General features: G+C 44.7%; 2 protein-coding genes across 2 annotated transcripts; both read left to right on the top strand.

Annotated features, from left to right (window-relative positions):
- Positions 1-26,820: 26,820 nt before the first annotated feature.
- prpf6 (PRP6 pre-mRNA processing factor 6 homolog (S. cerevisiae)) lies at positions 26,821-58,784 on the top strand. The gene is made up of 21 exons (XM_014134697.3): positions 26,821-27,196; positions 27,947-28,109; positions 28,207-28,325; positions 28,457-28,535; positions 28,726-28,902; positions 37,996-38,133; positions 41,210-41,304; positions 41,402-41,558; positions 41,952-42,114; positions 46,822-46,940; positions 47,092-47,310; positions 48,335-48,457; positions 48,670-48,791; positions 49,431-49,569; positions 49,716-49,835; positions 52,709-52,885; positions 53,169-53,302; positions 53,407-53,498; positions 54,593-54,707; positions 57,854-57,980; positions 58,073-58,784. Exons 1-21 carry the CDS (start codon positions 26,907-26,909, stop codon positions 58,223-58,225), a joined length of 3,021 nt encoding a protein of 1,006 aa, XP_013990172.1. The 5' UTR covers positions 26,821-26,906; the 3' UTR covers positions 58,226-58,784.
- A 7,676-nt stretch (positions 58,785-66,460) lies between these two features.
- On the top strand, positions 66,461-69,165 carry LOC106566581 (uncharacterized). The gene is made up of 5 exons (XM_014134714.3): positions 66,461-66,646; positions 66,984-67,118; positions 67,456-67,512; positions 68,089-68,250; positions 68,427-69,165. The coding sequence occupies exons 1-5, from the start codon at positions 66,644-66,646 to the stop codon at positions 68,562-68,564; spliced, it is 495 nt and encodes a 164-aa protein (XP_013990189.1). The 5' UTR covers positions 66,461-66,643; the 3' UTR covers positions 68,565-69,165.
- Positions 69,166-72,089: the final 2,924 nt, after the last annotated feature.

Here is a 72,089-nt window from a genome sequence, read left to right as displayed (position 1 = left end):
GGACACACCCAAGCCCAGGTGTGTCCCTTTTGGCTGACAACCCTCTCGGCTCCAGCGACATCCTATTAAGAAAAACAAGAGCAAAGAGAAAGAATTTGGCAGACAGAGTGGGAGGGTCGTTTTTGCCACCACTCATGCACTGGACTCGTGTGAACAAGAACACACATGAACGAACATGCATTACTGTAACGTGCACACACACACACACACACACACACACACACACACACACACACACACACACACACACACACACACACACACACACACACCACACTCACACTCACACACACACTCACACTCACACTCACACACACACACACACACACACACACACACACACACACACACACACACACTCACACTCACACTGGACCTGTTTCAAGAGGTGACAGCTAGTTTGGACATCCTGTCCTGTAAAGAGTTCAACCAATCTATCTTTAACGGTCCAGTAAATAATGAATCAGATGGAACATCATGTGCTGAGATCATCAGTGTCTGGTCCAAACTGTTATCCCAGTGTGTCTCTCCACAAGATGGTGAACTGCATACTGTAACTAGTAGCTTGTGAGCTAACTAACAGACGCCAGATTAAACTTTCATCATGTCATGTTCTATCATATGGCCGGCCATCGTCATGCCAACACATCTCTGCTCCGTTACCCTGACAATGTCAAACCCTACCAAGGGAGAGAGGGGGCTCACCCGCGGCGAGGACAGGCATAGTGAGGTTATTGATAAGACAGTTGTGTCTCTCTGCCAACGATGGTGGCAAGTAGCCTGGTCCCAGTTCTTTTTGTGCTTTAGCCAATTCCTCTGTTGTGCTTTTTTTCATACATATCTGGCGACCAGGCTAAGTGGAACGGTGAATTAGAGGAGAGGAGAGGAGAGGGGAGGAGGGTTGAGAAGAAGAGAGAGGAGAGAGAGGAGATACTTGTCTTGCCTGATCTCAGATTCAGGAAAGACTGTGTTTTCCTTAATTCCACACACAGAGCCCAAACCCTCTCCTTAAAGAGTTGTGTTCTCAGTCTCTATGTATTCAGGGAGTGCAGCGGAAGATGACAGAACACATTTGAGAAATATATTCCTATTCCCCACACTCTCCTACTGTGTGTGTGTGTGTGTGTGTGTGTGTGTGTGTGTGTGTGTGTGTGTGTGTGTGTGTGTGTGTGTGTGTGTGTGTGTGTGTGTGTGTGTGTGTGTGTGTGCGTGTACGTGCGTGTGTGTGTCATTCACATTCCACTCACACCCCGGTCCCAAGCCTTACTCTTATGCAAATTCTTAGGCTTAACAGGCGGCGAATTCGCTCTTTGCTCCACACACGCACGCACGCACACATGCACGCACACACACACCTACACACACCTACACACACACACACACACACACACACACACACACACACACACACACACACACACACACACACACACACACACACACACACACACACACACACACACACACACACACACACACACACACACAATCTCTCTGTATCTGTCATGATTCATTTCAGTGGACAAAGCCGAGGCCTTTGTGCTCCCCCTACAGCGAAAGCTCTTCTCCTGCACGGTAAAGGCCTGTCTAGCCATGGAGAGAGAAGCCAAGGCATTCTGACAACACTACCTCTGATTCCTCTGATAACATGAAGAGTGACGCAATATTTCAGAGATAGTGTAGCAGGAATACCACATATCTCTCTCTGTAAGGTCGCAGTGATAATAAACAGTAACCCGTGCAGCAGAACAGAACAGTTCAAACACTAGATAAAGACTACAATAGATACGCACATATAGTGCAATCGCAAAGTATTCAAACCCCTTGACTTTTTCCACAATTTGTTACATTACAACCTTATTCTAAAATTTATTAAATCGTTTTTTCCCTCATCAATCTACGCACAATACCCCATGTTGACAAAGGAAACACCGGATTTTAGAAATGTTTGCCCCAAAATAAAAAATAAAAAATGAAATATCACATTTACATAAGTATTCTGACCCTTTACTCAGTACTTTGATAAAGCACCTTTGGCAGAGATTACAGTATTCTTGGATGGGGAGTGTTGCTGCACAGCTATTTTCTGGTCTTCCAGAGATGTTTGATTGGGTTCAAGTCCGGGCTCTGGCTGGACTCTGGCAGGACATTCAGAGACTTGTCCCGAGGCCACTCCTGCGTTGTCTTGGCTGTGTGCTTAGGGTTGCTGTCCTGTTGGAAGGTAAACCTTAGCCCCAGTCTGAGGTCCTGAGCACTCTAGAGCAGGTTTTCATCAAGGACGTCTCTGTACTTTGCTCTGTTCATCTTTCCCTTGATCCTGACTAGTCTCCCAGTCCCTGCAGCTGAAAAACATCTCCACAGCATGATACTGCCACCACCATGCTTCACCGTAAGGATGATGCCAGATTTCCTCCAGCTGTGACGCTTGGCATTCAGGCCAGAGAGTTCAATCTTGGTTTCATCAGACCAGAGAATCTTGTTTCTCATGGTATGAGAGTCTTTAGGTGTCTTTTGGCAAACTCCAAGTGGGCTGCCATGTGCCTTTTACTGAGGAGTGGCTTCCATCTGGCCCCTCTACCATAAAGTCCTGATTGGTGGAGTGCTGCAGAGATGGTTGTCCTTCTGGAAGGTTCTCCCATCTCCACAGAGGAACTCTGGAGCTCTGTCAGAGTGACCATCGGGTTATTGGTCCCCTGCCTGACCAAGGCCCATCTCCCCCGATTTCTCAGTTTGGCTCGGGCGGCCAGCACAAGGAAGAGTCTTGGTGGTTCCAAACTGCTTAGATTTAAGAATGATGAAGGCCACTGTGTTCTTGGGGACCTTCAATGCTGCAGACATTTTTTGGTACCCTTCCCAAGATCTGTGTCTCGACACAATCCTGTCTCGCTGTCACGACTTCCGCCGAAGTCGGTCCCTCTCCTGGTTCGGGCGGCGTTCGGCGGTCGACATCACCGGCCTTCTAGCCATCGCCGATCCACCTTTCATTTTCCATTGGTTTTGTCTTGTCTTCCCTCACACCTGGTTTCAATTCCATCAATTACATGTTGTGTATTTAACCCTCTGTTTCCCCCATGTCCTTGTCTGGAATTGTTTCTTGTAGTGATTGTGTACGTTATGCTGGTGGATACCGGGTTTTGTTTGACCCATTCATTGATTGTTCAGTTTACGGTGGTTTTAATGTTTATTAAACAACACCGTTGTAAATCAGTTTTCGCTCTCCTGCGCCCGACTTCTCTGCCACCAGTACGCACCCCGCTACACTCACAGCTCTACAGACAATTCCTTTGACCTTACGGCTTGGATGTTGCTCTGACATGCACTGTCAACTGTGTGCCTTTGCTAATCATGTCCAATCAATTGAATTTACCACAGGTGGACTTCAATCAAGTTGTAGAAACATCTCAAGGATGATCAATGGAAACAGGATGCACCTGAACTCAATTTCGAGTCTCATAGCAAACGGTCTCAATGCTTATGTAAATAAAATCTTTTCTGTTTCTTATTTTAAATATATGTGCAAAAATGTAGAAAAATCTGTTTTCGCTTTGTTGTTATGGGGTATTGTGTGTAGATTGATGAATATTTATTTTTATTCAATCAATTTATGGAATAAGGCTGTAACATAACAAAACATGGAAAAGGTCCATGGGCTTTAATACTTCCGAATGCACTGTATACTCTAAATACAATTTCATTGGATAATGCTGTTTCGTTGTTTTCGTCTGTTTTCTGTCTGTTTTCATGTTAATCTTATGGACACCAGAGCTAGCCATCCCATTCTGACATTCTGGTCTCTGTGATTCATTTCTGTTAAGTCCTCCAAGTCTCAATTCTCCCCATGACATCCAACAAAGATACGGCTGTAGATCAAATTCAAATCAAATTTATTTATATAGCCCTTCTTACATCAGCTGATATCTCAAAGTGCTGTACAGAAACCCAGCCTAAAACCCCAAACAGCAAGCAATGCAGGTGTAGAAGCACGGTGGCTAGGAAAAACTCCCTAGAAAGGCCAAAACCTAGGAAGAAACCTAGAGAGGAACCAGGCTATGAGGGGTGGCCAGTCCTCTTCTGGCTGTGCTGGGTGGAGATTATAACAGAACATGGCCAAGATGTTCAAATGTTCATAGATGACCAGCATGATCAAATAATAGTAATCACAGTGGTTGTCGAGGGTTTAACAGGTCAGCACGGCCAGGTGGACTGGGGACAGCAAGGAGTCATCATGCCAGGTAGTCCTGAGGCATGGTCCTAGGGCTCTGGTCCTCTAAGAGAGAGAAAGAAAGAAAGAAAGAAAGAAAGAAAGAAAGAAAGAAAGAAAGAGAGAAAGAGAGAATTAGAGGGAGCATAATTAAATTCACACAGGACACCGGATAAGACAGGAGAAATACTCCAGATATAACAGACTAACCCTACCCCCCCCCCCCCCCCCCGACACATTAACAACTGCAGCATAAATGCTGGAGGCTGGGACAGGAGGGGTCAGGAGACACTGTGGCCCCATTTGATGATACCCCCAGACAGGGCCAAACAGGCAGGATATAACCCCACCCACATTGCCAAAGCACAGCCCCCACACCACTAGAGGGATATCTTCAACCACCAACTTACCATCCTGAGACAAGGCCGAGTATAGCCCACAAAGATCTCCGCCACGGCACAACCCAAGGGGGGGCGCCAACCCAGACAGGAAGACCACGTCAGTGACTCAACCCACTCAAGTGACGCACCCCTCCTAGGGACGGCATGGAAGAGCACCAATAAGCCAGTGACTCTGCCCCTGTAAAAGGGTTAGAGGCAGAGAATCACAGTGGAGAGAGGGGAACCGGCCAGGCAGAGACAGCAAGGGCGGATCGTTGCTCCAGTGCCTTTCCGTTCACCTTCACACTCCTGGGCCAGACTACACTCAATCATAGGACCTACTGAAGAGATGAGTCTTCAATAAAGACTTAAAGGTTGAGACCGAGTCTGCGTCTCTCACATGGGTAGGCAGACCATTCCATAAAAATGGAGCTCTATAGGAGAAAGCCCTGCCTCCAGCTGTTTGCTTATAAATTCTAGGGACAATTAGGAGGCCTGTGTCTTGTGACCGTAGCGCACGTGTAGGTATGTACGCACGTGTAGCCCATGTAATACTTTGTAGGTTAGCAGTAAAACCTTGAAATCAGCCCTTGCCTTAACAGGAAGCCAGTGTACATTTACATTTAAATTTATGTCATTTAGCAGACACTCTTATCCAGAGCGACTTACAAATTGGTGCATTCACCTTATGATATCCAATGGATCAACCACTTTACAATAGTACATCTATATCTTTTTTGTGGGGGGGGGGGGGGGTTAGAAGGATTACTTTATCCTATCCCAGGTATTCCTTAAAGAGGTGGGGTTTCAGGTGTCTCCGGAAGGTGGTGATTGGCTCCGCTGTCCTGGCGTCGTGAGGGAGCTTGTTCCACCATTGGGGTGCCAGAGCAGCGAACAGTTTTGACTGTGCTGAGTGGGAGCTGTGCTTCCGCAGAGGTAGGGGGGCAGCAGGCCAGAGGTGGATGAACGCAGTGCCCTTGTTTGGGTGTAGGGACTGATCAGAGCCTGAAGGTACGGAGGTGCCGTTCCCCTCACAGCTCCGTAGGCAAGCACCATGGTCTTGTAGCAGATGCGAAATTCAACTGGAAGCCAGTGGAGTGTGCGGAGTGACGTGAGAAAACTTGGGAAGATTGAACACCAGACGGGCTGCGGCGTTCTGGATGAGTTGTAGGGATTTAATGGCACAGCAGGGAGCCCAGCCAACAGCGAGTTGCAGTAATCCAGACAGGAGATGACAAGTGCCTGGATTAGTACCTGCGCCACTTCCTGTGTAAGGCAGGGTCGTACTCTGCGAATGTTGTAGAGCATGAACCTACAGGATCAGGTCACTGCCTTGATGTTAGCGGAGAACGACAGGGTGTTGTCCAGGGTCACACCAAGGCTCTTAGCACTCTGGGAGGAGGACACAATGGAGTTGTCAACCATGATGGTGAGATCATGGAACGGGCAGTCCTTCCCCGGGAAGAAGAGCAGCTCCATCTTGCCGAGGTTCAGCTTGAGGTGGTGATCCGTCATCCACACTGATATGTCTGCCAGACATGCAGTGATGTGATTCGCCACATGGTTATCAGAAGGGGGAAAGGAGAAGATTAATTGTGTGTCGTCTGTGTAGGAATGATAGGAGAGACCATTACATTTTTACATTTTAGTCATTTAGCAGACGCTCTTATCCAGAGTGACTTACAGTAGTGAATGCATACATTTCATTTTTCATTTCATACATGTTTTTTTTTTCGTACTTGCCCCCCCCGTGGGAATCGAACCCACAACCCTGGCGTTGCAAACACCATGCTCTACCAACTGAGCTACAGGGAAGGCTATATGAGGATATGACAGAGCCAAGTGACTTGGTGTATAGCGAGAATAGGAGAGGGCCTAGAACTGAGCCCTGGGGGACACCAGTGGTGAGAGCACGTGGTGCGGAGACGGATTCTCGCCACGCCACCTGGTAGGAGCGACCTGTCAGGTAGGACGCAATCCAAGAGTGAGCCGCGCTGGAGATGCTCAACTCGGAGAGGGTGGAGAGGAGGATCTGATGGTTCACAGTATCAAAGGCAGCAGATAGGTCTAGAAGGATGAGAGCAGAGGAGAGAGAGTTAGCTTTAGCAGTGTGGAGAGCCTCCGTGACACAGAGAAGAGCAGTCTCAGTTGAATGACCAGTCTTGAAACCTGACTGATTTGGATCGAGAAGGTCATTCTGAGAGAGATAGCAAGAGAGCTGGCCAAGGATGGCGCGCTCAAGAGTTTTGGAGAGAAAAGAAAGAAGGGATACTGGTCTGTAGTTGTTGACATCGGAGGGATCGAGTGTAGGTTTTTTGAGAAGGGGTGCAACTCTCGCTCTTTTGAAGACGGAAGGGATGTAGCCAGCGGTCAAGGATGAGTTAATGAGCGAGGTGAGGTAAGGGAGAACGTCTCCGGAGATGGTCTGGAGAAGAGAGGAGGGGATAGGGTCAAGCGGGCAGGTTGTTGGGCGGCCGGCCGTCACAAGTCGCAAGATTTCATCTGGAGAGAGAGGGGAGAAAGAGGTCAAAGCATAGGGTAGGGCAATGTGAGCAGGACCAGCGGTGTCGTTTGACTTAACAAACGAGGATCGGATGTCGTCAACCTTCTTTTCAAAATGATTGACGAAGTCATCTGCAGAGAGGGAGAGGGGGAGGAGGATTCAGGAGGGAGGAGAAGGTGGCAAAGAGCTTCCTAGGGTTAGAGGCAGATGCTTGGAATTTAGAGTGGTAGAAAGTTGCTTTAGCAGCAGATACAGAGGAAGAACATGTAGAGAGGAGGGAGTGAAAAGATGCCAGGTCCGCAGGGAGGCTAGTTTTTCTCCATTTCCGCTCGGCTGCCCAGAGCCCTGTTCTGTGAGATCGCAATGAGTCGTCAAGCCACGGAGCAGGAGGGGAGGACCAAGCCGGCCGGGAGGATAGGGGACATAAAGAGTCAAAGGATGCAGAAAGAGAGGAGAGGAGGGTTGAGGAGGCAGAATAAGGAGATTGGTTGGAGAAGGATTGAGCAGAGGGAAGAGATGATAGGATGGAAGAGGAGAGCATAGCGGGAGAGAGAGAGCGAAGGTTGCGACGGCGCAATACCATCTGAGTAGGGGCAGAGTGAGTAGTGTTGGAGGAGAGCGAGAGGGAAAAGGATACAAGGTAGGGGTCGGAGACTTGGAGGGGAGTTGCAGTGAGATTAGTAGAAGAACAGCAACTAGTAAAGATGAGGTCAAGCGTATTGCCTGCCTTGTGAATAGGGGGGGACGGTGAGAGGGTGAGGTTAAAAGAGGAGAGGAGTAGAAAGAAGGAGGCAGAGAGAAATGAGTCAAAGGTAGACGTAGGGAGGTTAAAGTCACCCAGAACTGTGAGGGGTGAGTCATCCTCAGGAAAGGAGCTTATCAAGGCGTCAAGCTCATTGATGAACTCTCCAAGGGAACCTGGAGGGCGATAAATGATAAGGAAGTTAACCTCCCTGGGCAAGGTGGGATTTAAAAATATTCCATTACCGTACTTCGAATCATGTCAAACGTTGTTTAAGCTTGAATGGGCTAGTGACTGTGACAGCATGGAGTTCAAAGGAGGAGATAGACAGATGGGTCAGGGGAGAAAGAGAGAATGTCCACTTGGGAGAGATGAGGATTCCAGTGCCACCACCCCGCTGACCAGATGCTCTCGGGGTATGCGAGAACACGTGGTCAGACGAGGAGAGAGCAGTATGAGTAGCAGTGTTTTCTGTGGTAATCCATGTTTCCGTCAGCGCCAAGAAGTCGAGGGACTGGAGGGTAGCATAGGCTGAGATGAACTCTGCCTTGTTGGCCGCAGACCGGCAGTTCCAGAAGCTGCCGGAGACCTGGGTCGTGCGCGCTGGGACCACCAGGTTAGAGTGGCAGCAGCCACGCGGTGTGAAGCGTTTGTATGGCCTGTGCAGAGGGGAGAGAACAGGGATAGACAGACACATAGTTGACAGGCTACAGAAGAGGCTACACTAATGCAAAGGAGATTGGAATGAAAATTAACTAAACAACAGGGGAAGCGAGGGAGCAGGGCCTCCCTCACTAACCTTTCACTGAAACACTCAGATCTAACTCTTCCAACTTCCACTTTAGAAATTATAATTGATGTAAACTACAGTGGTTCAATGTTTCAGGAATAGGCTCAAACTTAGTTTATTCAGCTAGATAACTTGGTACAGTATTCTTCTGTGAAACCCACCCAGTGCACCGTATCCTATGACACCGTAGCTAACTAGCATGCTAGCATCCAATAACACACGGTTAGCACCAATACTTGGTTACAACAAACTACCAATGGATCATACGTGTCCGTGTCTAGGTCCTTTCGTAACGCAGAACATTGGCTAGCTAACACAAAGTCAGTCCTGCTAGCTACACAAGTGGACTACACATCTCGAATGTTCAGAAAGTTAAGCTTAAATCTTATTGACTAAAATGATACAGTACTGCTAGCTGGTAACATTGGCCAGCTAGCAGTGGCTGCGTTGTTGACTTTGTTTGAAAATGTAGCTGGCTAGCTAACCTCGATAGTTTCTCTGTACTACACCTCTATCCTTGATACAAAGACAAAGACAACTATGATACAAAGACAACTATGTAGCTAGCTAACATTACACTAATCAAATCGTTCCGTTGTAATGTATTTAGTTAATACAGTACTGCTAGTTGGTAAAGTTGGCTAGCTAGCAGTGGCTGTGGTGTTGACTTTGTTTGGAAAACGGCGTTGCCGCGAATTAATATAGCTGGCTAGCTAACCTTGTTCGTTTCTCTAACTACACCCTTATCTTTGATACAAAGACAGCAAAGACAACTATGTAGCTAGCTAACATTACACTAATCAAATCGTTCCGTTGTGATGTATTAAGTTTCTACAGTACTGCTAGTGTAGGGAGGCTAGCACTATTCTACACATCTACAGTATAATTGAAACTGGGATGGGGAAACTAATCAGAGAGAGAGAGGGAGAGAGAAAATGAGAGAGCGAGAGAGAGAGAGAGAGAGAGAGAGAGAGAGAGAGAGAGAGAGAGAGAGAAAGAGAGGGATGGAGGGAGAGAGTGAGGGAGACAGATGGCAGACAACTGCAGTGTCTTGTTCATCCCTCTTTTAAAGTAGAAAATTATCTATTTCATTGTGTCCCGCTACTCCTCAGGGATGAAGTCTGCTTGCTCAGTACAGAAGGATGACATTTCTATCTTTCTATCTCTTTCACGGTCTCAGAATCTCTCCATCTTGCCAACTCTCACATCCTCAACCTCTCCCTCCCTTCCTCTCATTCTCCCTCCCTCTCATTCTCCCTCCCTGACATTCTCCCTCCCTCTCGCTATTTTTCCTCCTCTCTCCCTTTCGCCGCCTCTCTCTTATGCCCCTCTCTTCCTCCTTCTCTCTCCCGTCTGTCCAGTTAGGGCCAGTGTTGTGCCGTACCTGTCACAATTCATCAAAAGAAGGAAGTATTCTCCTCTTCACTCTCCACTTCTCCCCAGTGAGGAAAATAAGAATACAGACTCCATCTCAGCCAGATCCATCCCGTCAGAATAATTCTGGCCAGCACTGGGCTCCTGCAGACTGCTCAGTACAAGAGAACCACTTCCAGTCAATAAACTCACTTATCTGCTTGGTTGTCTCCCTGAATAAAAAGCAGAGGAGGAAAAATAAACTTAATCTGTGGAAGAAAATTAGCTTTGAAACTTAGAATCCATTATATAACCTTTATATAACCTTATATAAGTGTTACAAAGTCCAATGGTTGAATGTACTGAGGAGAGGCTGTGTAAATTATTACACATCTTACATTCCACCTCAGGTTAACAGTAAAGTATGTACAGTGTCATGATGTAGGAAGGTCATATTTATCCAAACAGTCAAGGTGACCTAGTACCCACAGAGACACAAAGAGAAAAAGAGAGAGAGACGGACAGAGAGAAGGAGAGAGAGACGGACAGAGAGGAGAGAGAGAGAAAGAGACGTGCTTGGAGTAAAGTCCTAGTGTAGGCAGGCACTGCAATTAGCAATATGAATGTTGTTCAATATTGACCCTTTTATATCCCTGTCATGTAAGATAACATATTGGCATTGAAAACAGAAGATCGATTACCCCTTTCTCCTCTGTCGTGTTTCAATGTCAAACAGACAAATTATTAGTGTGTCCTTACTGAAAGCTTTGTTATCTCACCAAGCTCAGTAGATCAATAAAGCTGCATTTCCCTGGCTATTTGTTACCTTAGTAGACTCTCCCTGACTATCCTAATTAGGAAGACGCTAACAGAAGAGAGAAGTGTTATGTCTTCCAAGGACACTGCTCTTTGTTTCAGAATTACACTCGCTAATCATTGCTAAATAAATCATTTATCCTCACAGGACCTCCTTTGTGTGTGTGTTTTCATGTGTGTGTGTGAGAGTGTGTGTGCACGTGTGCACGTGTGCGTGTGAGCGTGCATGTGTGCATGAGTGCGTGTGTTTGTAATCTTTATGGAAAGGCAAGCACAGAGACCACGTTGAACTGAGAGACCATAATTGAGTTTAGCATGTGTGGATAAAATAAAAAAATGATGATGTCCATGGCCTATTTTGAGAGTTTTTCTTTCCTTGCACTGTTACGTCACTAACTTCAATCATTTATTTGTACATGAAATTAAATTGACAAAATGAGTTCACAATAAGGTTCACGCTGAAGCATGAAAACACACATCGAAGAAAGTATTAACTCTGTATATGTCTCTACAGTACATACTGTACCAATATGTTTATACAGTATGTTTGTGAATTCTTGTGTTTGAGTACAGATGTAGGATCTTAATTTGATCACCTTGTTTCAGGAGAACTTTCCCACAATGCAGGACCATTCTTACTTTTAGTGTATTTGAGGTTTAAAAAGGCTTCTGAAGTTTGTAATATCCACTTTGAAATGTCAGACTTGATTTTTCCTGATGAAAAATGTATCAACCCCTACAAAAATGACAATTAATTATACTCCACATTATAATTCATATTTCCTGATGCTGCAGGACTATTAAGACCCTACATCTGTATGTGGGTGTGCATTCATGTATGTACTTGTGAGGGTGCGTGTGTATATGTGTGTGTGCGTGCATGTGTGTGTTTGTGTGAACCATTTGTAATGCGGAACATTGCATTGACCGTTTCTCTCTCTCATGCCCTCTGCTTGTGTATAGACTATAGAGTGTACCGACAGCACTCTCAATCAATAAATCTTAAATTGAATACGTGATTGGTTTGAGACTGTGGCCATCTTTGTCCTTAACCTTCCACAGTGAGTCCCACTCACCACATTCACCCAACAACAGACACAGACTGCATCTCAAATGAAGCGAACCCTATTCCCTATCTAGTCTGACCAGGGCCCTATGTATCTGGAGCCCAAGACAGTCCATACTCCACCCACCTGGTAATAGGTTTTTACATTGTGATCTTCTCTGACCGTATGAAAAAGTTTCTAGTGCGGGTTTGATTGAATTGCACTCCTTAGTCCATTGTGACAGTAGAGAGGTCAGATTGTGTGATGAACCAGAGGACTGTGGGACTTTTCATTCCTGAACATACTGTACGTGTTGCTTGATAAATAGGTCAAAGGCACTCATGCACTGGACTCGTGTGAACAAGAACACACATGAACGAACATGCATTATTGTAACATGCAGACACACACTGTCACGCCCTGGCCATAGAGAGGGTTTTGTTCTCTATTTTGGTTAGGCCAGGGTGTGACTAGGGTGGGCATTCTATGTCCTTTTTTCTATGTTTTGTATTTCTTTGTTTTGGCCTGTTATGGCTCTCAATCAGGGACAGCTGTACATCGTTGTCACTGATTGGGAGCCATACTTAGGTAGCCTGTTTTCCTTTGGGTTTGGTGGGTAGTTTATTTCTGTTTAGTATATCTTACCTGACAGAACTGTTTGGCTGTTGTCTTTTGTTTCTCTGTTTATTGTGTTCTCAGTATAATAAATTAATGATGAGCACTAACCACGCTGCGCCTTGGTCTACTCCCTTCGACGGCCGTTACAGAACCACCCACCACAAACGGACCAAGCAGCATGGGAAGAAGGACTCCTGGACATGGGAGGATATCCTGGACGGAAAGGGATCCTACACATGGGAGGAGATCCTGGCTGGAAGGGATCGCCTCCCATAGGAACAGGTGGAGACAGCCAGGAGAGCGGATGCAGCAGGAGAGTGGAGCGAACGCTATGCTGGCACACGGCTGGCAAGGAAACCTGAGAGGCAGCCCCAGACATTTTTTGGGGGGGAGGGCACACGGGGAGTTGGGGTACGTCAGGCAATAGACCTGAGCTAACTCCTCGTGCTTATTATAAGGAGCGTTTGGCGTGGAGAGCACCGTGCTATGCGGAAGTGCCCATGGTCTCGCCCATCCGCACGCACAGTCCGGTGCGGTCGATACCAGCCCCCCGCAAATGCCGTGCTAGAGTGGGCATCCAGCCAGGGAGAAGTGCGCCGGCGCAGCACATCTGGCCACCAGTGCGTCTCCTAGGCCCAGGCTCTACGCCTGTTCTACGCACGGCAGCCATCATTCCTCAGCACAGCCCAGTTTGCCCTGTGTCAGCATTCTGCCCGTGCCGGGCTACAGTAACAACTCAGCAAGGACGGGTTGTGCAGGCTGTGCGCTCCAGACCTCCAGTGCGTCTTCAAGACCCAGTGTCTCCTGTGCCTGCTCCCAGAGCCAGGCCTCCCGCATGTCAGCCCAGCCTGGAGAGTCTTGTGCCTGCGCCCAGAGCCAGGCCTCCCGCATGTCTCCCCAGCCTGGTGAGTCCTGTGCCTGCTCCCAGAGCCAGGCCTCCCGCATGTCAGCCCAGCCTGGAGAGTCTTGTGCCTGCGCCCAGAGCCAGGCCTCCTGCATGCCTCCCCAGTCCGGAGCCGCCAGAGTCACCCGCCAGTCCGGAGCCGCCAGAGTCGCCCGCCAGTCCGGAGCCGCCAGAGTCGCCCGCCAGTCCGGCGCCTGTCCGGAGTCGCCCGCCAGTCCGGCGCCTGTCCGGAGTCGCCCGCCAGTCCGGCGCCTGTCCGGAGTCGCCCGCCAGTCCGGCGCCTGTCCGGAGTCGCCCGCCAGTCCGGCGCCTGTCCGGAGTCGCTCGCCAGTCCGGCGCCTGTCCGGAGTCGCCCGCCTGTCCGGCGCCTGTCCGGAGTCGCCCGCCTGTCCGGCGCCTGTCCGGAGTCGCCCGCCTGTCCGGCGCCTGTCTGGAGTCGCCCGCCAGTCCGGCGCCGCCAAAGTCGCCCACCTGTCCAGGGCCCGCTGCAAGGGTCCCCACTCCAGAGGCGCCACCTAAGTGGGCCAAGCCAAAGGTGGAGTGGGGTCCACGTCCCGCACCAGAGCCGCCGCCGTAAGTAAGGCCCACCCAGACCCTCCCCTTTAGAGTCAGGGTTTGCAGCCGGAGTCCGCACCTTTGGGGGGGGTACTGTCACGCCCTGGCCATAGAGAGGGTTTTGTTCTCTATTTTGGTTAGGCCAGGGTGTGACTAGGGTGGGCATTCTATGTCCTTTTTTCTATGTTTTGTATTTCTTTGTTTTGGCCTGTTATGGCTCTCAATCAGGGACAGTTGTACATCGTTGTCGCTGATTGGGAGCCATACTTAGGTAGCCTGTTTTCCTTTGGGTTTTGTGGGTGGTTTATTTCTGTTTAGTATATCTTACCAGACAGAACTGTTTGGCTGTCGTCTTTTGTTTCTCTGTTTATTGTGTTCTCAGTATAATATATTCATGATGAGCAATAACCACGCTGCGCCTCGGTCTACTCCCTTCGACAGCCGTTACACACACACACTAACACGCACGCACACACACACACATATTTACTCACACACACACACACTCACATACATACACTGTAATGCTGTCCGTTGTTATCATTCTTCATTTTTCTACACTATCATTTCCTACTATGTTTCGGAAACATTCAGCCAGATACTCCTGAAAATTATTGCAGGATTTGTTGTCATCTTTATTGAAATAAGTACAAATCAACATAATGCCTCATGAAGATTACCTAGAAGACCCACACTCCTCCTTGTCTGTGTTTACATATACTGCTTGATAAGTGTCAATCTCCTAACAGAAGATGCTTCTGGGTGATGACCTCACTGCTGTATGTTGCTAAATATAAAACATCACCCGGATAAGGTCCACTGATAATCAGTTTATGTGTGTGTGTGTGTGTGTGTGTGTGCCTTGTCTCGACTAAACTCTGCACCATCAAAACAACATCAGAGATCATCCCCTTGCCTAAACCTCTGTGTTTAGACGCTCAAGTCATTCCAGGTTAAAGGTTTACATAATCTATGAGACTACAAAGTACTGTCTCTCCCTCTCTCTCTTTTTCTCTCTCTGTATCTCTATCTCTCTCTCTCAATTCAATTCAAGTCAAGGAGATTTATTGGCATGGGAAACATGTTAACATTGCCAAAGCAAGTGAAGTAGATAATATACAGAAGTGAAATAAACAATAAAAATGAACAGTAAACATTACACTCACAGAAGTCTAAAAGAATAAAGTCATTGCAAATGTCATATCATGTAGTATATATACAGTGTTGAAACGATGTGCAAATAATTAAAGTACAAAAGGGAAAATAAATAAACATAAATATGGATTGTATTTACAATGGTGTTTGTTCTTCACTGGTTGCCCTTTTCTTGTGGCAACAGGTCACAAATCTTGCTGATGGCACACTGTGGTATTTCACCCAGTAGATATGGGAGTTTATCAAAATTGGGTTTGTTTTTGAATTCTTTGTGGATCTGTGTAATCTGAGGGAAATATGTGTCTCTAATATGGTCATACATTTGGCAGGAGGTTAGGAAGTGCAGCTCAGTTGCCACCTCATTTTGTGAGCAGTGCGCTCATATAACGGGAAGACAAAGTATGTGAACCCTTTAGAATTACCTGGATTTCTGCATAAATTGGTCATCAAATGTTATCTGATCTTCATCTAAGTCACAACAATAGACAAACACAGTTTTCTTAAACTAATAACACACAAACAACTATATGTTTTCATGTCTTTATTGAACACACCGTGTAAACATACACAGTGCAAGGTGGATAAAAGTATGTGAACCCTTAGATTTAATAACAGGTTGACCCTACTTTGGCAGCAATAACCTCAACCAAACATTTTCTGTAGTTTCTGTAGTTTCTGTAGTTTCTTCTCAGACCTGCACAACGGTTAGGAGGAATTTTGGACCATTCCTCTTTACAAAACTGTTTCAGTTCCACAACATTCTTGGGATGTCTGGTGTGAACTGCTCTCTGGAGGTCATGCTACAGCATCTCAATTGGGTTGAGATCAGGACTCTGACTGGGCCACTCCAGAAGGCATATTTTCTTCTGTTGAAGCCATTCTTTTGTTGGTATACTTCTGTGTTTTGGGTCGTTGTGCTGTTGCATCACCAAACTTCTGTTGCGCTTCAATTGGTGGACAGATAGCCTTACGTTCTCCTGAAAAATGTCTTGATACACTTGGGAATTCATTTTTTCGTTGATGATTGTAAGCTGTCCAGGCCCTGAGGCAGCAATGCAGCACCAAACCATGATGCTCCCTCCACCATACTTTACAGTTGGGATGAGGTTTTGATGTTGGTGTGCTGTGCCTTTTTTCTCCACATATAGTGTTGTGTGTTCCATTCAAACAACACAACTTTAGTTTCATCTGTCCACAGAATATTTTGCCAGTAGCGCTGTGAAACATTCAGGTGCTCTTTTGCGAACTTCAGATGTGCAGCATTGTTTGTGGACAGCAGTGGCTTCTTCCATGGTGTCCTCCCATGAACACCATTCTTGTTTAGTGTTTTACACATTGTAGACACGTCAACAGAGATGTTAGCATCTTCCAGAGAGTTCTGTAAGTCTTTAGCTGACACTCTAGGATTCTTCTTAACCTCATTGAGCATTCTACACTGTGCACTTGCAGCCATCTTTGCAGGATGGCCACTGCTATGGAGAGTAGCAACAGCGCTGAACTTTCTCCATTTATAGACAATTTGTTTTACAATGTATCTTTTAGAGATACTTTTGTAACCCTTTCCAGCATTATGCAAGGCAACAATTCTTCATCTTAGGTCTTTTGAGGCATGGTTGGTTTGAGGCATGGTTCACATCAGGAAATGCTTCTTGTGAATAGCAAACTTCCATTTTGTGAGTGTTTTTTATGGGGCAGTGCAGCTCTAACCAAAATCTCCAATCTCGACTCATTGATTCGACTCCAGGTTAGTTGACTCCTGACTCCAATTAGCTTTTGGTGAAGTCATTAGCCTAGGGGTTCACATACTTTTTCCAACCTACACTGTGAATGTTTAAGTGATGTATTCAATATAGACAAGAAAAATACAATAATGTGTGGTTTATTAGTTTAAACACACTGTGTTTGTCTATTGTTGTGACTTAGATGAAGATCAAATCAAATTGTATGTCAAATATATGCAGAAATCCAGGTAATTCGAAAGGGTTCGTATACTTTTTCTTGCCACTGTAGCCTGTCTTCTCTGAGAGACAGGTCTGCCTATGGCGGCCTTTGTCAATAGCAATGCTATGCTCACTGAGTCTGTACATAGTCAAAGCTTTCCTTAAATTTGGGTCAGTCACAGTGGTCAGGTATTCTGTGCTCTCTGTTTAGGGACAAATGGCATTCTAGTTTGTTCTGTTTTTTTGTTCATTCTTTCTAATGTGTCAAGTAATTATCTTTTTGTTTTCTCATGATTTGGTTGGGTCTAATTGTGTTGCTGTCCTGAGGCTCTGTAGGGTCTGTATGTGTTTGTGAACAGAGCCCCAGGACCAGTTTGCTTAGGGGACTCGTCTCCAGGTTCATCTCTCTGTAGGTGATGGCTTTGATATGGACGGTTTGGGAATCACTTCCTTTTAGTTTGCTGTAGAATTTAACGGCTCTTTTCTGGATTTTGATCATTAGCGGGTATCGGCCTAATTCTGCTCTGTGTGCATTATTTGGTGTTTTACGTTGTACACAGACGATATGTTGCAGAATTCTGCATGCATTTTCTCAATTTGGCGTTTGTCCATTTTGTGAATTCTTGGTTGGTGAGTGGGACCCCAGACCTCACAACCATAAAGGGTTGTGAGGTCTCTCTATCGATCTCCCTCATTCTATATCTGATTCAAGTATTTTTAGCCAGATCGTAATTGGAATGTCGAATTATATGTTTCTTTTGATGGCATAGAATGCACTTCTTGCCTTGTCGCTCTCTCTCTCTCTCTGTATCTCTCTCTCTCTGTCTCGCTGTCTCTATCTCTCTCTCTCTCTCTCTCTCCCTCTGTATCTCTCCCTCTCTGTCTCTCTTTCTCTGTCTCTCTGTCTCTCTCTATCTATCTCGCTCATTCTTTATCTTTTCTTCTCTCAAGGAAGTTTTGCTGCATTCAGAGGAAACGTTGCCAGCTGTTGCACGGCATTAGCAACACATCAAATCAAATCAAATGTTATTTGTCACATGCGCCGAATACAATGAGTGTAGACTTTACCGTGAAATGCTTGCTTACGAGCCCATCCCAGTGATAAAGAGTTAAAAATGAATAATAAAAATAAACATTTTAACACAAGAGGAATAAAATACACAAGAATGGAGCAAAATACAGCAAGTACCAGTACCAGATCAATGTGGAACTATATACAGGAAGTACCAGTACCAGATCAATGTGGAGCTATATACAGGGAGTACAAGTACCAGATCAATGTGGAACTATATACAGGAAGTACCAGTACCAGATCAATGTGGAGCTATATACAGGGAGTACCAGTATCAGATCAATGTGGAGCTATATACAGGAAGTACCAGTACCAGATCAATGTGGAGCTATATACAGGTAGTACCAGTACCAGATCAATGTGGAGCTATATACAGGAAGTACCAGTGCCGATCAATGTGGAGCTATATACAGGGAGTACAAGTCCCAGATGAATGTGGAGGTATATACAGGAAGTAACTGTACCAGATCAATGTGGAGCTATATACAGGGAGTACCAGTATCAGATCAATGTGGAGATATATACAGAAGTACCAGTACCAGATCAATGTGGAACTATATACAGGAAGAACCAGCACCAGATCAATGTGGAGCTATATACAGAAAGTACCAGTACCAGATCAATGTGGAACTATATACAGGAAGTACCAGTACCAGATCAATGTGGAGCTATATACAGGAAGTACCAGTACCAGATCAATGTGGAACTATATACAGGAAGTACCAGTACCAGATCAATGTGGAGCAATATACAGGGAGTACCAGTACCAGATCAATGTGGAGCTATATACAGGGAGTACCAGTACCAGATCAATGTGGAGCTATACACAGGGAGTACCAGATCAATGTGGAGCTATATACAGGGAGTACCAGTACCAGATCAATGTGGAACTATATACAGGAAGAACCAGTACCAGATCAATGTGGAGCTATATACAGAAAGTACCAGTACCAGATCAATGTGGAACTATATACAGGAAGTACCAGTACCAGATCAATGTGGAGCTATATACAGGAAGTACCAGTACCAGATCAATGTGGAGCAATATACAGGGAGTACCAGTACCAGATCAATGTGGAGCTATACACAGGGAGTACCAGTACCAGATCAATGTGGAGCTATATACAGGGAGTACCAGCACCAGATCAATGTGGAACCATATACAGGGAGAACCAGTACCAGATCATTGTGGAACTATACACAGGGAGTACCAGTACCAGATCAATGTGGAGCTATATACAGGAAGTACCAGTACCAGATCAATGTGGAGCTATATACAGGGAGTACCAGTGCCAGATCAATGTGGAGCTAAATACAGGGAGTACCAGTACCAGATCAATGTGGAGCTATACACAGGGAGTACCAGTACGAGATCAATGTGGAGCTATATACAGGGAGAACCAGTACCAGATCAATGTGGAGCTATATACAGGGAGTACCAGTACCAGATCAATGTGGAGCTATATACAGGGAGTACCAGTACCAGATCAATGTGGAGCTATATACAGGAAGTACCAGTACCAGATCAATGTGGAGCTATATACAGGGAGTACCAGTACCAGATTAATGTGGAACTATATACAGGGAGAACCAGTACCAGATCAACGTGGAGCAATATACAGGGAGTACCAGCACCAGATCAATGTGGAACTATATACAGGGAGAACCAGTACCAGATCAACGTGGAGCAATATACAGGGAGTACCAGTACCAGATCAATGTGCAGAGGTACTATTTTATTTTACCTTTATTTACAAGGTATTTGAGGTAGATATTGGTTGTTTAGATTGATTATTTTTATTAGAACTGAGGTCGAACTGAGGTCGGGCGTTCGTATGCTTTAGTTTAACTTTACTCAGAAGTATGCTGGCATTACATACTTCACATGGCATACCCCTCCTGCTGTCTGGCTACGGTAAAACATGGAACTGGAATACTACAGTACCAATACACGGACTGTATTATGGCATAATGTTCACTTCATTACAGATATGTCCATAAAGGCAGGGTAAAGTGAATAGTCATCTGGATAGATAATAATAGGTAAAACATTTTTTTTTTAAAGCAGTATAGAAGCAGCATATGGGTGTTTATGTGTGTGTGTGTGTGTGTGTGCACGTGAGTGTATGTGGGTGCGTGTTGGTTTGCGTGTCTGTATGAAAAAAGGGTTCCAAAAGAGTTCTTCGGTTTTCCCAAAGGAGAACTCTTTTTGGTTACCGTTAGAACCATTTTTGTTCCAGGTAGAACTCTTTTGGGTTCCATGTAGAACCCTCAGCGGAAAGGGTTTTACATAGAACTCAAAAGGGTTTTACCTGGAACCAAAAAGGGTTCTTCAAAAGGTTCTCCATTGGTGACAGCAGAAGAACCGTTTAAGAATGTAGTGTATGTGAATGTGTGGGTATGTGAATGTGTGAATGTGTGGGTTTTGTATGAGAGTATCAGTGTAGTGTATGTGAGTGAGTGTGTATATGGTGTGCATACATAGTCTTGTGAGTGTGTATAGAGTTAGTGCAAGATAGTCTGGGGCAACATTGAATTAATTAACTATTTTGCGGTCTTATGACTATTTAGCAGTCTTATGGCTTGGGGATGAAGCTGTCTCGGAGCCTGTTAGTCCGAGAGCCAATGCTCTGGTACCGTTTGCCGGATGGTAGCAGAGTGAACAGTCTGTGGCTTGGTCGGCTGGAGACTTTGGCAATACTTTGGGCCTTCCTCTGACACTGCCTGATATAGAGGTCCTGGATGGCAGGGAGCTCGGCCCCAGTGATGTACTGGTCTGTCCGCACTACCCTCTGTAACGGTTTGCATTTTGCCATACCAAGCGATGATGCAGCCAGCCAAGATGCATTCGATGGTGCAACTGTAAAAAAAATTGAGGATTCAAGGGCCCATGTCAAATCCAAGGGCCCCCGCACATTGACTCGGTACCGGTACCCCCTGTATACAGCCTCCACATTGACTCTGTACCGGTACCCCCTGTATATAGCCTCCATATTGACTCGGTACCTGTACCCCCTGTATACAGCCTCCACATTGACTCTGTACCGGTACCCCCTGTATATAGCCTTCATATTGACTCGGTACCTGTACCCCCTGTATACAGCCTCCACATTGACTCGGTACCGGTACCCCCTGTATATAGCCTCCACATTGACTCTGTACCGGTACCCCCTGTATATAGCCTCCATATTGACTCGGTACCTGTACCCCCTGTATACAGCCTCCACATTGACTCTGTACCGGTACCCCCTGTATATAGCCTTCATATTGACTCGGTACCGGTACCCTCTGTATATAGACTCCACATTGACTCGGTACCGGTACCCCCTCTATATAGACTCCACATTGACTCGGTACCGGTACCCCCTGTATATAGCCTCCACATTTACTCTGTACCGGTACCCCCTGTATATAGCCTCCACATTGACTCGGTACCGGTACCACCTGTATATAGACTCCACGTTGACCCTGTACCGGTACCCCCTGTATATAGCCTCCACATTGACCCTGTACCGGTACCCCCTGTATATAGCCTCCACATTGACTCAGTACCGGTACCCCCTGTATATAGGCTCCACATTGACTCTGTACCGGTACCCCCTGTATATAGCCTCCACATTGACTCAGTACTGGTACCACCTGTATATAGCCTCCACATTGACTCGGTACCAGTACCCTCTGTATATAGCCTCCACATTGACTCTGTACCGGTACCCCCTGTATATAGCCTTCATATTGACTCGGTACCGGTACCCTCTGTATATAGACTCCACATTGACTCGGTACCGGTACCCCCTCTATACAGCCTCCACATTGACTCTGTACCGGTACCCCCTGTATATAGCCTCCATATTGACTCGGTACCTGTACCCCCTGTATACAGCCTCCACATTGACTCTGTACCGGTACCCCCTGTATATAGCCTTCATATTGACTCGGTACCTGTACCCCCTGTATACAGCCTCCACATTGACTCTGTACCGGTACCCCCTGTATATAGCCTTCATATTGACTCGGTACCGGTACCCTCTGTATATAGACTCCACATTGACTCGGTACCGGTACCCCCTCTATATAGACTCCACATTGACTCGGTACCGGTACCCCCTGTATATAGCCTCCACATTTACTCTGTACCGGTACCCCCTGTATATAGCCTCCACATTGACTCGGTACCGGTACCACCTGTATATAGACTCCACGTTGACCCTGTACCGGTACCCCCTGTATATAGCCTCCACATTGACCCTGTACCGGTACCCCCTGTATATAGCCTCCACATTGACTCAGTACCGGTACCCCCTGTATATAGGCTCCACATTGACTCTGTACCGGTACCCCTGTATATAGCCTCCACATTGACTCAGTACTGGTACCACCTGTATATAGCCTCCACATTGACTCGGTACCAGTACCCTCTGTATATAGCCTCCACATTGACTCTGTACCGGTACCCCCTGTATATAGCCTCCAAATTGACTCGGTACCGGTACCCCCTGTATATAGACTCCACGTTGACGCTGTACCGGTACCCCCTGTATATAGCCTCCACATTGACCCTGTACCGGTACCCCCTGTATATAGCCTCCACATTGACCCTGTACCGGTACCCCCTGTATATAGCATCCACATTGACTCGGTACCGGTAACCCCTGTATATAGCCTTCACATTTACTCTGTACCGGTACCCCCTGTATATAGCCTCCACATTGACTCAGTACCAGTACCCTCTGTATATAGCCTCCACATTGACTCTGTACCGGTACCCCCTGTATATAGCCTCCACATTGACTCGGCACCGGTACCCCCTGTATATAGCCTCCACATTGACTCAGTACCAGTACCCTCTGTATATAGCCTCCACATTGACTCGGCACCGGTACCCCCTGTATATAGCCTCCACATTGACTCGGCACCGGTACCCCCTGTATATAGCCTCCACATTGACTCGGCACCGGTACCCCCTGTATATGGCCTCGTTATTTATTGTGTTACTTTGTGATTGATTCGATTTTCTTCTTTTTAACTTTATTTTATTTCGTAAATATTTTATTAACTCTATTTCTTGAACTGCATTGTTGGTTAAGGACTTGTAAGTAAGCATTTCACCGTGCAAGTTGTATTTGGCGCATGTGACAAATAACATTTTATTTTATTTTATTATATTTGTAGGCTGTCTCATCGCTGTGGTGATCAGGCCGACCACCGTTGTGTCGTCAGCAAACTTGATGATGGTGTTGGAGTCCTGCGTGGCCACGCAGTCGTGGGTAAAGAAGGAGTACAGTCAGAGACTAACCCCTTTGGGGCCCCCGTGTTGATGGTCAGCAAGCAGGTGTTGTTGCTTACCCTCACCACCCAGGAAGTCGCAGAGGGAGGTGTTCAGTCCCAGGGTCCCCATCTTGGTGATGAGCTTGGAGGGGACTATTATGTTGAACTCTGAGCTGTAGTCTATGAACAGCATTCTCACACAGTTATCTCCCCTCCTGTCCAGGTGGGAGAGGGCAGTGTGAAGTGCAATTGAGATTACAGCATCTCTGGATCTGTTGGGATGGTATGTGAATTGGAGTGGGTCCAGAATGTCTGGGATGATGGTGTTGATGTGTGTCATGACCAGCCTTTCACTTAATAATTACAGATGTGAATGTTACAAGGCAATAGTCATTTAGTTCGAGTTCTTGGGAACCGGGACAATGGTGGTCAATTTGAAACATGTTGGGATTACAGACTGGGACAAGGAGAGATTGAAGATGTCCGTGAAGACACATGCCAGCTGGTCTAGTATATATTGCGAACGCATCCTGGTATTCCATCTGGCCAGGTGTCCTTGCGACTGTTAACCTGTGTGAGTGTTAAGACTGTGTGATCACTGAGATCACACAGTCATCTGGAACAAAGGGGCTTTCACGCAAGACTCAGTGTTGTATTCCTCGAAGCAAGCATAAAAGGCATTTAGTTCATTTGGAAGTTATGCATCACTGGGCATTTTATGACTAGGTTTCCCTCTGTAATCCATTATCGTCTGCAAGCCCTGCAACATGCGACAAGCGTCAGAGCCGTTGTAATAGGATTCCACCTTTCTCCTACACTGAGTGTACAAAACATTAGGAACACCTGCTCTTTCCATGACATAGACTGGCCAGGTGAATCCAGGTGAACTCTATGATCCCTTATTGATGTCACTTGTTAAATCCACTTCAATCAGTGCAGATGAAGGGGAGGAGCCAGGTTAAAGAAGGATTTTTAAGCCATGAGACAATTGAGACATGGATTGTGTATGTGTGCCATTCAGAGGGTGAACAGGCAAGACAAAAGATTTAAGTGCCTTTGAACGGGTATGGTAGCAGGTACCAGGCGCACCGGTTTGTGTCAAGAACTGCACCGCTGCTGGGTTTTTCATGCTGAACAGTTTCCTGTGTTTATCAAGAATGGTCCACCACCCAAACATTGTAGTCAACATGAGCCAGCATCCCTTTCGAACGCTTTCGACACGTTGAAGAGTCCGTGCCCCGGCAAATTGAGGCTGTTCTGAGGGCAAAAGGGGGTGCAACTCAATATTAGGATTAATATTTAATATTTTGTCCGGCCAGTGTATATTGTCATTTAGTATGTTTGATGTCTCATCGGAGGTCGTACGGGCTTTCTTTTGTCCATGTCACTGTCTTGTTCCTTGTAAGCGGTAGCTTTACCATTTAGCCCAGTGTGAATATTGCCTGTAATCCATCAAAGGGAGACAACATCCATTATCTCTGCTGGCTACCAGGGCCACCGCCATGCTAGACTCTCTGTGTGTGTGTGTGTGTGCGTGCGTGCGTGCGTGCGTGCGTGTGTGTGTGCGTGTGTGTGTGACATGGTGTTCTCGTTTTCTCCTCCATGCATGTTTGTGTCTGTGCGTGTCAGCAGAGAGATGTAGCTTGTTTACCACAAATATCCTACAACACGATAGAAAAAATAAGATGATGGAAGTTCCAAAAATACCTTTTATTGTGACTCACTGCTCATCCACTGATTTCATCTGGCATTGACCCATATCTGCATCTGCCAAGGCTGACCTCAAACAAAGGTGATTGAATGCATTCAGAACAGTAACCAGGGGATTAGATGTGGACATGGGTTTGACATGCAGGGTTTTCTTGATAATTAACCTCAATCAGCATTACTGACGGGTGGTTTCCCTCTAATGACACGGACCTGGATCGCTGGATCACAGACAGACAGACAGACACAGACAGACAGACAGACAGATAGACAGACAGACAGACAGACAGACAGAGGAGCATATGAGGAGGAGAATATCTACTTCCAGTATTATACAACACTGTACGTTGGGGGATCCACATTGACTGCAAGGTTTTGGTCCAACCGAGTACTATCACACCTGATTCTAGTCAAGAACATGATGATCAGTTGAATCAGGTACGTTAATACTGGGCTGGAACAGTAGTCTACACACTCTGGGGATGATAGCGTTCTACTTTGGGGAAAAGTTAAACATATTCAGTTAGACAATCTATCATAATTTTGTATGAAGAATATACTATCAACTCAATATCAACTATCTCCGTACACATCGGCAATGGTTAACTGGGGCTCCCGGCTCTCAGCTCCTGGCTCCCGGCTTTCAGTAATGGGGCTCCCGAGTGGCACAGCGGTCTAAGGCACTGCATCTCAGTGCTAGAGGCGTACTACAGACACCCTGGTACGAATCCAGGCTGTATCACAACCGGCCATGATTGGGAGTACCAAAGGGCGGTGCACAATAGGCCCGGGTTTGGCTGGTTTAGGCTGTCATTGTAAATAGGAGTTTGTTCTTAACTGACTTTTCTAGTTAAAACAAAGGTTAAATACAAAAATTAAACCAGGTCTGTGAAGTTTTGCGGCTCTTTGGATCTATAAAATGGTTCTGGGCTCTTGAATCCATACATCCTCTAATGCAGCTGACAGCCCATTTTCATCACAGAATCTTCTCCCAGAAGTGGAATAATGTCTGCCCTGGAGGCAAATTAAATGAAGAGAAATGAACATGCTGAGGCCTTGGCTGTAGATGGCTAAAGTTAAAGGTGATGGAATCAAATTGATGCATAGGCGGAGGTACTTCATCACAAGACAGACAGCACAGAAACGTCATATTAGGTTGTAATTACATTTATCGCAGTGAGCCCATCCTGTGATTGACAATGGACCGCCCAAGAAGGCTTTAGTGTCCATGTTAGACTGGTTTGATATATATTAGATAATGCATCTCTGTCAAAATGTATGCCAATTAATTTTAAAACACTGTTTAAAATGTGTCGGCCAATCAGCTGTGTTTTTAAATTGGTTCTCTCAAGAAATAGGACAGTGTCGACTTTCATTATGTCAATAATGGTGAAATGCAGACTCAAAATGACCTGGCTGTCAAACCAGATATGCTGAGGTAGCCTAATGAGCTTATGTTGATGAGGGCTAGCAGATTCACTCAACTATGTGCTGATCAAATACATGACCCGAAACCAATGCATATTTATTCCCTGTAGTTACAGGTAGACTTAATAAACCATTTAGACTACAAATTCCAGTTGCCATGTCTGGGATATGTGCAATGATTCTCCTAGCCTGCACATTTTCCTGTAGTCTGCTGCACTCTGCTGGTAGAGCCTGGCAGTAGTAGTTGTGGTGCGCCACAGGGGGCGCTGCTGCAGACCAATGCCATGATTGTAAAAGGAAGTGCGTATGTTATTATTTCCAAAAGTTCCAGTCTGCCGGGAGATCACACGAAGAAGATTATTCCGGAAGTGAACTCGTTCTTATTATACCTTAGTGAGTGAACCGCGTTGTCGGTATAACTAGCTACGATGGCTAGCAGAGATGGAAACTATAATAACAGAAATCAAAATGATGGTAGAGGCTCCAGGGGCGGTGGACAGAATTTCGGTAGAGGATCCGGTGGCCGCGGGCAGAATGATGGTAGAGGCTTTGGGGGCGGCGGGCAGAATTCTGGTAGAGGCTCTGGAGGTGGCCGGGGTGGCGGGCGTAATGCCGAGCCCCCGCCAATGCCCATGTCCTCGCCGCTCATGGGCAAGAAGAAAAAGCCCTTCCTTGGGATGGCTGCGCCGCTAGGCTATGTGCCTGGACTCGGCAGAGGGTAAGCAGGCATGATGTTAGTTAGCTTAGCCTCATAGCTAGCTAGCTACAGTAACTAAGCTACCTTTGACTGGAAAACAATCTTGAATTTGGCTGGCAATCAAGTACTTGTACCTAAATCTTGCTAATAGTGTTAAGATGCAATACGTCTAAAATTCCTTCCTTCTTGTTATTAAGTAACGTTAGTAACTACTTGTGCACCAATGCAATGTTTGGCTCGCTATCTACCTATGTAAACACTCCAGAACCAGACTGAAACAAAAACTACAGAGGCTGTTGTCTCCAGGAGCAGGATTGAAGATAGCCAGCAGATCCGACCAGCTTACTTACAACTGCAATAGGGTCAGACAGACTTCCATTGTAGTTTAAGACACAGCTGAGCCAACCCGAGATATGGCTCGGAAAATATCTCAATACAGGGATGAGAAATTAGTTATACTCTGAATTGCCCCATTATCCCAACTGAACTGTTACAACTGGTAGTTTTTTTTAGCAGTTGTTTAATCTTCTCAGTGTAACAGTTGGGATAATGGGACAATTTGATGAACATGACATTTCTCATCCCTGGATTGAGGTATGTTTTCCAAGCCATCTCTCACGCCAGCTCTGCTGTGTAATAATCTACACAGGAAGCCTGTCTGACCCTAGTGCAGCTGTAAGCAAGCGGGTCAGATCTGCTGGCTAGATTGAAGAATAATGTTCTAGTCTGTGGTTGAATCTCTCCATCTATCTCCACCTCTTCTGTCTCCAGAGCCACAGGTTTCACCACCCGGTCTGATATCGGTCCCGCTCGAGATGCCAACGACCCGGTGGATGACCGCCATGCTCCCCCGGGGCAGAGGACGGTGGGGGACAAGATGAAGAAGAACCAGGAAGACGACGAAGAGGATCTGAATGACACCAACTATGATGAGGTGCTTGTTTATACATGACACCCAAGAACAAGTTCAGGCAAAGCTCAGCTCAGCTCACAACGTATTGTAACATCTGCCTCTGTCCACTTTGTCTCAGTTTAACGGCTATGCTGGCAGTCTGTTCTCCAGTGGACCCTATGAGAAAGACGACGAGGAGGCAGACGCCATCTACGCAGCTCTGGACAAGAGGATGGACGAACGACGCAAGGAGAGGAGGTGAGAGAAGAGACTTCCATGTATTTATTAGTGTGGGTTACTGCTCTTGAGGGTGGGTGTGTGTGTGTGTGTGTGTGTGTGTGTGTTACTGCTCTGTTGTGTTAACCCAGTCTGTCCTGTGTGGTCCCCAGGGAGCTGAGGGAGAAGGATGAGATAGAGAAGTACCGTATGGAGCGCCCCAAGATCCAGCAGCAGTTCTCTGACCTCAAGGTTAGGCACTGTGTTCTCATGGCAACAGAGTCAACTCTCCTGTACTGTCTCCGAGCAGTCCTGCCTTTTAAATCTGCCAAAGACACATTTTCCGTCTCTTAATGGATAATGACATTGAAAGCAATACGTCTATTCTACTCTTCATTCTCTCTCCCTTTCTCTCTCTCTGGCTCTTGGTCTCTGTGTGTAGAGGAAGCTGTCAGGAATGTCAGATGAGGAGTGGCTGAGTATCCCGGAGGTTGGCGATGCCAGGAACAAGCGCCAGAGGAACCCGCGCTATGAGAAACTCACCCCTGTACCAGACAGCTTCTTCTCCAAACACTTGACCACAGGAGACAAGCACACCACTGTGGACCCACTGCAGGGGGTTAGTAACGTTACATGCACAGAAGCAGACACACACTCAAGCATACTCACCAACTTCTAAGGGTAATGCATCACCATACTCTCATACCACACTCTCTCTGTTTTGTCATATGTTGCAGTTTCATTATGTGCCTGTAGGAGTCAACTTCTGCCACTGAAACATTCTCCAAATCCTACCTAGGGCTGTTGGGGTGACTGTATTACTGCCACACCGGCAGTCATGAGTCATGACCGCAGTAAATTCCATGTGACTGTTGAGTTGCGGTAATCTTCTCATATGCACTCTTGACATGCTTCGGTAGTACCCAACTGGCTAACGATCATCGGGTCCTGATGGCCTGGTACTCAGGGCTCTATTGTCCCTCCATCAGGTCCTAATGGCCTGGTACTCAGGGCTCTATTTTCCCTCCATCAGGTCCTAATGGCCTGGTACTCAGGGCTCTATTGTCCCTCCACCAGGTCCTAATGGCCTGGTACTCAGGGCTCTATTGTCCCTCCATCAGGTCCTAATGGCCTGGTACTCAGGGCTCTATTGTCCCTCCATCAGGTCCTAATGGCCTGGTGCTCAGGGCTCTATTGTCCCTCCATCAGGTCCTAATGGCCTGGTGCTCAGGGCTCTATTGTCCCTCCATCAGGTCCTAATGGCCTGGTGCTCAGGGCTCTATTGTCCCTCCAGCAGGTCCTAATGGCCTGGTGCTCAGGGCTCTTGTCCCTCTAACCACTCTGACACCAACGTAAATGCTTTCTAAGGTGATGATTAATTCAAAACACCCATAGAGCTTATGCATGGTCTTATGTGTCCAAGCCCCCCCCACTACATTCAAATGATCGTGCCCTTATACAATATGTAGCCTTCCACATATTACACATGGCAAGAAAACATCAAACAAAACTGATTTAAGATGTCTTTGGTACATAATTGGTCTAGCCTTTGAGTGTGGACTGTATTATTATGCATACTGGATGGACTGGTTACCTTACACTCCAAAATGTCTATCCATGAGTCTGGGAGAGAAAGTATAGTCCTAGGCGATGCTGCTGGTTCATTGATTATGCAGGGCGGCTTACAGTTAGCCTACAATTAGGGAATTTGTATTTGAATAGCCTAGTAATAGGGCATTTTTTATATTTTCATAATTAAATGGTGACACATTACTTTTAGCTATACAGAATATCTCACCACCATGCGTTTCCATCTCCTCTCTCTCCCCTTGTATTCCTTTCTTGAGCGCGCAGACGGGCTCTCAACAGTTTAGTGAAATGTTTTGTTGTGAAAACATGTTACTATCGATGTTCCTGAACAGATTCCACTTAGTTTCCCAAATGAAGCACTTGCTAGCTGCAGGATCAGGGTTGGAGGGCCCATGGCATACAGAGTTTGGGTGGAATATCCCGTCTTTTCCCCCTGTCCGTTTGATAATGGGACATTCTAAATCGAAACAAATTTTACATATTAGTAAAGACTTGATTTTAATTGAGAATAGTCTTATGGGTGAAAATATGATCACTTGATGAGAGAACAGCTGTGCAGCCTGAGGCAAGAAACAGATCGCAAATCTTTTTTTGCTACTTTCTCAAATCATCAATAGCCTATAGTCTCTTCATGCAGCCCATATCTGTTCTGATTTGTAAGACATTCTAAGGTTTGTATCATTCACAACTAAGGTTGACAAATAACTAAATATAGCATATTTAGTTATTTCAAATGATCACTTTTACACTTACTATAAAATAATGGCACAGGACTTATAAGCATATCTTGCCAGCTAAATGAACAAGCCTACAGCCTATGACATGGAGCATAGCCATATAACTAACATACAGTATGCCAACTCATATTCTGTTCTTCTGAAATACATTTTCTTCATATCATAATGTTTCTTTAGAGCTGACTAAAATAAATCATGGATTTATTGTGAGGGTGTATATTGAGGGTTGGGTAGGTTACTTTACAAATATAATCCGTAACAGTTGTCTAAAATTGTAATCTGTAAAGTAACTTTTGGATTACCCAAACTCAGTAATGTAATCTGATTACATTCGTTTACCTTTAGATTACTTTCCCCTTAAGAGGCATTAGAAGAAGTCAAAAATGTATGTTACCAATTGAACGTCATCTATTGCAGGATAAATCAATGTTAAAGTTTACATTGCTGGCCATGTATGGATGTTTAATTTTACTTTATGGGTTGGTTATGTAGGCTTCTTCTAACCCATTGCTTTCTACTACATATAATAATACTATTAAATTATATCTTTACATTAAAAACCAAAGTGTATCGGAATTCCATATTTCCAAGTCCTATTCTTGAAGATCAAGGGGTATAACATTTATTGGACTGACTGGCCATATAGATTAGCCAAATTGTTTTACCTGCGCATGACCCCAAAACTAAGGACTTATTAGCCAGCCCTACTCCGTTGTTTATTATTTTGTTGTCACGGAGGACGGATTGGGGTCATTGATTCGAGTTGAAAAATAAATGCTGCGCTCATGGAATGGCATGCTTTGAGCACTACTGAAAAGTGCTATTTACATGTGGAAAAGAAATGCCATATGCTGCATTTGTTATAGGCCTATTGTTTACCTTTTTGTTGGGGACACTGATATCTTGATAATATGCCACTGTTTAAAGGGCAAATCCTATGCTCGCTTTGAGGCAAGCAACACTGAAGCATGCATGAGAGCACCAGCTGTTCTGGATGACTGTGTGATAACGCTCTAGGTAGCCCATGTGAACAAAACCTTTAAAGGGGTCAACATTCACAAAGCTGCTGGGCCAGACGGATTAACAGGACATGTACTCAAAGCATGTGCGGAAGCGAAGGTAACCTGTCTAAATGATTACCGCCCAGTGGCACTCAAGTTGGTAGACATGAAGTGCTTTGAAACGCTGGTCATGGCTCACATCAACAGCATCCTCCCGGACACCCTAGACCCACTCCAATTCCCATACCACCCCAACAGATCCACAGATGACGCAATCTCAATCGCACTCCACACTGCCCTTTCTTACCTGCACAAAAGGAACACCTATGTGAGAATGCTGTTCATTGACTCAGCTCAGCGTTCAACACCATAGTGCCCACAAAGCTCATCACTAAGCTAAGGACTCTGGGACTAAACACCACCCTCTGCAACTGGATCCTGGACTTCCTGACAGGCTGCCCCCAGGTGGTAAGCGTAGGCAACAACACGTCTGCCACGCTGATCCATAACACTGGGGCCCCTCAGGGGTGTGTACTTAGTCCCCTCATGTATTTCCTGTTTACCCACGACTGTGTGGCCAAACATGACTCCAACACCATCATTAAGTTTGCTGATGACACAGCAGTGGTAGGCCTGATCACTGACAGTGATGAGACGGCCTATAGGGAGGAGTTCAGAGAACTGGCAGTGTGGTGCCAGGACCACAACCTCTCCCTCAATGTGAGCAAGACAAAGGAGCTGATCATGGACTACAGGAAAAGGCGGGCCGAACAGGAGCCCTAGGACCATGCCTCAGGACTACCTGGCCTGATGACTCCTTGCTGTCCCCAGTCCACCTGGTCGTGCTGCTGCTCCAGTTTCAACTGTTCTGCCTGCGGCTATGGAACCCTGACCTGTTCATCGGATGTGCTACCTGTCCCAGACCTGCTGTTTTCAACTCTCTAGAGACAGCAGGAGCGGTAGAGATACTCTGAAGGATCGGCTATGAAAAGCCAGCTGACATTTACTCCTGAGGTGCTGACCTGTTGCACCCTCTACAACCACTGTGATTATTATTATTTGACCCTGCTGGTCATCTATGAACATTTGAACATCTTGGCCATGTTCTGTTATAATCTCTGGCCACCCCTCATAGCCTGGTTCCTCTCTAGGTTTCTTCCTAGGTTCTGGCCTTTCTAGGGAGATTTTCCTAGCCACCGTGCTTCTACACCTGCATTGCTTGCTGTTTGGGGTTTTAGGCTGGGTTTCTGTACAGCACTTTGTAACATCAGCTGATATAAGAAGGGCTTTATGAATACATTTGATTGATTGATTAACATCGACGGGGCTGTAGTGGAGTGGGTCGAGAGTTTCAAGTTCCTTGATGTCCACATCGCCAACTAACATACCAAGACAGTTGTGAAGAGGGCACGACAAAACCTTTTCCGCCTCAGGAGACCGAAAAGATTTGGCATGGGTCCCCAGATCCTCAAAAGGTTCTACAGCTGCACCATTGAAAGCATCCTGAAGGGTTACATCACCGCCTGGTATGGCAACTGTTCGGCATCTGACCGTAAGGCGCTACAGAGGGTAGTGTGAACGGCCCGGTACATCACTGGGGCCAAGCTTCCTGCCATCCAGGACCTATATAATAGGCTGTGTCAGAGGAAAGCCCATAAAATTGTCAGAGACTCCAGTCACCCAAGTTATAGACTGTTTTCTCTGCTACCGCACGGCAAGCGGTACCGGAGCGCCAAGTCTAGGACCAAAAGGCTCCTCAACAGCTTCAATTAATAAAATCGCCACCGGACAATTTACATTGTCCCCCCCACCACTTTGGAACACTGCTGCTACTCTCTGTTTATTATCTATGCATAGTCACTTCACCCCCCCTACATGTACAAATGACCTCAACTAACCTGTAGCCCCGCACACTGACTGTACTGGTGCCCCCTGTATATAACCTCATTATTCTTATTGTGTTACTTTTTATTATTACTTTTTATTTTAGTTTACTTGGTAAATATTTTCTTAACTCTTCTTGAACTGCGCTGTTGGTTAAGGGCTTATAAGTAAGCATTTCACGGTAAAGTCTACATGTGACAAATAAAGTTTGATTTGAAATCCACAGATGAAACAATAACAAAACGTTTGCCCTGCCTCTTCTTAGGTAAAAAGCTGAGGGATGGGCCTGTAGAAATGTAACCACTCTCAGATAAATAGACAGAACTATGGATGCAAGGACTGACCATCCATGATATCACAATTTTATATATATATATATATATATATACTGCTCAAAAAAATAAAGGGAACACTAAAATAACACATCCTAGATCTGAATTGAATGAAATAATCTTATTAAATACTTTTTTCTTTACATAGTTGAATGTGCTGACAACAAAATCACACAAAAGTAATCAATGGAAATCAAATGTATCAACCCCTGGAGGTCTGGATTTGGAGTCACACTCAAAATTAAAGTGGAAAACCACACTAGAGGCTGATCCAACTTTGATGTAATGTCCTTAAAACAAGTCAAAATGAGGCTCATACAGGCACGTGTGGCCTCCACATGCCTGTATGACCTCCCTACAACACCTTGGCATGCTCCTGATGAGGTGGCGGATGGTATCCTGAGGGATCTCCTCCCAGACCTGGACTAAAGCATCCGCCAACTCCTGGACAGTTTGTGGTGCAACGTAGCGTTGGTGGATGGAGCGAGACATGATGTCCCAGATGTGCTCAATTGGATTCAGGTCTGGGGAACGGGCGGGCCAGTCCATAGCATCAATGCCTTCCTCTTGCAGGAACTGCTGACACACTCCAGCCACATGAGGTCTAGCATTGTCTTGCATTAGGAGGAACCCAGGGCCAACCGCACCAGCATATGGTCTCACAAGGGGTCTGAGGATCTCATCTCGGTACCTAATGGCAGTCAGGCTACCTCTGGCGAGCACATGGAGGGCTGTGCGTCCCCCCAAAGAAATGCCACACCATGACTGACCCACCGCCAAACCGGTCATGCTGGAGGATGTTGCAGGCAGCAGAACGTTCTCCACAGCGTCTCCAGACTCTGTCACACGTGCTCAGTGTGAACCTGCTTTCATCTGTGAAGAGCACAGGGCGCCAGTGGCGAATTTGCCAATCTTGGTGTTCTCTGGCAAATGCCAAACGTCCTGCACGGTGTTGGGCTGTAAGCACAACCCCCACCTGTGGACGTCGGGCCCTCATACCACCCTCATGGAGTCTGTTTCTGACCGTTTGAGCAGACACATGCACATTTGTGGCCTGCTGGAGGTCATTTTGCAGGGCTCTGGCAGTGCTCCTCCTGCTCCTCCTTGCACAAAGGCGGAGGTAGCGGTCCTGCTGCTGGGTTGTTGCCCTCCTACGGCCTCCTCCACGTTTCCTGATGTACTGCCCTGTCTCCTGGTAGCGCCTCCATGCTCTGGACACTACGCTGACAGACACAGCAAACCTTCTTGCCACAGCTCGCATTGATGTGCCATCCTGGATGAGCTGCACTACCTGAGCCACTTGTGTGGGTTGTAGACTCCGTCTCATGCTACCACTAGAGTGAAAGCACCGGCAGTATTCAAAAGGGACCAAAACATCAGCCAGGAAGCATAGGACCACTGCGCAGTGGTCCTGTGGTCACCACCTGCAGAACCACTCCTTTATTGGGGGTGTCTTGCTAATTGCCTATAATTTCCACCTGTTGTCGATTCCATTTGCACAACAGCATGTGACATTTGTCAATCAGTGTTGCTTCCTAAGTGGACAGTTTGATTTCACAGAAGTGTGATTGACTTGGAGTTACATTGTGTTGTTTAAGTGTTCCCTTTTATTTTTTTGAGCAGTGTGTATATATAAGTCCCAAAATTGATGTAGCAACTACAGATAGACTTAAAAGGGTCAATCAAAAGTGTGCAAGTTTGAGCATGTCCATAAGGCTTATGGACTTTTTATCAGCATGAATTAGATTGAGCAATAAAAGCCCCACACTTATTCCATAGGCTGGGATCCGCACTATGCAGCTCTTGCAGAAGGGCATTTTTCACTGGCTGTCCACTGGTTTAAAAAACAATGGTTGATAGGCAGCTTAAATTTCTTGAATTCAACCATTATTGGGTTCGAAAACACATTTAGATTTGTGAACATTCATCCACAACAACCACAATCCGTGAGGTGCAAATAGCTAAATGCGAGAGCAGCAGTGTGAATCACAGAGGCTTTCAACACTATCACTGCATTTTTATCGGCAGACTCAACACCCTTGGTTTCTCAAATGACTGCCTCGCCTGGTTCACCAACGACTTCTCAGATGGAGTTCAGTGTGTCAAATCGGAGGGCCTGTTGTCCGGACCTCTGGCAGTCTCTATGGGGGTGCCACAGGGTTCAATTCTCCGGCCGACTCTCTTCTCTGTATACAATCAATGATGTCGCTCTTGCTGCTGGTGAGTCTCTGATCCACCTCTACGCAGACGACATCATTCTGTATATTTCTGGCCCTTTGGACACTGTGTTAACTAACCTCCAGATGAGCTTCAATGCCATACAACTCTCCTTCCGTGGCCTCCAACTGCTCCTACATGCTAGTAAAACTAAATGCATGCTCTTCAACCGATCGCTGCCCGCACCCGCCCGCCTGACTAGCATCACTACTCTGGACAGTTCTGACTTAGAATATGTGGACAACTACAAATACCTAGGTGTCTGGTTAGACTGCAAACTCTCCTTCCAGACTCACATTAAGCATCTCTAATCCCAATATTAAATCTAGAATCGGCTTCCTATTTCGCAACAAAGCCTCCTTCACTCATGCTGCTAAACATACCTTCGTAAAACTGACTATCCTGCCGATCCTTGACTTCGGCGATGTCATTTACAAAATCGCCTCCAACACTCTACTCAGCAAATTAGATGAAGTCTACCACAGTGCCATCCGTTTTGTCGCCAAAGCCCCATATACTACCCACCACTGTGACCTGTATGCTCTCGTTGGCTGGCCCTCGCTTCATATTCCTCTCCAAACCCACTGGCTCCAGGTTATCTAAAAGTCTTTGCTTGGTAATGCCCCGCTTTATCTCAGCTCACTGGTCACCATAGTAACACCCACCCGTAGCACGTGCTCCAGCAGGTATATTTCACTGGTCATCCCCCAAAGCCAACTCCTCTTTTGGCCGCCTTTCCTTTCAGTTCTCAGCTGCCAATGACTGGAACGAATTGCAAAAATCACTGGAGACTTATCTCCCTCACTAACTTTAAGCATCAGCTGTCAGAGCAGCTTACCGATTACTGCACCGGTACATAGCCCATCTGTAAATAGCCCACCCAACTACCTCATCCCCATATTGTTATTTATTTTTGCTCTTTTGCACCCAGTATCTCTACTTGCACGTCTATCACTCCAGTGTTAATGCTAAATTGTAATTATTTCGCCCCTATGGCCATTTTATTGCCTTACCTCCCTAATCTTACTACATTTGCACACACTGTACATACATTTTTCTATTGTGTTATTGACTACGTTTGTTTATTCCATGTGTAACTCTGTGTTGTTTGTGTCGCACTGCTTTGCTTTATCTTGGCCAGGTCGCAGTTGTAAATGAGAACTTGTTCTCAACTGGCCTACCTGGTTAAATAAAGGTGGGGAAAAAAATCTATGCGCTATGTAGATATCAATAAAAAGTGATATCCATATCGCCGTAGACTACACCACTACTGTCATCCTTACCTCCAAGTGTTTATTCAAGTTGGATAATCTTTGGATGCTGACAGTAGTCGCACCATTGGAAGACATAGCTTGGACTGTAGCCTACAAAAACCTATTCCTGCTCTTTTCCCGCGATCCATCAAACACATTTGGTGTGTCATCATAGTGGTCTCTGACTTCTGGTCAGACTCGCTCAGGTGGAACAAATTTAAATTTGATCCTTTTTTCAATGCTGATTTGAATGTCATTGAGAAAACAGAAGTGTCAAAGATTTTTTTCCCCACAAACTTCCTTTCTGAATTTAAAAGTAATCCTCAAAATAATCATCTGTTTTTTCTAAAATATCTGTAATCTGATTACAATAAAACATTCTGCTGGTAAAGTAACAGATTACAGTTACCGTTTTTGTAATCCCTTACTTGTAACCCAGTGTAAATTAAATGATTAGACTATTTTACATGTAGAGGTTCCAAAGGCGCGCATCAGAGGCTTGTATGCATGGAGGCCTGGAGATGCGAAACTTGTTTGTTAATTAACGGTCAACAATTACCTGCCGCAGTCTTCTGCATAACAATAGCCAGCTGACAAAATGTCATGACTGCCACAGCCCTAATCCTACCCATGCCAAAAAGTATTTCTAGTCTACTGGTTCTCATCCAGACACTTATTTGTGTTGGTTCCGTCTCCAGTTGAACCTCCCCGGTGGTCTGGAAAGCCCGTACCCTGGGGGGATGACCCCTGGCCTGATGACCCCTGGGACAGGAGAGCTGGACATGAGGAAAATCGGCCAGGCCAGGAACACACTGATGGACATGAGGCTCAGCCAGGTAATGCACCACTTTAGTCCTACTGACTTAGTCCTACTGACTTAAAAGCTTGTGTCTAGTTTGACTGTTATTCCCCAACCTACATGTGCTCCAAAAGTATTAGGACAGTTATTATAATACTTTTTCTCTTTGTCTCTGTACTCCAGCACTGTGGATTTGAAATGATACAATGATTATGAGGTTAAAGTGCAGACTGTCAGCTTTCATTTTAGGGTGTTTTCATCTTTATCAGGTTTCAGGTAGCCTAGTGGTTTAGAGCGTTGGGCCAGTAACCGGAAGGTCGCTGGTTCGAATACCTGAGCAGACTAGGTGTAAAATCAGTCTGTGCCCTTGAGGAAGATGCTTAACTCTAATTGCTCCTGTAAGTCTCTCTGGATAAGAGCTTCTGGTAAATGACTAAAATGTTAATGTGAAATATCATGTGAACATAGTACAAAAGTATTGGGTCAAATTCAAATGCGTAGTAAAAGTTTTTAGTATTTGGTGCCATTTTCCTAGCACGCAATGATTATAAAATTGGATGCATTTGCTGTTTGTTTTGGTTGTGTTTGAGATGATTTTGTGCCTAATAGAAATCAATGGTAAATAATGTATCATACCCCACCAAAAATTCTACCCTCCCATGTTATTGTAATAGGGAGAGGTTAACATGTTTTGAGGGTATGATATAAAATTCTACCCTCCCATGTTATTGTAATAGGGAGAGGTTAACATGTTTTGGGGGTATGATATAAAATTCTACCTTCCCATGTTATTGTAATGGTGAGTGGTTAACATGTTTTGGGGGTATGATATTTGTGCATCTAACATTCTCACTGATCATTATTCATGATTCATTCAGGACTACCTGTAATCATGGTAACATCCACATTAATGTAGAAGTGTTAAGAAGCATATTATAATTTTATTTACAATAAATGACTCCAAAATGTCACAATACATTATTTGCTATACATTTCTATTGTACACAATCATCTGAAACACAAACAGCAAATGCATCCAACAAATGTGTAGGAATATGGGACCAAATACAAAAATGTTAACTTCTTTAATACACATATCAGTGAATTTGTCAGAATACTTTTGATCCCACAAAATGGGGGGGGTATTTATTTATTTAACCTTTATTTAACTAGGCAAGTCAGTTAAGAACATATTCTTATTTACAATGATGGCCTAGGAACAGTGGGTTAACCTCTCTTGGGCAGGTGGAACGCTACCGTCCCACTCACGGTTCACACTATTCAACAGCCAGTGAAAAATCAGAGCGCCAAATTCAAAACCATAAAATGTCATAATTCAAAGTTCTCAAACATATGACTATTTTACACCATTTTAAAGGTACACGTCTCCTTAATGTAACCACATTGTCCGATTTCAAAAAGGCTTTACGGCGAAAGCATAAAGTTAGATTATGTTAGGACAGTTCCAACACAAGAAAAAGCACACAGCCATTTTCCTAGCAAGGACAGGCATCACAAAAACCAGAAAACCAGCTAAAATTATGCACTAACCTTTGATGATCTTCATCAGATGACACTCCTAGGACATCATGTTACACAATACATGCATTTTTTTGTTCGATCAAGTTCATATTTATATCCATAAACCCCATTTTACATTGGCGCGTGATGTTCAGAAAATATTTTGCCTCCAATACTGGCGGTGAATCAGCACAACAATTTACAAAAATACTCATCATAAACGTTGATAAAATATTAAACTGTTATTCAAAGAATTATAGATGAACATCTCCTTTATGCAAACGCTGTGACAGATTTCAAAAAAGCTTCACGAGGAAAGCACACTTTGCAATAATCTGAGTACTGCGCTCAGAAAAATACACTACACAATACAGATACCTGCCATTTTGGAGTCATCTAAAATCATAAATAGCATTAGAAATATTCACTTACCTTTGATGATCTTCATCAGAAGGCACTTCCAGGAATCCCAGGTCCACAATAAATGTTGTTTTGTTCGATAAAGTCCATAATTTATGTCCAAATAACTCCTTGTTGTTAGCGCGTTCAGTTAGCTACTCCAAGTGTAGGAAGCGCGCGGAAAATGTCACGACGAAAAGTAAAAAAAAGTTATATTTACGTTCGTTCAAACATGTCAAACGTTGTATAGCATCAATCTTTAGGGCCTTTTTCACTTAGAACTTCAATAATATTCCAACCGGACAATTGCAATGTCTTGAAAAACGTTTTGGAACACAGCTAACTCTCGCGTGAAAGCGCGCCAATGACCGCCAGTACTTTACTGAGTCAACAACTTCCAACTTCCTCTGTTCGCTCTCTGTTCATCATAGACGCCTCATCATAAACAACTTTTGACATCTAGTGGAAGCCTTAGGAAGTGCAAAATGAACCCTAAGTCACTGTGTGTTCGATAGGCAATGACTTGAAAGGACTACAAGCGCCAGAATTCCCACTTCCTGGTTAGATTTTTCTCAGGTTTTTGCCTGCCATATGAGTTCTGTTATACTCACAGACATCATTCAAACAGTTTTAGAAACTTCAGTGTGTTTTCTATCCAAATCTACTAATAATATGCATATTCTAGTTCCTGGGCCCGAGTAGTAGGCCGTTTAATTTGGGTACGTTTTTCATCCGGCCGTGAAAATACTGCCCCCTACCCTAGAGAAGTTAACTGCCTTGTTCAGGGGCAGAATGACAGATGTTTATCTTGTCAGCTCGGGGATTCGATCTAGCAAGCTTTCGGTTACTGACCCAACGCTCTAACCACTAGGCTACCTGCCGCCCCAAAACTATGTACATAAAGTGCTGTAATTTCTAAACGGTTCACCCGATATGGATGAAAATACCCTGAAATTAAAGCTGACAGTCTGCACTAACCTCATATTCATTGTATCATTTCAAATCTAATGTGCTGGAGTACAGAGCCAAAACAACAAAAAATGTGTCTCTGTCCCAATTAGTTTTTTGAGCTCACTGTATATGTTATGGAAGGGACTGGTCAGATGGTATCGAAAGTCTCCAGTAAGCATGTGATCCCCAGTATAACTTCCTGTTTTGTATATCTGTGCTGATCTCCAACTCTCTCCTCTCAGGTGTCTGACTCTGTGAGTGGACAGACGGTGGTGGACCCTAAAGGTTATCTCACTGACCTAAACTCTATGATCCCCACGCATGGAGGAGACATCAGGTGAGTGGCCCAGAGAATAAACTTAGCTACGAACACACATTTGTTGCTGATCTATATTTTTGGCTGTATTGTTGACTGTCTTCTTGTGAATGTGCAGTGACATTAAGAAGGCCCGTCTGCTGCTGAAGTCAGTGAGGGAGACCAACCCCCACCACCCACCTGCCTGGATTGCTTCGGCCAGGCTGGAGGAGGTCACAGGGAAACTACAGGTGGCCCGGAACCTCATCATGAAGGGCACTGAGATGTGTCCCAAGGTAACATATACAAACTGTAAAGTATCTTTTCAAAGTACACTTCTTGCTTCCCATGATGCTTATCTGTATATTTGTGTGCTCACTTTTTAGGTTTTAAATGAGGTATTCCATTTCTCCACCAGTCAGTGTCTGTGCTGGCCTGCTTAGAGTTCCAGACATTAAAAATGGTCTGGCCTAATTACCCTGTATTAGATGATAGATAGGTCTAGTCTAGAGGTGTCTCTGGCTGTAATCTGCACATTACTGCAGACTAATGATAGTGCTCCAAAACTTCACCTCATTGGTGATAATGATTGATGGATGTGACTGCTAGTCTACAGCCTGGTGACTCAGCCAAGGCAGTGGTGAAACCAGGCAATGTGTGTGAGATGAATGGGTATGTTTTGTCCCCAGAGTGAGGATGTGTGGCTGGAGGCCGCCAGGCTGCAGCCAGGGGACACTGCCAAGGCAGTGGTGGCCCAGGCGGTGCGTCACCTCCCCGGGTCTGTCCGCATCTACATCAGAGCAGCCGAGCTGGAGACTGACGTCAGGGCCAAGAAACGCGTCCTCAGGAAGGGTGAGATGTTTGTGTCCTGTCAAAGCTACAATGGTGCAAACCAGTTCTTGTTGAGACCTGTAAAGCCTTGTTCACATTGACAGTTTGAAGTGACTCAAATCTAGTTTTTTTGCATATCCAATTTGAATCTGTTATTTTTCTTGGAGTCTGAACAGCCAATGGTAGGCATTGTTGTCACCTTAGATTTCTACCTAACTTTTGAATGATAGGAAGTTATCTGCCTACACCACTGCGCCACACCCGTCATTACTATGACAATTAGTGTAGTATTGTCAGCAGATGACTTCTGCTTGAACACACACACATCCGATTTGTTCACTTGTAACCTGTTCTCTGGACAGTAGAGCCCGACCGATTTATCGGTTCACCAATATTATTGGCCGATATTTCGTTGTTTAATCCATTGAAAAGGACCAATATAAGATGCAAAGAAAACGCTCGTCATAAAAGCTGTTCTTGAAAGAAATTGACTTTTTGTACATTTCGTTATTTGTCCCTCATGGCTTTAAGCCTATCTTGCCTTGGCACGCTACAGTAAGACTGGACACTACCAATCGGGCCAACGCATCCACACCAGTCTGAGAGGAGAGTGAACTAACTCTTAGTCTTATTGCTTCTACCGTGAGTGCTGAGTGGATAGAAGCTTGCCAGCTCAATAAAATGCGCACAGGCCGTTTACTGTTACGTAAAGTGTCATGGTAGGGTGTCGTGACAAACAATGGATGCAATGCCCAAATGTAAAGTAAGTGCTGTGCTAAGTTCAAAGTTGTGGTAATGTTATAGCTTTTTAGTGAAGCCAGAGAAATCTGTTGTGTTATATTTGCTCTTTAGTAAGGGTATTCCTCAAGCTCTATCATTCAAATGTTTTCAGAGACACAAAAAAACATGTCACTGTCACTTGGTAGGGACTGGTCCTAATTCACATTTTGCCAATCGCCATTTCCATGACGAGTGCAAGGTATCCAGCTAACTAGCTGTGTGAGAGGACTTGACGATGTCCACTGAGGGATGGTGCTATCAGGGATCCTTGGGATGTCCCTACTCTAAACCCCAACCACAGATAGAACAATGAGCAAGATATTTCACCGGATGTATAAATGTGAAGCATCTGGTTGGCCTTTCCACGCACTACCAAATATGGTGATGAGAGGAAACCCAGTGGCTGGCAGTCGGAGAAGATGGAGCAAGATGAATTTTTGCCAATATTTTGCTAATTTTGTCATCGATTAAACATTTGGTCTCAATGCAGTTTCTGTTTCCAAAACTAGAATCTGTTACAAAAAGAGTACCGTAATTTCCGGACTATTAAGCGCACCTGAATATAAGTCGCACCCACTGAATTTAAAATAATATATTATTTTGAACATAAATAAGCCGCACATGTCTATAAGCCGCAGGTGCCTACCGGTACATTGAAACAAATTAACTTTACACAGGCTTTAACGAAACACGGCTTGTAACAAAAATAAATAGGCTTTAACGAAACACGGCTTGTAACAAAAAAAAAATGAGCTAGTTGTCTTTTTAGTTGTCTTTTTGCACTGAGTCAATTCCTCACGCTGCTGTTGCCAACGTCTTATCATCGACTCATTAAGACCAAGCTCCCGTGCAGCAGCTCTATTTCCTTTTCCAACAGCCAGATCAATCACCTTCGACTTGAAAGCTGCATCATATGCATTTCTGCTTGTCTTTGCCATGATGAGGGTGACAAAATGACTACCGTAATCAGAATGATGGGAAGTTTGAGAGCGCTCGATTTAATCTAAACAGTAAACAAAAAAGTTGTTTGACCTTAACCCGTTCTGCAATTTCATTGGTCTAATGAAAGCTTCATGCCGCCAAAAAACTGAGCACGTCACAGAATGTTTAAAAAAAAAACAAAAAATAATTGAAAGCGGGAAAAATCCATATATTAGCCGCATCATTGTTTAAGCCGCGAGGTTCAAATCCTGGGACAAAAGTTGCGGCTTATAGTCCGGAATTTACGGTAGACTAAGTTTGTAGACTTTGCCAAAGTAAAAAAAAAAAAAATGCATTCTTTAGGAGTGCAAGGGCGAATTGCGTTATTGCACACGCGCACTTCACCGGGTAGTGTTCCCTAACAGAAATATCCAAATACATGATACAATGCGGCAATACGACCTCGATTGCTCAGTTTAGCTGAGCGGCCGGCTCTAGGAAGAGTCTTGGTGGTTCCAAACTTCTTCCATTTAAGAATGATTGAGGCCACTGTGTTCTTAGGGACGTTCAATGCTGCAGATTTTTTTGGGTACCTTTCCCCAGATCTGTGCCTCGACACAATCCTGTCTCGGAGTTCTACGGTAAATTCCTTCGACATCATGGCTCTGTTATGCACTGACGGGTGTGCGCCTTTCCAAATCATGTCCGATAAATTGAATTTACCACTGTTGGGCTCCAGTCAAGTTGTAGAAACGTCGCAAGGGTGATCAATGGAAACAGGATGCACCTGAGCTCAATTTCAAGTCTCATAACAAAGGGTCTGAATACTTATGTAAATAAGGTATTTCTGTTTAAAAAAATATATATATTTGCTAAAAATTCAAAGAAATCTGTGTTCACTTTGTCTTTATGGGGTATTGTGTGTAGATTGATGAGTGTGTAGATTGTGTGTAGATTGATGAAGAAATCTATTTTAGAATGAGGCTGTAACGTAACAAAGTGGAAAAAGTCAAGGGGTCTGAATACTTTCCAAATGCACTGTATATCAGAAATCTGTGAATATTTCCATTCTAAAATTGGAATTGGATCCAAAAATCCCATATCGGCCGGGCTCTATTGGTCACTCAGTATTTAAAAACAGATTTGAAAAACAAAACTGATGTAATCATTAAGGCCTGCAGTGTGAACAAGGCTTAATTTTGAGCTTGGACTAGTGATGGAAGGAAAGGAAAGACTGAGAGAAGAGGGAAATAAAAATTCAACAGGCCATGGCTCCGTTTGAACCCAACCTTGAACCTTGTTTCTTATCCCAATTGACACATCTAGTCATGACACACCCTCTATTTACACTCTGTCATGGTGAGAGCACTGCTCTATTACACACATTGCTGTTCCCAGCAGCATACTTCTTTGAGAGACTGGATGTTTTGCTTCCTTTGAAAGTGTTCAGCCCCTTCATATCTGGGCTGCTCATGTCTGTATTTCACCATAGAAATAAAAAACCCTTATCTATTTATCCATCACAGTGTGCCTAGAAGATTGAGGCAATATGTTGATATTAAAATGATAATTGCCGTGATTACACTATGAAATGTTTTTGCAGAAATGTTTGTGTTTTAGGGTTGGACAATATCCAGATTTTCATATCGTCACGTCGTCGGGATTTACGGTATTAGTACACAAGGGGGCACTAAAAATGCAACAAAAGAAACATTGGGCGTCTATTACCAAATTAGAACAGGTAATGGCGTATAGTGGCTGCTAGCTAAATATGCTAACGAGCACAAATGAAAATAAACTAATTGCGAAGACGGGCAATCCAGCTCATAGTTATTCATGTATACGTTCTAGCTACCGAACATCATTTTGCGAGTTTGAAGTTTGGACATTTCTAAGTAAATGTTAATAAGAGAAAGCCGTTTTGACAGGCTTGTCTGAAGGAAGAAGGGCTCCGGAGCAGCAGGTGTACACGCTGTGTCTGTGGAATCGCTCGTAGAAGCCTCAGGAGCCGACAACGGAGGGGAGAAAAAACACAAGGAAATGGAGATGGCAGCAGTTACATCTGTGCAGATAATTCATCCAAAGAGCTTTGACTTCTCAAACACGTCAGAAAGCTAACATTATATGATGCCAAGTCTCCTTATTAATTCAGCCACTTCACTAACTACCAAGTGAAACCAAATGCACACCTGGACTCTTTCTCCCATTGTGCTATTTACAAAGAAACACGTGACTAGCTCAACTGTTCTGGGGAACTAAGGTGGTTCATAATGTAAAATCGTGACAGACCAAATGAAGAACTCAATCTGCTTCATCTCCTAACATTTTGCACTAGTTGACTACAGGTATTTACTTAAGTAACTACAAAAATTACAGTTTGTTGAAAAATGAAGGCTGTAACTTAACAGAAATCCCATGTGGGATCGCCGTATTTGAAAATGAGGGGGGAAGAACATAATCTGTAGTTAGGTTTCCATCCAACTGGCAACAAATTTTCATGCGAATCTTAAAAAATCTGCACAAAGAAAATGTTTATTTTCCCACCAGTGGTGTTTCCACCAAACGGACTTGTTGCAGATAAAAGTCACGTTATGACAATGCACACAAAATGTACTTTTTCACTTAAGTTTTCATGTACCAAATAAAAATCGAATGTTCAATGTGTATCCGTCGCATTTTCAACTACCGGTAGTTTTGTCACCAAAACTGTTGCGTCAAATGGCCTTTGTGCCTCCTCCGGTCATACCATGGGCTTTCACCACCCTGTGAAGTTTCCTGAGTCGCAGTGGGAGGACCAAATGCACCATGTCATCCCATGACTCCCAACTTTACTTCCATACGATGGTTATTATATCAATATTTGCACATAAAGGTATTGCCACTGCCATTTCACGCATAATTAATTTTACAGACAAAAAGATCCCACCATGTTGAATGAACAAACGATCAGTCATTTATACAATTCGTTCACGGACCAAAAAAGTTTGGGAACCCCAGGTGTAACTCCTCTCTCTGTGTGTCCCACAGCGCTGGAGAATGTGTCTAAGTCAGTTCGTCTGTGGAAAACTGCTGTGGAACTGGAGGAGCCAGAGGATGCCAGGATCATGCTGAGCAGAGCTGTGGAGTGCTGTCCCACTAGCGTGGAGGTACACACATTGATATTGTGCAGTGTTCTCATAAGGACCGAGTCTCATACAACTCTACCTTCTGCATTCTGACCCTGACTGCTCATCCCAAAATATCAACTTTTCTTTTGCACCCCCTTCCCTCACCTTCTTGCCCCCTCTACCTCTGTAGTTGTGGCTGGCACTGGCGCGGTTGGAGACCTATGAGAATGCCAGGCGTGTCCTGAACAAGGCCCGTGAGAACATCCCTACGGACCGTCACATCTGGATCACCGCCGCCAAGCTGGAGGAGGCCAATGGGAACACGCAAATGGTGGAGAAGATCGTTGACAGAGCCATCACATCACTCGGGGCCAATGGGGTCGAGATCAACAGAGAACAGTGGATACAGGTGAGAAGGAGAAAGTGTGTGAGAATTTAGAGCAGGAATCACCAGTGTGCTGCAAAGCACAAAGTGATGTGAACCACTTCCAGCTCCTGTTATTTTCCTGAATAAACAACAGTCTCCTGCAGCCATTATCCAAAAGCCTTCCGCTTCACCCCAGCATTTTCAAAACGTCTAATGTTGACAAGTCCCTTCACCCTTTACTCAAATCATGCCTGTGTTGCCCTTGACTCCACTCTGTAAAAGGATACTATAGTCACTTCCTCTCTTCAGAGGTGCTGGCATGCCAGAGTCATTTGGAACAACTGTCTCGTCCATCTTATTTAATCACTGCAGCACAAAACAAGTGGAGCACTCAAACACTTTGCACGGTGTGTGTGTGTCACTTCCTGCAGGTAGGTGACTGATGTCTTTCTGACCTCTGTGCATTTCACCTCTGTTCAACTTGCTCTTATTGTTGTGCAACCAAGCGTTGGATTGCAATTATCTGTCGGATTTATTTCTTTGTTTTCTTTTTCCTTGTTTTTACTATTTTCTTGGCTCTAAAGTGAAGTGGTCCATCAACAGTTCTCTGGAACAGGCATGGGAGGTATATTGGAGTACACAAGGATAATATTAAGCATATGGGTTTGGCACTGCAGAGCCAGATCAAACACTGGCTTGATTCAACTCAAAAGAAAGAGATCATGTCATGTTTTTTCCCCAGTACAGTTTTGAAGCCCTAGCCGCCCATAAATCCATCTATAAATGGTTGAGGATCCCTGGTTGTTTTTTTTTAAAGGACGTGGGGACGTTTTCACATAAATCACTCTGTAGTTGCTCCAGCATTCCACTGGCTTGCCTGTGGTTCTCTCTCGCTCTCTCTCCTCCCTCCTGTCCTTCCTTTCAACTCCCCCTCTCCCTTTCAAACTTTTCTCCCGATTCTTCTTCTCTTCCCTCCCTCGTCTTTTCATTTTCCCTCCTGTCCGTACCCCTCTCTGTCCTGTCCTCGCTCAACCCATTCTTTCTGCCTCTCCCCCCTCCTCTCCAGGATGCAGAGGAATGTGATAAAGCTGGCAGCGTGGCAACGTGCCAGGCGGTGATCCGGGCGGTTATTGGCATCGGCATTGAGGAGGAGGACTGTAAACACACCTGGATGGAGGATGCCGAGAGTGTAAGCATGATGACCTTTCACCCATTCCTTATCATCTAATATCACAATCCCCCTGGATCTATTATCGCGATCCCCCTGGATCTAATATCGCGATCCCCCTGGATCTAATATCGCGATCCCCCTGGATCTAATATCGAGATACTCAGTTTATATTAGACACATATGGCATGTCCATTGTTTGATACATTATCTCTAATGACTTTTTATTTCAGTGTGTGTCCCATGGGGCTCTGGAGTGTGCCCGTGCCATCTATGCCCACGCCCTGCAGATGTTCCCTAGCAAGAAGAGTGTGTGGCTCCGCGCTGCCTACTTCGAGAAGAACCACGGCACCAGGTGTGTGTTGAATTGAATGCCTGTACCTATTGATTGTAATTGTTTCTAAGTAGATATCGTCACTGTGGCACGTTGTCATTGGCAAATGATTCAATAGAAGCCAGTCAATTTCATTAGTTGCTTTGCATTCATTTAATGTATGTAAAATAGTAATTATTTATATAAGGAATCAACGAGGGGCTATGCGTTCTCTGGAAAATAATAAGGGACGTGGAACGCATTAGCGAAGTGGAACTAATCTTCCACGGTGTTGCAATATTTTCCAGAGAACGCATAGAGCCTCAAGTTGATTATCCAATTTATACCATGGCAGTAATTTAACAAATTTACTGCTAGAAATGTGTTCATTTGCAGGGAGAAATGTGTTTAACATCCACTGAAGTAGCTAGCAAGGTTACTAGATAACGACAATAGTTGCCTTGGTAACAAACAGACTTGCTAGCTTAGCTAACCAAACCCATACGGTTAGTTATGATCAATCACGATTTCAAAGCATGCCTGTCCTCACACTTTCTCACCATTACTTATTCAATCTCTCTTTCCTTTCTCCTCCCTCTGTCTTTACCCACATCTCTCTCCCTTTCTATCTCTCCATGATGCACCCTTTTACTTCACTGTCCACTATCCACCCCCCCTCAGGGAGTCTCTGGAGGCGCTGCTGCAGAGGGCAGTGGCTCACTGTCCCAAGGCTGAGGTGCTATGGCTGATGGGGGCCAAGTCTAAGTGGCTGGCTGAGGACGTGCCTGCTGCCCGCAGCATCCTGGCTCTGGCCTTCCAGGTGAGAGAGGAACAATGAGCTTGCTAGCTGGAGTAAACATGCTTATTCCAACAGTATCTTTCTTTATAACAACAGGGTACACAGCAGAGTGCAAACCAACATTTGGTGGAAGTAAAACACCCTTCCTCCTATCTGTCTGTGTCCAGGCTAACCCTAACAGTGAGGAGATCTGGCTGGCTGCTGTGAAGTTGGAGTCTGAGAATAATGAATATGAGAGAGCACGTCGACTACTGGCCAAGGCCCGCAGCAGTGCTCCTACTGCCAGGGTGAGTGTGTGTGTGTGTGTGTGTGTGTGTGTGTGTGGGGGGGGGGGGGGGGGGATGAAATTGGCCTTTTTTCGTTAGTCATTATGTATCTTATTCATCCAACACAACTATTATACGCGCCCAGCATACAGAGCCTATTTTGAGTGGGATTTCTCCTGATGGAGGAAAACATGCACTTTTATATAAGCCTGTTCATTGCGCAACAATTCTAAATGCAATCGCATGTTAAACCATTTGGTGCACTGTGTGCCAGGTAAGATTCTCATTATGTGCCTTTTCATGGAGCAGTTTCATTTCAATAATAACTTTTTAGTTTCTATGCGTGCTTAGATGTTTTTCACTGACAGCCGCAGCTCAGTAATCATCTAGGCCTATTGCCACTCGCACCGCAGGCTTCCCAAATAGACATAGGCCTACAAGCTTGTAATTTGAAACGATCAACAGTAATTCTTTTTAAAGAAACTAATGATCCTCGATTCCTCTGGCCAAGTCATGCTTTCTGGTGAAGTTTTTTCAATATTTTATTTTATGTATAATGTATAGGAGTAATTATATACATTTGGCACATTTATTTCCATTTACTTCTCTATTGGACCCACCACTATGTCATTTCTCTCCTGTTCTGTTGGACCCACCACTATGTCATTTCTCTCCTGTTCTATTAAACCCACCACTATGCCATTTCTCTCCTGTTCTATTGAACCCACCACTATGTAATTTCTCTCCTGTTCTATTGGACCCACCACTATGTCATTTCTCTCCTGTTCTATTGGACCCACCACTCTGTCATTTCTCTCCTGTTCTGTTGGACCCACCACTATGTCATTTCTCTCCTGTTCTATTGGACCCACCACTATGCCTTTTCTCTCCTGTTCTGTTGGACCCACCACTATGTCATTTCTCTCCTGTTCTATTGGACCCACCACTATGCCTTTTCTCTCCTGTTCTATTGGACCCACCACTATGTCATTTCTCTCCTGTTCTGTTGGACCCACCACTGTCATTTCTCTCCTGTTCTGTTGGACCCACCACTATGTCATTTCTCTCCTGTTCTGTTGGACCCACCACTATGTCATTTCTCTCCTGTTCTGTTGGACCCACCACTATGTCATTTCTCTCCTGTTCTATTGGACCCACCACTATGTCATTTCTCTCCTGTTCTATTAAACCCACCACTATGTCATTTCTCTCCTGTTCTATTAAACCCACCACTATGTCATTTCTCTCCTGTTCTATTGGACCCACCACTATGTCATTTCTCTCCTGTTCTATTGGACCCACCACTATGTCATTTCTCTCCTGTTCTATTGGACCCACCACTATGTCATTTCTCTCCTGTTCTATTGGACCCACCACTATGTCATTTCTCTCCTGTTCTATTGGTTTTCATATCAATTTTCTTTAATTGTCCACAAGCCAAAGGCACAATCCTAGTCATATTAGCAACCCATCGTAGTTGTTGCATCTTTCGATTCCTCCTCTTTCTATATTTTTTTTTAACAGATTTTCATCTCTGTCACACTGCTATCAGGTGCACTGGTTAGAATGCCATCTTCCCAGCGAATTGCATTTTGACAAATGTTTGAAAATTATGTTTTGTCTCCTTCATTACATGAGTTCCGCGGTCTGTTAAGATCTATTACCATAATCTAAAAGTGATTTCTGTCATGGCCGGTGAATTAAAATCTTCCCGGTCATGTTGTCCGGCGCCGCATTTTCCTAACGGAAACCCTGGGTTGTGTATGGGTAGGAATGAGCGGATGTGTGATAGAGGATATATAATATGATGCTTGAGTCTGGTTCACGTGTGAGCCTCGACCGGAACTTTAGTTGAGGAGGAGGGACAGAGGACAATATCCTGCTGCTCCACTGTACAGATGTCAAGTCTTAATTCGACCAGTTTCTCACCGCAGGAAAATAATCCTGCAGCTACAAGACACGTGGATTATAATTAATGGACATTTTTGTAGGGGTTAATACATTTTTTGTTAGGGAAAATCAAGTCGGGCAATTTAAGTGGAAATTACAAACTTTTGAAATTACACTACAAGTTTATATTTCCTGTGGCGCAAGACAATTCTCTGGGAAAACAAGTGTGATCAAATTTAGCCATAACCTTTAACTGTTAGCCTCAGCCAAGACTCCTATGGATACAAAGAGCTGAATTAGAGCGAGTCCTACAGTCATCCATCTTCCAGTTTGCACAACCTCAACATCAGTGTCGGGTGAAAGAGAACGAAAGCCCCAGGGGGATATTTCCAAACTCATTTGTCTTGTCAGAATGGCCCAGTGGGTATATAGATAACATAGTGTACACACACACACACACACACACACACACACACACGCACACAGTTTCCTCAGTCATTTACTATCAGGGGAAATGTGAATCTGGAAGCTGCTGGCTGTGCTAGGTGTGTAGGGGTTGCTTCTCGGTCAGGTAGAACAGCAGCAATTGGTGAGATGGACCTGACCTCAGACTTGGGAGGAAGTATTATGTGACGGTAATGGTGTGTTATCCATGCATCCATGCCCAGGCTTGCTAGATTCACAACTGGATGGGAAACTGCCAATGTGCTGTCTGTCTCCAGGAGATCATAGCATTGCCTTGCCAGATAAAGTAACAATGTGGTGTTGTTGAAGGTAGAAACACCCAGGCTAGGCTTCAGGATGTTGCACCTGGCAGCATTAACATGATATTAGTTACATTTCAAATGGTTCTCTGATGTCTTGCCACCAAAAATGTATTTGTTCAATGCTATTTCTTCTGCAAGATTTTATTCAGAATGGAATGTTGCTGAGAGTAAGAGTGTTCTAATGTAATGACTAAGATGAAAAATGTATTCACAGAGTGTGTGTTTGTCCCATTGCAGGTGTTTATGAAGTCAGTAAAGCTGGAGTGGGTTTTGGGGAACATCGAAGCGGCCCACGAGCTGTGTACCGAGGCTCTTAAACACTACGAGGACTTCCCCAAGCTCTGGATGATGAGGGGACAGATAGAGGAGCAGTCTGAGCACAACGAGAAGGCCAGGGAGGCCTACAACCAGGGGGTGAGGAATGGGAGAGAGGGAGAGAGAAGGCCAAGGAGGCCTATAACCAGGGGGTGAGAGAGGTGGAAGGGAGATTGGACGTGAAAACAGGAGCGGGCATTCTGGATGATGAGAGATATCTGAATACATTCATATAGCTAGAGAGACAGTAGGCTATCTGAAGTTCAATGTTGCCCAGTTATTGATCCGGTCTTAAAACAGATGTGTTTAACACTGATTCATCTTAACACTCTGTGTGTGTGTGTGTGTGTGTGTGTGTGTGTGTGTGGGGGGGGGGGGGCAGCTGAAGAAGTGTCCCCACTCCATGTCCCTGTGGCTGCTGCTGTCTCGTCTGGAGGAGAGGGTTGGCCAGCTGACCAGGGCCAGATCCATTCTGGAGAAATCACGCCTCAAGAACCCACAGAGCCCAGACCTATGGTGAGATATACAGACGCATTACGCTTACACACACACACACACACCCTCTTAAACACACAAACTGGTTGATGCATACACAGTACCTTGTGTGTATGTGTTGTCAGGTTGGAGTCGGTGAGATTGGAGTTCAGGGCAGGGCTGAAGAACATCGCCAACACACTGATGGCTAAAGCCCTACAAGAGTGCCCCAACTCAGGTAAGACAGTCAGTCACAATGTGTGTGTGATGGAAAGCAATTCTCAGTCTTTTTAGTCTGCTAGATCCAGGTGGTGATTGTCCCAGTTAGCTAGGTCTCACTGTCTGAGAATATGAGATGTATTTACTCACCTAAACCAGGTTTCCATCTAACATTTTTATGCGAGTAAAGTACACGTCGGATAGATAATATCATGACAGACCTGATGGAAACAGCAAATGTGTCGGGAAACTTTCCAAATGTCGACAAAACAATACTCTAGACAAGGTGGGATCTTTTTGTGAAATGGCGGCGGAAATGCCTTTATGCGCAAATATGGATATAATAACCATTTTGACGTGAACTTGGAGTCACGTGATGTTATGGTGTGTGGTCTTTCCACTCCGTTTCGTCTGGAAAACATACACTTTATTAGACTACAGATGAAATAAGTTACGATGAACTTCACAGGGTGGTGAAAGTGCAAGATGAGCTTGATGATCCTTTCCAATCCATTTTGAGGGTCTTTTTCTGGTGACGTGATGATCGATGCTTGACTGCCGTTTTGACAAAACAAAATAATAATGATCTCATCATGTAGTATGCTGTATCTTCGAGCTGCTGGGCACATTTGCTATTTAACGCAACAATATTTTTTTTACAAACCCATCAGTAGAGTTGAAAATGCGATGGAAACCCATTTACATTAGATTTATTTATTCAGTATATAGGAATTGAACTGCACAAGTAATTTGTATGTGCATTACGTCCTCATGCACAGCCTTTTATCCGCAACAAGTCAATTTGATGATGTAAACATCTCCAGTGAGAAATGTTGTATTTATGTGGATTTTAGAATATTCGCATGAAAACCTGTCGCCAACTGGTTGGAAACCTAGCTAGTGAAGTGTAAATAAAACCGAATTCGAATGTATTTACTCAGTTGACATGGTTTAGTCCTCAGACATCAGAAGGTTAAAGTTGTTTGTGTTTTAACTATGTCTATTTTAAGTATGTCTATATTTAGTCATGATCATCAGTTCAACATAAAACAGTTCAGGGTGGAGAAAATACTCTTACATATTCTATTTACATATATCTCTGTCTTTCTGTAGGTATCCTGTGGGCTGAGGCAGTGTTTCTGGAGGCACGGCCCCAGAGGAAGACTAAGAGTGTTGATGCTCTGAAGAAGTGTGAACACGACCCCCACGTCCTGCTAGCCGTGGCCAAGTACGACACACACTACCAAACTACAGAACATTAATCTGTCACTCTTTCTCTCACAAACTCCCCCCACCCCTCCTCTTATCTTCTCTATGACCACCTTCCACTTTGTACTGTCTCAGTAGGACAAACTCTCCCTCGCTCTGCTTTCATTCCTTCAGTAGGTTCAACTCTCCCTCTGCTCTCGAAACTGCAATGTTCTTTGATTTTCTGAAACATGGCTCTCGGACAAGACACCCCCCATGACTATCCAACTCAATGGATTCTCCATTCACCAGGCGGACAGGACAGTGGAGTCAGGGGAAATCAAGGGGGGGAGGGGTTTGCCTCTAACTCCAGCACGATGGAAGTGTCCACCCACTGTTCACCCGTCTTGGAATTCCTGATGGTCAAATGCTGACCCTTCTATCTCCTGAGGGAGTTTTCAGCTGTTGTCGTGAATGTTGTATACATTTCACCTCGGGATAAGAAAAATAACAAGCCGGCCCTTAACGAACTGTACAAGGCTGTAAACCAGCAAGGAAACCTATATCCAGAGGGTGCTTTTCTGGTTGTCGGCGATATTAATTCCTATCACGAAAACACGTGATGCCCAACTTCCATCAACACATCTCCAACGACACTAGGGGTGATAAAGTCCTAGACCACTATTATTCTACCCACAAGCAAGCATGTAAGGCCCTTCCTCATCCGCCATTCGACAAATCAGATCATGACTCCGTTCTCCTGCTTCCTGTTTACAAGCAGAAACTCAAACAGGAAGTACCCGTGACACGCTCAGTTAAGAAATGGTCACCAGAATCAAAGATTATGCTACAGGTCTGCTTTGCTAGTACTGATTGGAATATGTTTAGAGACTCCACCGACAACATTGACGACCTAACCACCTCCGGCACACTTCTTCATTAGAAAATGTATCGGCGACGTTGCCCCACGGTGAGGGTTCGCTGCTTCCCAATCAAAAGCCCTGGATTAACACTGAGATTGGTGCTAAACTAAAGGCCAAGGCTACCACACACAGCGCTATCGTAGACAACCCTGAGGCTACGGCCAAGGACCGGAACGACTAAGAAGTCCCGCTATGCCCTCCTCAGTCATCAAACGAGCCAAAGGACTATCATACTACACAGGCTCCGCCGCCCGCCGCATGTGACAGGGGCTACAGGCCATTACGGATTGCAAAGGATGACCTCACCGTGATCTGCCCAACGATGCCTTTCTACCAGACTAACTCAATGCATTTTATGCACGCTTTGACAACAACAACATTGTGTCGGGTGTGAGGGCCCTCACCAACCCAGAGGATTGGGTGATCTCGCACATTGACTACCGCCCTGTAGCACTCACTTCTGTAATCATGAAGTGCTTTGAGAGGCTGGTTACGGCACACGTTAACTCAACCATCCCAGAGACCCTAGACACACTCCAATTTGCATACCACCCCAACAGATCTATATATGACACAATCTACATTTCTCTCCACACTGCCCTAACCCACCTAGATAAGAGGAAAACGCATGTGAGTATTCTGTTCATTGACTAAAGCTCAGCGTTCAACACCATTGTCCCCTCCAAGCTCGTCACCAAGCTTAGGACTCTGGGTCTGAACGCCTCCCTCTGCAACTGGTTCCTGGACTTCCTGATGGGCCGAGCCCAGGTGGTGAGGGGAGGCAACATCACCTCTGCCAAGCTGACCCTCAACACAGGGGCCCCACATGGGTGTGTGCTTAGTCCCCTCCTGTACTCCCTGTTCACCCACGACTGCATGGCCAGGCACGACTCCAACACCATCATCAAGTTTGCTGACGACATGACGGTGGTAGGCCTGATCACCGGTGACGATGAGTCAGCCTACAGGGAGGAGCTCAGTAACCTGGCAGTGTGGTGCCAGAACAACAACCTCTCCCTCAACGTCAGTAAGACCAAGGAGCTGATTGGCTACAACGGGAAAGGCTGTAGGAGGTTGAAATAGTTTGGCATGGGCCCTCGTATCCTCAAATTTCTACAGCTGTACTATTGAGAGTATTTTAAGTGGCTGCATCAATGCCTGGTGTGCCAATCGCACCGCCCTCGATCGCATGGCGCTACAGAGGGTGGTGCGGACAGCTCAGTACGTCACTGGGGCCGAGATCCATGACATCTATATCAGGCTGTGTGTTAGAAATATCCTGAAAGTTGTTAGACTCCAACCACCCAAGCCGTAGACTATCCTCTATGCTTCCACACGGCAAGTGGTACCGGTGCAGTGTTCAAAGCTGTCATCAAGACAATGGGAGGCTACTTTGAAGAATCTCAAATATAAAATATATTTTCATTTGTTTAACACTTCGTTTTGGTTACTGCATGATTCAATATGTGTTATTTCATAGTTTTGATGTCTTCACTATTATTCTACACTTGAATTAGTAGGTGTGTCCAAACTCTTGACTGGTACTGTACATATTGACTGCCATCACTCCAGTATCCCAGCACATTGTAAATATGGTATTGGAACTGACCCTGTATATAGTATGCTTGCTTGCTTACTTATTGTGTTCTTCATGTTTTTTTTCTAGTATTACGTTGTTATTAATTATTGCATTGTTGGGTTTTGAGTTTGCAAGAAAGACTTGTGCATGTGACATTACAACTTGAAACTTAAAACTTTCATTCCTTCAGTAGGTTCAACTCTCCCTCGCTCTGCTTTCATTCCTTCAGTAGGTTCAACTCTCCCTCGCTCTGCTTTCATTCCTTCAGTAGGTTAAACTCTCCCTCGCTCTGCTTTCATTCCTTCAGTAGGTTCAACTCTCCCTCGCTCTGCTTTCATTCCTTCAGTAGGTTCAACTCTCCCTCGCTCTGCTTTCATTCCTTCAGTAGGTTCAACTCTCCCTCGCTCTGCTTTCATTCCTTCAGTAGGTTCAACTCTCCCTCGCTCTGCTTTCATTCCTTCAGTAGGTTAAACTCTCCCTCGCTCTCTCTTGCTTTCACTCTGTCAACATATTAGTCGTAATCTGGCAGTAACCAGCTCGTTCGTGTGTGTGTGTGTGTGTGTGTGTGTGTGTGTGTGTGTGTGTGTGTGTGTGTGTGTGTGTGTGTGTGTGTGTGTGTGTGTGTGTGTGTGTGTGTGTGTGTGTGTGTGTGTGTGTGTGTGTGTGTGTGTGTGTGTTTTGCAGGCTGTTCTGGAGCGAGCGTAAGATCACTAAGGCCAGAGAGTGGTTCCTGAGGACAGTGAAGATTGAGCCAGACCTGGGAGACGCCTGGGCCCTCTTCTACAAGTTTGAGATGCAACACGGCACTGAGGTCTGTGTGTGAATGAGCTTGTATGTGTGTGGGAGGCTCTGTGTTGTTCTATGGTGTCTCACATCCTCTCTCTCTCTCTGTGTCCCCTATAGGAACAGCAGGAAGAGGTGCGTAAGCGTTGTGAGAACGCTGAGCCGCGTCACGGGGAGCTGTGGTGTGCCGAGTCCAAACATGTCCTCTACTGGCAGAAGAAGATAGGAGAGATCCTCACACAGGTCGCCTCCAAGATAAAAAACACCTTCTAAAGTTGGACAGGCAGACACTGTGTGTGTTATGGATCTGTTTCTATGGCTCCATGCCCCTCTGTCCATTAACCAGTGACACACACCTCAAGTTCTCTCCTTTCAAAGTCTGTGGTAGGGAGTAACAGCATAATTGCAGTCTTTGGACACACACTTGCCTGGGCTGAGGAGTGGACTATGGTTCACTATTAGTACAGAATATTTGCATATTTACAGTGTTATACAATGTATGCAGAGTTTTTTTTAAAGCACATTGCTGTTGGGAAAATGAAAACAGGATATTTTATTGAACTTCATTTTTTATGGAATTGTGAAATATAATGTCCTTCAATTGAATCTGCAAGGGTATTCTTGGAGCAGACGAAGTTACCTGATACCAGCTCTGTAAAGAAGTTAATGCGACCATTAATTTGACCATGGTATTGTTTTTTTACTCCTCTAATTTGCTTGATCGAGATATACACCGTAAATAGTTAGTTATGATTTACTGCTTGTGTATGTCTTACAACTGTTTAAAACCGCTCCGGAGGATTCCTCAATAAACAACAAACTGAGAAAACAAGCATCTTCCAAGATCTGTTTGTGGCATGACAATGATGGTGAGATGAGTCAGCTCAAAGATCACATACAGGTAACTGCCAAAGTAAAGGAAATCAAATCACATTTTTTGTCACATGCTTCATAAACAACCGGTGTAGACTAACAATGAAATGCTTACTTACGGGTCCTTTTCCAACAGTGCAAAGTTAATTTAAGAGTCTATTGACGCACCTGTGCGTCAATCTAAGTAACATTTAAAAAATCGCCATCAAAATCCATTAGTTTAAACTAGAGATATAAGTTTTTGCATGTGTTGTCTCAATCCACAGCATCCGAGTGTCAGCCTTTTACATCTGCAGTGGAATGTGGCCGAGCTACAGCAGTGTTTGTCAGACCACTAGACGTCCCAAAAATTGGTATTCTCACACAAACGTTTGGCTTACAAACTATTATGACCCCTCTGGAAAGAGGAGACACCCATGAACACAATGGCGTTCTCTGTTTTAGTCTACGACCCCCACAAGTGTCACAGGACTCGTGTGAAGGGAACCCATACAAACCACGAAGTATGGAGGTAGTTTTGTGGCAACAAAAGTAAGTGGTTAAATGTGTCATATTTCCTGAACTTTCTTATCTCCTAGATATGACACTCTTCAAACTCGTATTCCTTATGATACATTTTTGGCTGTCTTTTGCCATTTCTCAATGTGTTATTCAATATTTTATTTACAGTTATTTTGATACCTAAAGGGGTCCTAAACTTCAAAATCAAATAGCTAAATGATCCATGGTATGGCCATCTTAAAACAATTCCATGTGTTACCTTAGTAACTGCATCCCTCCAATATAAACATCCACATAAAGTCTGTAAATAGGGCGTTGGGACACCACGAGCCAGAACAGCTTCAATGCCCCTTGGCATAGATTCTACAACTGTCTGGAACTCTATTGGAGGGATGCGACACTATTCTTCCAAGAGAAATGATCCAGGCAAACACCTCCCTCAGACCACTTGGAGAACATAAAGCCCTCCCAAGTCACTTTATACACACAAGATCTCTGCTAAACATAGAATCAAATGGTGGTCCATCTCTCTGGGACCTCCAGTAACTTCAGAACAAAGTTGACAACAAATAGAAAATTGCCATTGTCTTTGAAATTGATACAAACAAGCGACATACCGAGATGACTGCATCAATCTAATTAACATAATACAAACATCCCCATCAAAATCCATCTGTTGAAGCTAGAGATATGTTTTTTGTATGGACTGCGTCTCAATCTACCGCGTTTGCCTATGTCGGCCTTTCGCATCTGCGGTGGAAAGTGGTAGAGCTACAGTAGTAATGTTTGTCAGAGAACGAGACGAAGACCTCTGTAGCGTCCCAACGGTTTGGGCTACAAACTAATATGACCCCAAACGGAAGGGGAGACTCTCACAAACACAATGATATTCTCCGTTTTACTCTATGATCCCACAAGTGTTACAGGACTCATACGAAGGTAACCCCGTACCGGTTAAAATATTTTATGGAAGTTCTGTGCCAACAAAAAAAGGGGTTAAATGTGTGTTTAAAAAATGTTTACTGACCTTTCTTATATCTCCTATAAGACAGACACTTCAAACACGTATGATTTCTTTTTTGACTGTCTGTTTTGACATTTCTGAATAGAATCCTCCCAAAGGTTTAGACAGTTTAAAATATAAACAGTAGGCTCTAGGCCTATTTCAATCATATTGAAATACATTTCAAGTTCAATCAATCAAGTTCTATTTATCTACTTGTAGGCTACTGTCTGTCATTTGTCTCAATATATGGTTTGGAGATGACACAGCCTAATACAGACAGAAGCATGTCTGTTCTACGAAATATATTCACAAATATTTTCTTTTCTCTGTTACGCTGTGTGCACTGAAGTGACATGCATGATTGCTGCTGTCACTATGATGTTCAGATGAAGGGAATTAAATAGTCTATAATGTGCATCATTGCAGCTCTCAACAGCGGTGTGTAGCCTACTGTCGCTTCTGGCAAAGTCATTCAGAGCGTATACTTCATCACTCAGGATGGAACTTTCCAGTGCTACTATTTTTGCCATGTAATGTTGTTAGTATAACAAAATCAGACAACCCCACAGTAGAATAGTTTACCTATTTACCTATATGGCTTGTGGTTGTGTGTTTTATGCGAGATCAATATTCCTCTCAAGGCACATTCAAGTTGCTAGAGTCATAGAAGGGAAACGTATTCTGACCCTGCAGTCAAAGTCAACCACCCAAATGTAAAATGTATGCACACATGACTAAGTCCCTTTTGTCTGCTAAATGGCATTGAATTAGAGTTTGATGCCTCTGGAATTTATACACTGATTTGAGTAGGTGACGTTATGGAGATTGTGCTCCTATTAGAGAGACGGTGAGGGAGACAGTTCCTCAGTTTAGGGTTCTGTAATGTTGATTAAAGATTAACAATGTTTGCAATTCTGTGCCATGTCACTCAGCTGTGAATATCCAATTAACTCTCCATTTATCCATACAAGATGTGGTCTTACAGTTCTGGTATTCACCCACATTGATGAATCCATCTGGTTAGAATGTCGTGGCAGACATTTAGGCAGCTATGTAAGAAAGCCTGTCTCTTTAATAACTCAGTGACGTTGTCACATCTATCACAAGCAGGCAGAGTGTTTAGTTCATTACCAAGTGCAGCTCGCCACCTACAAATCTCAGTTTTGGACATTATTTACTTTCTGACCAATTTAAAGTTTGTTCTAGGTGACAGGTTCTTCTGCATCATCATCAAGGATGGCTGGGAGCTGCACCAGCTGGGCCACTGGTTGTAAGTAAGTCCGACACTTGACCTGGATAGCAGCAGTCCTAATACGTCCATCAGGTAAGTATGAGTTATCTTCCCAACAGGCCATGCAATGAAGCGTCTTAGAGACATCAGGAAGGCATTGGCATCCAGGCTCTCCTGGAGGTCCAGGTGGGTGCAGCGGCTGGTCATGCATTTGTAGACGATGCCCCATCTCATTTCGCTGCGACGTCCAATTTTTATGTTGAATAGTCCGAAATAATCCACTTCGGGAGAGTAGAAGGATGGCTTGTACAGATGCAGATGAGCAGGAGGTAGGTCTGCCATCTTTGGAACGTCAGGTTTGATGCGCCATCTTTGGGATTGCAAACAGGTGTGCTGAAGCTTCCGGATAGTTTCCCTTACCCGCAGAATTTAATATCTACGACCCTGTTCCGCCAGGACCCACTCTGAGCCGGGATGGAGGAGAGTCTAGTTGAAATCTTGAATCAGTCACTTGATCAGCGGATGATGTGGATCCAAGGCGATGGGGTGCATAGCATCCATCTCCAGGTGCTCTTCTCTTCGCAATCTACCGCCAACTCCAAGGAGTCCTGAATCCTTATCATACTCAGGAGACAAGGGACCCAGACGACTGTTAGAAGGAATAGACTGGTTTGACATGACGACCTTGACCTCTTCACGAAATAATTCCATCTGAGCTTGCTTCAGGAGGAGGTTCTCTGCGGCTATGTAGTCTGCTGCTGGGTGAACTGGAGAGTGGATCGTCCTCCCTGTGTAGGGATCTAGTTGTTAGGAGCTGAAGACTGGAACTGACTGATACATGTCCACAGAAGGCTGATTTCTTCAATTCGCTGTCATCAGGTTCCGGGTCAGCAGAAGGCATTGAAGGCCACTGATCTTCTGAGTGCTGGAGGAACTCAGGGCCTTGGTGCATCAATGTGGTTGGGCCAGCTCTTTCAAGGTATTGCCCCAAGTGATGTCATCTGCAGTGTTGTTCGCGGTATCTACATGCCTCCAGTTGACTACATCTGTAAGGTTCTAAATCTCTGCAACACAAGTTCCTATGAAGACCTTGTATCTACAAGATTCTGACTTGAGCCAATGAAGGACTGTAGTTGAATCGGACCAGAGGATGACTTGTCCGATGGGCAGGGTGAGTTCTGCCTCGAGGACACTGGCCAGCTGAGCCCCAGTGAGTGCAGCACTCAGGTCCAAGCGTGGCATCGACAGCTGCTTCTTTGGTGCAAAGCGAGACCTGGCCAGAATGAAGGAAATGTGCATCTGCTTCTGGTCATCCACAGTCTGCATGTAGGCAACAGAGCCATATGCTCTCTATGATGCATCACAGAATATGTGGAGGTCTCTGGTTGACTTTGGATTGTCAGCATATGGTGGTGCGTAAGTTCTGGTGAGTTCCATCTGGACAAGGTCAGGAATCTCTTGTTCCCAGAAAAGCCATCTGTCCAGCAGGCTCTGAAGCTGAATGGGCTCGTCCCAAACTATCCTTTCTTTCAACTGGTCCTGGGCAAGTACCTTGGCTCGGGTTGTGAAAGGCACGATGTAGCCTAGTGGGTGGTATTGACGGGCAAGTATGCTGTAGATATTCCTCATTGTAGGTTTGGAGAGCTACACAATGTGGTGCTTATATCTCAAGGAGTCTCTGAGGCAGTTCCAACGTTGCCAAAGGGGTTGGTTCCTGGAGGTCTGTGCTACTTTGGGAAAGCCACAGTTCACTGCTTTCCGATCTAGCCTCGGGCAGTAGGTGCTCGACGACAGCCTATGGTATGGAGCAACTGCCGCAGTACATCAACAAGGTTTCTTGCTTCATTGGCAGAGGGGATGTCACCACTTACAGCTACGGCATGTTGACAGAATCTGAGGAGGACAGGGATGGTCCCAAGGTTGGTCCAGGGAGGAGAAGGTCATTGAGTGACTGTCCTTTATGCTGGAACGAACAGTTAAACACAATCCTATCCTTTCCATTGTGATTCACAATATGGTGGGGTATAAACCAGGACTCAGTAGATTGTTCAGCTACCTCAGGTGGCACCAGTGACACGAAGCTACCGTCTGAAGATTCTTGATCTCCTGGCAGTACACCTCTGCGCGTTTTGGGTCTCTGGTGAGTATGTGGAAAGCTTCTCGTCGAGCATCTCATTCCAAAATCATGGGCATTAATATGGAGCTGGTCCCGCCTTTGCTGCTATAGCAGCCTCCACTCTTCTGGGAAGGCTTTCGACTAGATGTTGGAACATTGCTGTGGGGACTTGCTTCCATTCAGCCACCTGAGCATTTGTGAGGTCGGGCACTGATGTTGGATGATTAGGCCTGGCTCACAGTCGGCATTCTAATTTATCCCAAAGGTGCTTGATTGGGTTGAGGTCAGGGTTCTGTGCAGGCCATTCAAGTTCTTCCACACCGATCTCGACAAACCATTTCTGTATGGACCTCCCTTTGAGCACAGGGGCAGTGTCATGCTGAAACAGGAAAGGGCCTTCCCCAATCTATTGCCACAAAGTTGGAAGCACAGAATCGTCTAAAATGTCATTATATGCTGTAGCGTTAATATTTCCCTTCACTGGAACTAAGGGGCCTAGCCCGAACCATGAAAAACCGCCCCAGACCATTATTCCTCCTCCACCAAACGTTATAGTTGGCACTGTACATTGGGGCAGATAGCGTCCTCCTGGCATCCACCAAACCCAGATACATCTGTTGGACTGCCAGATGCTAAAGCATGATTCATCACTCCAGAGAACGTTTCCACTGCTCCAGAGTCCAATGGTGGCGAGCTTTACACCACTCCAGCCAATGCTTGGCTTTGCGCATGGTGATTTTAGGCTCGGCCATTTTAGGCTCGGCCATGGAAACCCATTTCATGAAGCTCCCGACGAACAGCTCTTGTGCTGACGTTGCTTCCAGAGGTAGTTTGGAACTCGATAGTGAGTGCTGCAACCGAGGACAGACAATTTTTACGTGCTACGTGCTTCAGCACTCGGTGGTCCTATTCTGTGATCTTATGTGGCCTACCACTTCACGGCTGAGCCGTTGGTGCTCCTAGACATTTCCACTCCACAATAACAGCACTTACAGTTGACCGGGGTGGCTCTAGCAGGGCTGAAATTTGATGTACTGACTTGTTGGAAAGGTGGCATCCTATGATGGTACCACGTTGAAAGTCAAATAGCTCTTCAGCAAGGCCATTCTTCCGCCAATGTTTGTCTATGGAGATTTAGCTGTGTGCTCGATTTTATACACCCGTCAGCAATGGGTGTGGCTGAAATAGCCGAATCCACTAATTCGAAGGGGTGTCGACATACTTTTGTATATATTGTAGCCTTCCCTGTGGCTCAGTTGGTAGAGCATGGTGTGTGCAACGCCAGGGTTGTGGGTTCGATTCCCACGGGGGGCCAGTACAACAAAAAAAAAAAAAATGCATGAAATGAAAAATGAAATGTATGTATTCACTACTGTAAGTCACTCTGGATAAGAGCGTCTGCTAAATGACTAAAATGTAAAATGTAAAAATGTAATATATAGTGCCTTCTTTTTACTCCAAATGAAAATGTGGATTAAAAAAATCCTAAGAATATCTCTTTAAAATTACATTTTTGTGAGAATCACCCAAAAAACACTAAGTAGCCTGTTTGTGTGCATCCGGGCTCTGGATGTAAGCACAATGAGAGATGAAGTGGACAGTGTGTCTAGACACTGATATAAGACCAGTTTGGCATTTCACCCATAATGTTCTGGGTTGGGATTTGCTGATTCCATCTGTGCCTAAAGTAAACGTTCCAGTACTGACTGGACATAAACATTCTTTAATCCAACCATACATCAAAGCAGCCCTCCCAACCAGACTGACTCAGTACCCATCATGGACTTTACCAAGTACCACAACCTTTTAGACAACCTGGTTGCCTCCACCAAGTGAATCAAGTGGATCTTCCAGCAAGACTATAACCCCAAGCACACATCAAATCCACAAAGAAATGGTTAATTCACCACAAAATCAACATTTTGCAAGGCCATCTCAGTCTCCAGACTTGAGTCCCATTTAAAAACCTGTGGTTTGAATAGAATGTTTCAGTCCATAAGCACAGACGAAGGATATCAATGATCTGGAAACATTCTGTATAGAGGAATGGTCTTAGATCCCTCCCATGTGTTCTCCATTCTCATCAAGCATTTTAGAAAAATACTCGTATCATTATCCTCGAGCTTGCAAGGTGAGGGTACTTTTAAAAATATTTTTTTTTCTTACTTGTTAAACAAAATCTCTTTCTCTGATTAATTGTGTTAGTATAAAATAACAATTTGTCCGTTTTTTAGCATACAATATAGCTCAGTACTTGTATTATTTATTTATTGTATTTTTGCTAATATTTATCAAGGGATCAAATCATTTGGGACCCCACTGTATATATAATAATAATATATGCCATTTAGTAGACGCTTTTTTTTGCATCAATTTCACATTCCTTTGTATATAGACTTCAATGTAACAGTTTGAATGCAACGGTTAGTAATGGAACAGTTTGAAAGCAACAGTTTCAGCATTATTCTACTATTACGCACGACAGTTTGCCCAAACTATTTTGAGGTCTCCAAAGTGTACATAACCTAGCCCCCGATTGGGGCGCATCTAACCTAAACCTGTCCACGTTGCTCCCCTGCACCTATAATCTCTCCAACTCCAACGAAACCGAAAGAAACCAAAAAAGTGATTGATTGATCGTGGAAATTGTCCTCGACTTGATGGGACTGGAGTTTGCTGAAATCCTAAGCCCACCGCTAGTAACCCATGACAGAGAGGGAAACTAGAGACGCCAATATGATTTCGGCGATGTTGGGTAACCACTGAACTTCGGGAAAATCACTGCACATCCTGGGTCCGCTTGCCAACGCGTTGAGCCATGAAAGCGTTTTTAAACACCCAAATAGGCTACTAACCTTTTGGATACAATGTACACAGCCCGATCACGAATAACTCCCGCAGCTCCTGCTGGCTCCCGAGGACACGGATTTGCTTGTCTGAAGATCATCCTATAGAAAATGATAAATGGTAGGTGGCCATTCCCTTCTGACATGTGATGCATACTTGTGTAACGATGGGTGCTGTCCTAGATCAATGGAAAGCACACTTGGAGATGGGGTCCATTCATGTAGATAAAACCAACTGTTATAGTGTTTTTTCTCTGTTCTGAACTGTTGCATGTTGAATAGTTTGATCATGATTAAATATAGACATATACTTACAGTTTACGGACTCCGTCGTGCGCCCAAGAATAACCGCATTGCGCGCAGGACGCATTCCATATTAAATCTACAAATAATTAATGTGAATTAAAACAAGCTGACTGGCAGGTATGTGTTAACTCACACACTACTTGATTTTTCAGTATGTGAACGGGCCTGTGCTCCGTAGCGTCGTGGTGTTTCTGCTGTTGGGTGTCTCCTACAGTAAGCGCAGGTGCAACTACACGGATATACTCAGCACGTACAGAGAACTAATCTTCGTTGAACTTCAGAATTTGGTATGTGGGCCTTCAGATCGTTGAAAGTGTGTTACTGTTGTTCACAAGATAAAAATGGCTTTATCTCAAACATAACTATTAGTTGTGCCTTTATTAATTTATTCTACCTGTTATATTGACTCTGGAAAATGGCAGATGCAAAATTCACACTTCAGAAAAACGTATTCCATAAGTCTGGCACTAGCTTGAGCCTACACAAATATTATGCAGGGCAAGTCTGTACAGTGGAATACATGTTTTTGACTGCCTTCACTGGTTTGCGTTATGAATGTTATATCCTTTAAAAAAAAGTATATCCTTTTATTGTCTAACAGACATGTATGCTTTCTTGGAACAGAATCTGACAGGCACTTTTGACACACCCAAAGAGAGGGACCATTGTCCCTCAGGAAAGGTAGTGTGTGTGTGTGTGTGTGTGTGTGTGTGTGTGTGTGTGTGTGTGTGTGTGTGTGTGTGTTTGGTTTTACTATCCTTAGGAGTCCTTACAAGGATAATAAAACAATGACCATTGTCATTTCACAGGTCCCCACAAGGAAAAATTATATTTTAGGCTTAAGTTAGTTTTAGATTTGGGGTTATGGTTAAGGTTAGGGTTAGTTTAAGGGTTAGGAAAAATAGGATGTTGAATGCAAATCAATTGTTTGCTCACTACAAGGATAGTAAAACAAATGTGTGTGTGTTTGTTAGTGTGTTTGTTTGTGTGTCAGTTTCAGCACCATGGACAGGGGATGTAGCTAATATGCCCCTCTGTGAAAACAATTACCCCTTGCCTTATACTCCAATTACAACTTTGTTTGTTTGTTTGTTTGAGTGACTGATTGAATGAATGATTGATTGCTTGAATGTATGAAATAAAAATGCGAATTGCAGATGACAACACAATCATTATACAAAATGTATCTCCAACGTGAATCTCTTATTTGACACTATGCCTAATAATGCACTGTTTTCCCATGCTTCATTATGGCAGCTGCAGCACGTGTTGCGCTCCATCCATGGTATGACGGAGCAGTTCCTGTGCCAGGGCTGGGACCAGGGACACGGGCGGGGCAGCAGACAGCAGAGGGGCATGAAGAAGCCAGTGGAGATGATGGCAGTGCTGATCAGACAGAACTGCAGGCACACTGACCTGGTGAGGCTGCTTTAAAGACAGGGCTAGGTTTCACTATGGTTCTGGTGAATGCTTTTTGTCACTTACGATTCATTTTTTAATAATGATAGTAAACGTGTATAAATGATGTATATCAGTCAACGCCGATGTAATGAGATGAGACGGATCCTCAATGTTTTGCCTTTGCTTTCTTTAAGGTGAGGAGACAGAAGAGAACAGCGCCGTGTGTGACTGCCCAGAGGACGAAGGGAAAGAATAGGACGAGGATGAGACTCATCAGGGCACTGATAAACTGTTGGCAGAAGCTGCAGAGTTTGTACACACCCACAAAATAATTTGAAAAAAAAGTTATATTTTTATCAAAATTGTTTGAAAAAAGCATTTATGGATTGTGTTTGGTTCTTATTTGGTAGAGTAGAATGACAGTTTGTATGTCAGGAATGGCCCTCTGTTTATGACCTTTTACTTCTTGTCTGTACAGTCCCACATGTATAAGCTATAGGTCACCATAGATCAGGGATGGGCCACTTTGATGTGGGCCGGGGCCACAAAGAAAACAAACTGATCATGCTTACTATAAGTTTAGATAGCTAGCCGCTAGACTAACTTGCCAATCTAAAAATGTTTTAAAGACTTGGGCTAATTAAGTGACTGCTGATGCACAACCACATGTCGAAATTGCACCTTGTGTAATCTATTATTCTAACTCTTATCAGTAAGTTGAGACCCGACTGAGTTGCCCCATTAATTATGGTTGTTAGAGGATGGTTTTACAATGCAGTGAAAATATTTACTTGTAATACCTTGGTGCACACACATTTTATAACTCTTAGCTATCTCACAATCCAGATATTGTTTTTGTGAAACCGATAGATACATTTGCTGTTCTATGAAATGTATTCAAGATGCCCACTGATAAAGGTTTCATAAACTGCACCATTGGTTGTTTATTCCTGTAATGATCAAAACATGGGCCATTACTAGATACCTATTGTTTAGTTCTCTTGTTATAAGAAATTGTTATCAAAATGGACAAAAACAAGAAACTTCCCAAGTTGCATAACTTCCAGAACGTTTCTCATTCTAGGTTTTTGTTTCTGTGGGGAAAGATATTCCACATGCACAGTCATGTTAATATGAACTCTGTAGCACTGTTAGTGCTATCCTGGATCCTTGGGACGTCCATACCATAAACTTTTATTTAATTTTTTTATTTATTTATTTCACCTTTATTTAACTAGGTAGGGAAGTTGAGAACAAGTTCTCATTTACAACTGCAACCTGGCCAAGATAAAGCAAAGCAGTTTGACACATATAACAACACAGAGTTACACATGGAGTAAAACAAACATACAGTAGAAAAATAAGTCTATATACAATGTGAGCAAATGAGGTGACATAAGGGCAATAAATAGGCCATGGTGGTGAAGTAAATACAATATAGCAATTAAAACACTGGAATGGTAGATTTGACAGTAGATGAGTGTGCTAAGTAGAAATACTGGGGTGCAAAGGAGCAAAATAAATAAATAAATAAATACAGTAGGGGAAGTGGTAGTTGTTTGGGCTATTTATAGATGGGCTACGTACAGGTGCAGTGATCTGTGAGCTGCTCTGACAGCTGGTGCTTAAAGCTAGTGAGGGAAATAAGTGTTTCCAGTTTCAGAGATTTTTGTAGTTCGTTCCAGTCATTGGCAGCAGAGAACTGGAAGGAGAGGCGGCCAAAGGAGGAATTGGCTGCTGGCTGCTGGCTGCTGGAGGGAGTAGTCGTGCTGTACTTCGCTCCGCGGGTAATATTACTTTTCATTACATTACATTATAACGGAATGATTTGATTAGTGTAATGTTAGCTAGCTAGCTACATAGTGGTCTACATAGTTGTCTTTGCATCAAGGATAAAGGTGTAGCTAAAGGTGTAGGTGTAGCTTTGAGAAACTAACAAGGTTAGCTAGCCAGCTGTACTCGTTCGTTCGCGCCGTTTTCTAAACGGCGTCAACACCACAACACCACAGCCACTGCTAGCTAGCCAACTTTACCAACTAGCAGTACTGTAGAAACTAAATACATTACAACGGAACGATTTGATTAGTGTAATGTTAGCTAGCTACATAGTTGTCTATGTATCAAAGATAAAAGATAAAGGTAAACGCAGCCACTGCTAGCTAGCCAACTCTAGCAGCTAGCAGTACTGTATCATTTTTAGTCAATAAGATTTTTGCAATGTAAGCTTAACTTTCTGAACTTTCGAGTCGTGCATTCCACTTGTGTAGCTAGCAGGACTGACTTTGTGTTAGCTAGCCAACGTTTAATTACTTCTGCGTTATGAAAGGAACTAGACACGGACACGAATGATCCATTGGTAGTTTGTTGTAACCAAGTATTGGTGCTAAACGTGTGTTATTGGATGCTAGCATGCTAGTTAGCTACGGCGTCATAGGACACGGTGCACTGGGTGGGTTTCACGGAAGAATACTGTACCAAGTTATCTAGCTGAATAAACTAAGTTTGGGCCTGTTCCTGGAAACATTGAACCACTGTAGTTTACATCAATTATAATTTTTAAAGTGGAAGTTGGAAGAGTTAGATCTGAGTGTTTCAGTGAAAGGTTAGTGAGGGAGGCCCTGCTCTCTCGCTTCCCCAGTTGTTTAGTTAATTTTCATTCTCCTGTAGCCTGTCAACTATGTGTCTGTCTATCCCTGTTCTCTCCCCTCTGCACAGGCCACACAAACGCTTCACACCGCATGGCTGCTGCCACTCTAACCTGGTGGTCCCAGCGCGCACGACGCACGTGGAATTCCAGGTCTCCGGCAGCCTCTGGAACTGCCGGTCTGCGGCCAACAAGGCAGAGTTCATCTCAGCCTATGCTACCCTCCAGTCCCTCAACTTCTTGGCGCTGACGGAAACATGGATTACCACAGAAAACACTGCTACTCCTACTGCTCTCTCCTTGTCTGACCACGTGTTCTCGCATACCCCGAGAGCATCTGGTCAGCGGGGTGGTGGCACTGGAATCCTCATCTCTCCCAAGTGGACATTCTCTCTTTCCTCCTTGACCCATCTGTCTATCTCCTCCTTTGAATTCCATGCTGTCACAGTCACTAGCCCATTCAAGCTTAACATCCTTATCATTTTTCGCCCTCCAGGTTCCCTTGGAGAGTTCATCAATGAGCTTGACGCCTTGATAAGTTCCTTTCCTGAGGATGGCTCACCCCTCACAGTTCTGGGTGACTTTAACCTCCCTAAGTCTACCTTTGACTCATTTCTCTCTGCCTCCTTCTTTCCACTCCTCTCCTCTTTTGACCTCACCCTCTCACCGTCCCTCCCTACTCACAAGGCAGGCAATACGCTTGACCTCATCTTTACTAGATGCTGTTCTTCTACTAATCTCACTGCAACTCCCCTCCAAGTCTCCGACCACTACCTTGTATCCTTTTCCCTCTCGCTCTCCTCCAACACTACTCACTCTGCCCCTACTCAGATGGTATTGCGCCGTCGCAACCTTCGCTCTCTCTCTCCTGCTACTCTCTCCTCTTCCATCCTATCATCTCTTCCCTCTGCTCAACCCTTCTCCAACCAATCTCCTGATTCTGCCTCCTCAACCCTCCTCTCCTCCCTTTTTGCATCCTTTGACTCTTTATTTCCCCTATCCTCCCGGCCGGCTCGGTCCTCCCCTCCCCTCCTGCTCCGTGGCTTGACGACTCATTGCGAGCTCACAGAACAGGGCTCCGGGCAGCCGAGCGGAAATGGAGGAAAACTAGCCTCCCTGCGGACCTGGCATCTTTTCACTCCCTCCTCTCCACATTTTCTTCCTCTGTCTCTGCTGCTAAAGCCACTTTCTACCACTCTAAATTCCAAGCATC

The sequence above is a fragment of the Salmo salar genome, chromosome 13, assembly GCF_965601325.2.
Source record: "Salmo salar chromosome 13, fSalSal1, whole genome shotgun sequence".
NCBI classification, from domain to species: domain Eukaryota; kingdom Metazoa; phylum Chordata; class Actinopteri; order Salmoniformes; family Salmonidae; genus Salmo; species Salmo salar.
This window is presented reverse-complemented; position numbering and strand designations above follow the sequence as displayed.

Excerpts from the sequence above, each read along its gene's own strand:
- prpf6 (XM_014134697.3), top strand. The coding sequence starts at position 26,907 with ATGGCTAGCAGAGATGGAAACTATAATAACAGAAATCAAAATGATGGT. Across the intron at positions 49,836-52,708 it reads GCAGTGCTCCTACTGCCAGG|GTGTTTATGAAGTCAGTAAA; the intron begins GTGAGTGTGTGT and ends GTCCCATTGCAG. Across the intron at positions 53,303-53,406 it reads CCACAGAGCCCAGACCTATG|GTTGGAGTCGGTGAGATTGG; the intron begins GTGAGATATACA and ends ATGTGTTGTCAG.
- LOC106566581 (XM_014134714.3), top strand. Across the intron at positions 67,119-67,455 it reads TCGTTGAACTTCAGAATTTG|AATCTGACAGGCACTTTTGA; the intron begins GTATGTGGGCCT and ends TTCTTGGAACAG. Across the intron at positions 68,251-68,426 it reads ACTGCAGGCACACTGACCTG|GTGAGGAGACAGAAGAGAAC; the intron begins GTGAGGCTGCTT and ends GCTTTCTTTAAG.